The sequence below is a fragment of the Sorex araneus genome, chromosome 3, assembly GCF_027595985.1.
Source record: "Sorex araneus isolate mSorAra2 chromosome 3, mSorAra2.pri, whole genome shotgun sequence".
Classification (NCBI taxonomy): Eukaryota; Metazoa; Chordata; class Mammalia; order Eulipotyphla; family Soricidae; genus Sorex; species Sorex araneus.
The window spans coordinates 176049873-176107492 of record NC_073304.1 but is presented as its reverse complement, the minus strand read 5'-3'; the positions used below and the strand labels follow the sequence as shown (position 1 = coordinate 176107492).

At 45.6% G+C, this 57620-nt stretch overlaps 1 protein-coding gene across 2 annotated transcripts; it reads left to right on the top strand.

The window, feature by feature from the left end:
• Positions 1 to 288: 288 nt before the first annotated feature.
• Positions 289 to 56136, top strand: ELMOD1 (ELMO domain containing 1). Of its 2 annotated transcripts, XM_055130128.1 has the most exons (12): positions 289 to 596; positions 25577 to 25678; positions 36684 to 36829; positions 36980 to 37008; positions 39030 to 39127; positions 41378 to 41507; positions 43565 to 43698; positions 47196 to 47264; positions 48033 to 48056; positions 50890 to 50940; positions 51787 to 51920; positions 54760 to 56136. In XM_055130128.1, exons 2-12 carry the CDS (start codon positions 25644 to 25646, stop codon positions 54930 to 54932), a joined length of 1023 nt encoding a protein of 340 aa, XP_054986103.1. In that variant the 5' UTR covers positions 289 to 596; positions 25577 to 25643; the 3' UTR covers positions 54933 to 56136. The 2 variants fall into 2 exon arrangements, with proteins under 2 accessions (XP_054986103.1, XP_004604850.1); XM_004604793.2 differs by lacking the exon at positions 48033 to 48056 and having other exon boundaries at positions 294 to 596.
• The last annotated feature ends 1484 nt before the right edge of the window (positions 56137 to 57620 follow it).

Below are 57620 nucleotides of genomic sequence, written 5' to 3'. Positions count from 1 at the left end.
AAAGAAACCAGATTCACTTCTGGGCAATTCTCGGGGAGGGAGGGCACAGAGATACACCCCTGGCCCCTCGTCCCAGGACGGTCCGAGGCCCCTTAGACAGCTCTCCCGCGGTCCAGCCTCTTTCAGCCCTCGGAGCCAGGGCGTGGGGTGAGGGGCCGGGGCGGGGGCGTCACCCAAGCGCAGAGAATCGGGGGCCCCACCGCCTGCGCACCCAGCACCGCCGAGTCCGCAGATTTAACCCTCTCGGCGCCCCGCGCCGCCCAGCACCCCGGCTCGCGGTCTGGGCATGCTCAGTGGCGGCGCATCGCGCTCCCGGGGAAACCGCGCGCGCCCCGCGCTGCTCTCCGCGCTCCCCGCGCTGCTCCCGCTGCTCTCCGTGCTCCCGGGTACTCCCCGCGCTCCCCGCGCAGCTCCCGCCGCCGCCCCGCCGCGGGCCCGGGCGCAGCCGCCTCGCTCCGACCCAGATTCGCGCCGCCCCCACGACCCGCCCGGCCCGGCCCGCCCGCTTCCAGCCCGCAGCCACGGAGCGCGCGGCTCCAGCACCGGCCAGGGGGATGGACACGCGACGGCCGCGACCCGAGACCTGCTGAATCCAGGTGAGCCGCCCGGAGGGGCTCAAGGACCCAGGAGCACGGTGGTCGAGGGCCGTTGTGTCCTTGCAAAGGGGAGCGGCGGTGTCGGGGAGGCATGCTAAGGCTCTGACAGGATCCCCGCACCATCACCCTTTCTTGCCAGGCGTCCCCCGCCCCAGGCCGACCCCCGCGAGGCGCTGCGGGACGGAACGCAGCGGACCCTGGAGGGGGCGGGGAGGCGGGGACCCGAGGCGGCCTGACCGGAGCGCGGGTTCGGCTCAGGTGCCAGGGTCCCGACGCCTCCACCCCTCCTCTCCCCCCCCCCCCCGGCGGGGCCTGGTAGGGACCTGGGCACAGCGAGCACGCAGGTGCGGCCCGAGGGGGCGCGCGGTGCCGCCTCCAGGTACGCCCGGCCGAGCTCTTGGCGCGGCAGGTGCAGCGGAGGCAGGACAGGGACTGGGGGTGGTGGTGGGGGGATGCTGCTAAGATGAAGGGGCTCTGGGGTGCGCGTCTGCCCTCCAATTGGGGGCGCGCGCTGCCCTCCTCTGTGCACCCTGGTTTCTGCTCAACCTCTCAGCGGCCGAGTCCGGTGACACCTTCATGAATATTGCAGGCTCTCAGGCTCGCTCGCGAGGGATCAAATTTAATGCATGTTTGTCAGCCGTGGGGCCCTGAAACTTGGGGTCTGGAGCTTGGCGAATCCCGCTGTGGGCCCCGCAGCGGCTGGGAACGTGCGCGGTGCAACTGAGCGGGCGGTGGGCCGGCCACTGCGTGGAGTCAGGGGACCCGCGGGCTGGTGTCCAGGCTTTGTTCTGCGTCTCTGCAGTGTGTGCGCGCGATAAACCGTCTTTACCTGGAGCTGCCAATATGGTGGCAGGCAGGTAGGGTGCTGGCTGGCGTCAGGGTAGACGTCCTAATTCACTGGCCTCTTGCGACGTGAGGTAGTTCCAGAGCACTTAGTCATTCCCTGCTTCTAAGTTGTGTCAGGTCAGTGGAGTTGGAATGTAGAGGAAGGCGTGCTTGCATCTTTCTGCATTGGGAGGTGTTTCCCTCTCCGTGATTTTGTCTTGGGAGTCTGAGATGGATGTCTTCCCTCCTTGCAGCCTCAAACATGGAAGGCAGGCATTAAGGTAGGAAACTTTTCTGGATCAGAGCAAGCCGTCTTTCCTTTCCCCTTGCGGGGTATAAACTTCCCAGTCCTGCACCAAGCACCAGTAAGCCCGCACACACAGTGGCTTGTGCTGGAAAACAGTACATATTGGCATAAGAAACCAGCTCTCCCCATCATTAATGAGCCATTTCTGCTCTAAAAATCTGCCAGGAGGGCTGGAGAGATAGTACAGCGGGTAGGGTGCTTGCCTTGCATTCAGTAGATCCAGATTCTGGATCCCAACACCCCATAAAGTCCCCGGAGCACCGCCAGGAGTAATTCCTGAGTGAAGAGCCAGGAGTAACCCCAGAGCATTGCCAGGTATAGCCAAAAAAAAAAAAATGAAAAACCAGAAAAAGAAAATAAAAGAAAAATCTGCCAGGAATTGTTCTGTTGACCAGGAGGGCACCTCCAGGACTGACCAGACGTCAAAAAGACAGCGCCCTTCTCTGCATCATCCTGCCCGAGGTGAGCACTGGCTTGGCAGATGTTTCCCATTTAGCAAAGGCTTTGCCAACAAAGACCCAGGCAGTTACATCACATCACTGGCTCCACCCCCACCCGCCAGGCTGAGTCTCAGCCTGTGAATGAGGACGAGCTGTCTCCCGGAGCTTCATTACTAAAGAAAGGGAATCTCAGCATGAAAGGCTTAGCTCTCTTTGATTTATTTAAATTTTTATTCGGTTTGGGCCACATGTGGCAGTGCTCAGGGGTTACACCCAGCTCTGTACTCAGGAATTACTTCTGGAGATGCTCAGGAGACCATAGGTGGTACTCAGGATTGGACCCAGATCAGCCAACCCAAGGCAAGCCCCCTGCTGTGCTGCCTCTCCAGCCCTTATTTCCCTAACATGCTTTGCTAGTTTAGCTGAAAATAATGATATTTCTCTCTCTGTCTCTCTCTGTCTCTGTCTCTCTCTGTCTGTCTCTCTCTCTTTTCATTATTTTGTTTTTTATTTGGGGCTATACCCAGCTGTGCTCAGGCCTTACTCCTGCTTTGCACTCAGGGATCACTCCTGACAGGCTCAGGGGACCATGTGGGATACTGGAGATTAAACATGGGTTGACTGCATACAAGGCGAAAGCCCTACTCACTGTACTATCTCTCTGCCCTCCATGTAATTTCAAAAACTATTCATTGCTATCATTTGTTTTTTAGGACCACACTTGGTGATGGATGCTCAGGGCTTACTCTTGGTTCTACATTCGGGGACCACCCACCCCTAGCAGGGCTTAGGGGAGCATTTGGGGTGCCAGGTGCAAATGCTTACCCACCGTATTGTCTCTGAAAATTGTTCATGATTAATACATGTCACCAAGCCTTAACTCAGGCAGAATAATAACTCCCTGTCAGCTTTCCAAGAGATTTTGGGCCACATTACAGCTTTCTTTGAGCTTAGATGATCGATTGATGGTGTTCAGAGGGAATTATATACCATCAGTGAAAGAGAAACTTTTATTCAATAAACACCATTTCCTACTGTGTTATTAAGATGCTTAGAAATAAATCTAGCTGCCTTACAGACACAAGTCTGGCCCAATGGGAAGTTTGTGAAGAGAGGATATACAAACCTCCCAGCCCTCAGAAGAGTTGATCCTGGACTCCTCTGGGAAGTTGCTATAAGTCCCTGGAACCATGGTCAGATTCAGCAAAACACCAGGCAGGTTGCATAATTAAGCTTGAATCTCAAGCCTTGAGTAACTGTGTCGAGGGTCTGTTCAGGTATCTGTCCCGGGTACCATTCGGGATGTGCTTGTCCAGGGTCTGTCCTGGGTATCTATCCCGGGTACCATTCGGGATGTGCTTGCCCCGATGCCATCATTTGTTGTTTCTCTAGGAGTCACCAAAGGACTGGACAGACTGCAGTTTACCTGGCAACTCTAATCACTGGAAACCCCTCATTTCTTCTTTTTGAGTCACTGGTGGATTAAAAAATAAAATTGAAAGGAGCAGAAATCATATGCTGTTCCCCAGACAATCTGGGACAAGCTTGGTTCTGGTTCAAGTGATTAAAATAACTCACACTTAAAAGTGAGTGGTTTCAGTTGGAGAGGTATTTGCTGGACTGGAGAGACAGCACAACAGTTTATGCATGTGTCTTGCATATAGAAAGCCAGAGTTTGAGCCATGGCACCCTGAGCACTGCCGGAATCAACCCCTGAGCACAGAGCCAAGAGTAGCATCTGAGCACCACTAAGTGTGGCTCCTCCCAGAGGCAAATAAACATATCTCTGCTGAGTGCCACTGCTCGTTAGGGTTAGAGATGAGTTGAGGGGTCTCTGCAGCATAAGAGGTGAAGCCTGCAATGTCCAGTGTTCAGGGACTCCCGCCCCGGGCCCCAACTCAGAGGCGCAGGGAGTTCGAGGAGACCAGGTGCAGGCAGGGGGTGAGGACCACGCACATCAAATTTATTGGGTTTGAAGAGAGTGAGATCTGATCCCGGGAGGAAGGAAAGAGAGACACCCAAGGCTCTCCCCGAAGGACCTCAGCCAGCAGCTGAAGGCCTTTACCCAGAGTCTCAGAAGACAGAGAGACAGGTGACTAATAGACGACTCTAGGGGGCCTCAGAGATAGCTCAGTGGGAGAGTGGGACAGGGCCTACTTGGCAGGGAGGAGGTAAAAAATCTGATCCCCAACTCCACCCCAAAAGTGTGCGCTTTCTAGCATCTCACAACCAACACGTGTGTGAGCATGACAAGGAAAGTGGTGGCCCGGTGCTACTGTAAAGTGCGCAAATGCTGCAACCAGGCATGTGGGGTCCTGTCCATCACAGCAACGGCAAAGCAATAGCAATGGAAGGAAGTAGAAATGAATGGATTGTTTAATTAAAAGTAGAGGAAAGGCTTTAAATTGTTGTGGGTGAGAATGGAAGGGAGTTCCGACCAGGGAGAGGGCTGGGATTGGTAACTGATGTGTGAATGCATCTCGTTGCATTCTAAAAATATGCACTTCACCAAGGACACACAAATTGGCCCATAGACACAGACCCCAAATGCTCATTATCACTTAGTACACTTAGAACTGTATCTGTAGTCCTTGGCCCAGATTCAGTAATATTGAGAATGGATTAAATACTTAGATGTTAGGATCAAAGCAATCAGAGGCAAGCACTCCCTGATATCAGCTTCGTGGGTGCCAGTGACTCAACTCCTTTGTTAAGGAAAATATAAAAATACAAATAACTAAATAGGATCATGTCAAACTAACAAATACTCTGCACTACAGAAAAAAAAACTGACATAAAAACAAAAAGACATCCTACTAATTGGGAGAAAATAATCATACCCTTCACATCTAACAAAGCACTAATACCCAACACATATAAAACACGCAGGAAAGTCAACAAAAAACAAACCACGAAAAAAATAATAGTGGGGAGAAGAGCTGAATAAAATCTTATCTGAAGATGGTAAACATATGACTAATAGGAAAGTTAAAAGTTGCTCATCATCACTGATTATCAGGGAGATACAATCAAATGAGCAATCCCATCACACAACTGAGAACGGACTCTGTCAAAGAACTGGGAGTAAGCAGAGCTATCAAGTATGTGGGGGAAAAGGAGCCTTTTTTCATTGTCCCTAGGAGTTAAAACTAGTTCACTCATCCTGGAAAACAGTTTGTAGAGTTCTCACTAAAGTAAAAATAGAACTGCCATGCAGTCCAACAGTTTCATTCCTAGGTAACTCACCAAAAAGCACAAAAACACTGAATTGAGGACTGAAGCAATAGTACAGCAGGGAGAGCACGTGCCTTGAATGTGACCAACATGGGTTTCATCACTGGTATCACATAAGGTGCCCCAGGCCCGCCAGGAGTGATCTGTGAGCAGGGAGTAAGCCCTGAACACTGCTGGATGTGGACCCCCCAGAAACAAAATAAAACAAACAACCACTCAATCAAAAAGATAGAAACACAACTATGTGCATTGCAGTGCTATTTGTAATAACCAACACTTGGAAACAACCCGAATGCCCAAGACATAGGAGGGAATCAAGACGTAGAGAAAATAGAATGCCACTGAACCTTAAGGAAGAAAAAAGAAATCTTATCTTTGATAAGTAAATGGGTGGAGTATAGGGGCCACGCTCAGTGAAATAAGGCAGGAGGAAGTAAGTATGAGATGATCTTAATCACGTGTGGGAAGAGCAGGGGACAGGAAAAATTGAGGAAGCTCTTCTGGGCTTAGCAAAGCTGCAGATACAAAAGAGGGAAGAAAGGGGGTGTGGGAGGGGGGCATTTGGAGGACTGGAGGGGAGGACTCTGGGTACTGTGGTGGTGGTGGTGGTGGTGGTGGTGGTGGTGGTGATGGTGGTGTGGTAACACTTATTTTGAAAAGGTGTGATAGTGTACTCCTAAAACATAAAGTCCTTTAATGTCTCATTCTAAAATACTGGTCACCTTTTGTCTCAAGCACCACTCGCCCCTACCCTCTTGGTTTCTGAGGTTCAAAAGTCACCATCAAACAATACCACAGTACAGTAGTTGGAAAAGTTGGGCCAATTTTCTGTAAAAGTATTTAAAGGTAATATTTGAGATAGTGATTGATATTCAGTTACTTTTGCCATAAAATTCAACAACAAATAAGCAGATATTTTAGTTTTAGCAAATTCATTGCTTTCATTCAATGACCATCGTTTTCTGATTTGGTCCAGCTTTATTTAAGCAGCTTCTGATGTTGGGAAGGAGGTAGGCTTTTCATAAATCACACCATGTGAAAATGCACATATGCTTGTAGTCCCAGTGAGCAGCTACTCAGAATGTTCCCAGTGCAGTTAGCTCATCCATCGAACACCCCACACGCCCGCGTCTCCAGGGAGCTGCTGGTACCCTTGCCACAGACTGGCAGAGATCAACTGCAGCTCAACCAATGTGGTCTACGAAGACTTTGCTTTGCCAAGAAACCAAAAGCAGATAAGAATGGAGTCACTTTCTACTAGATTAATCTTCTGTCAAATCTTGTTATCTTAGGAACCATCTCCAGAACACATGTATTTCTGTATTTATATGTTAAACTCCCCCTGCATAGTTACTGTCCTGAAAGTAATACAAAACTTTATCCTGTGCTAGTATTGTGTATAGTGAAGCAGTTAGAATCGTTCTTCTCAAAGATGACCCTTTATGAGTTTTTGTTGGCTTGGTTGGTTTAGGTGACTTGGCTTGGGGGCCACACCTGGTGGTCCTTGCGAACTAACCCTGGCTTGGTGATTGGAGGAACTATGTGATATCAGGAATTGAAACCAAGGCTTGACATACAAGGCAGGTGTTCTGCCACTGAGTCATATCCCTGGCCTAGGAAGATTAGCCTTTAAAATAAAGTAGAAAACTGTTCTCTTTTTGGTGTTAGTACTGTTCCTCTTTGCCCTGTCTGCCTAATATATTCTGCTTTATAATTCTGAGAATATATCAGAAGTAAAGTCATCAAGGACACTTCAAGTGGGCCAAATTTCCCGACAGGTCACGTGCTGTATTTGCAGCCTGCTTTCACATGAATATGGGTTATTAAAGAAAGGCTGCAGGATCTTTAATGCCAGCGCATGCGGACTCACACCCAAAGGGAGCTTTCACTCAAACTGTGTGCTCAATTCACAGTCTAAGTCCTCAGTAAATATTCTGAATTTAAGGAATTGGAAGACAGTATGTTCTTGCATCCCAGGAGCTTTTAATCCTCCAGCTCACCCTTGCTGACCCTGAGCGAGACTTACACATCATTTATATGCTGAAAAATAGAAGGGATTTTTAAAAAAATAAGAATGTTGTGCTAACACTGATCCTTATAAATGTAAAATAAATGCTAATTGTTATTACTGTTCTAAGGAATAAATAGCTTCATTTTCAGTGAAATTATAGAACATGTATATTATTTATGTGCGCTCTATGATTCAGGTGCTATCAAAATAATTCACAATTTGTTGATTGTTTTTTGTTGGGAGGTACAAGGAAAGATGATTGTAGTAAATGCTTAAGGAGAGCTCATTAAATCATCTTAAAAATCAGTCTCAAACAAGTTAAGGATTTCAAATTCAGTGGCCTTTACATAGCATTTAAGGAAGTTTTATTTTAATTATTGACATTAGGATTTGGTTAATGGGAATGCTTGGCAGAAGAGCTTATAGGAGCTTATCCAGCTATTAAAACTCTCCTTACTATTTCCCTTGTACAATACTAGATGTAAAAAGCTGTCAGATATTTATAAGGTTTTATTTATGATGAAATGAATTATTTAATTATGGTTTAGAAATATGTCAATAGCATCATAAACTCTGTTCCCTATTTTTTACATTAAAATATACTGTAGTAGTATCATTGACATTTTAAGCACTTTAGCTGTGAAGGATTCTCTGGAGTGATTTTACTCTTATACATCTTATTTTTTAAAAGAGTAAGAACACAGAAGCCAGATTTTCTGAAGCTTTTATATCCCAGTAGAACCCTTACATTTTAATTTCAGGGTTTCTTTGGTCTTACCATTCATTTAAATTAGTAAATGTTTAGAACAATTGGTTTTGAGTTGAACCATACATCCTCTTGAAATATTTGATGGACATCAAAACTTTAAAATAGAAAAAAAAAGAAGTGTACGATGCACAGCTTTACTCTGTTTGTAAAACCTGTATATAAGTACCTAACCGTAGTTAGGGTTCCTGGGGCCTCTTCCAGTGACACTTAGCTGGACAGAGCAGGCTCAGTTCGAGGGCCCTTTGATGAGCATCCGCACCCACCTCTTTCGCCTCCTCCTCAGGCCCAGCGGAGTTGTGAACCATCAGGACTATACCCAGTGGTACTACCTGGTGGGTGGTGGTATTCAGTCCCAGGATTAATCTCAGGGCCATGCATCTGCAAGGCATGTGTTCCACCCACTGAGCTGCCTGCCAGCCCCCATTGTAGAATTCTGACCTTCACATTCTATCTCATATGATGTGTATGCAGCCAATGTGTAAACCAAATAGATGAAATTCAAAACAGAAGAGCTGGATTATAGCTTTAGCTTCACTATACTTTATACTGTAGCTAACCTAGATTACTTAAACTAGTCAAAGAACATTTTCACCTCGATGCAGTCCTGCTGCGGCACATACGTTCATGAGGCTCTTGAGTAATGTTTGTGGGCGAGATGCAGAATTAAGGCCTGGGATGTGGTCTAAAGGTTGGGTGGACCAGCTGTCCCCAGAGAATGCTGATCAGTGTGGAAGCCCACACAGAGCTGGTTTCTATTGACTTGTGGCTCTTCCCTTCACCTGACATTGCCACAAATTTTAATCAGTAACTCAGATATATGTAGAGCATACATATATAAAATCATTTTGTTAAGAATGGAAAGCTCAAAGCACTAGTGAGCTTGGATGTCAGTTGGGATCAAACTTGATATCCCTTAGCTAAAAGAAAGGATTAAAACTAAGATCACAGTTAAAAAGAATCAACGTTGGCTTTGTTTAGATTACAAAATCTGCTGCACAAAGACTGGAAGTAAAGTCACCGCTTCACCGTGGTTTGGCTTATTTCAAAAGATGCTTTTAATTTAGTTGAGCATAACCAACAGTAGAGGAGAAATAAATGCTATCTTTGGCTGGATTCATCAATACTCAGAGCTGAGTAGAGCCCATATCAAAAGGTCAGAAATAAATAATCCTACAACCATACCGAAAGTGATGTATCTGGCTGACTTCTCAGGATGTAAAAGGAATGTCTTCATTGATAGGGTGTTGGCACACATATAACTGTGAGAGCACTCTCTCTCTCTCTCTCTCTCTCTCTCTCTCTCTCTCTCTCTCTCTCTCTCTCTCTCTCTCTCTCTCATTATGGACCACACCACAGGTAGTACTCAGGGCTTACTCCTGTCTCTGTGCTCAGGGATCACTCCTGGTGGGACCACATGGGGTTCCAGGGAATGAACACAGGCTAGCTGGGTGCAAGGCAAATAAATCCCCTCCTGGAAACGCGTTTTTATTTTCTGAATTGTTGCACTCTGTTTGGCCTTGGGCAGATGGGAGGCTGCTCAAAGCTTGCCCAGCCAGTTAAAAACCATGTAGGGACAGAGGCCAGAAAGCGTGTGTAGTGGGCAGGGCACTTGCCTTGCACAAGGCCAACCGGAATGTGATCTCCAGCACCCCGTTCGGCCTCCCCGGAGCCTGGCAGGAGTGATCCCTGAGTGCAGTCAGGTGTGGCACCCCAACCAGCAGGGGGCCCAGGGCTGGCTGTGAGACCAGTGGTCAGTTCCCAGCCTGGTGCCGTCTGCTCGGGCAGAAGGAGCTCTTCGTGCTCACCAGTACCAGCAGCAGCAGCCCGGGACGTGGGAACGTGCCAGCCCTGCCTCTGAGGAGACCTGATGGCACGAGCCCCACCAGGACAGCCCAGCCAGCCACGTGCACCCCGCAAAGAGCCCAACAGCACAGCCAACCCCAGTTGGACCCAGCCCTGCCACCGTTGCCATGACAACACAGGGGGAGGAGGAGTAGGGGCGGATCATAGGGCACATTTTACTGACTTGCCCCTGAGTCCGCCTTGACACCCTCCCCCCAGGGCCAGCTCAGTATGGAAAATGACCCTGCCCACCTTCCCTCCCCTCCTCCCCCCACCTCTGCTCACTCCAGGGGTTCGGATTCTGTGTGCGTGAGGCCACAGACCCATCACTGTGCCCTCCATCGAGTAGTCCCCAGAGGCACAGCCTGGCCCTTTCTCCTCCTCCTGGGGCCATGCCCAGCAGCGAGCAGGGGCTACTCTTGGCTCAGTGTTTGGGGCTTTGCCTAGCACTGCTTGGGGGACCTGGCAGTGCCAGGGAGGAGCCCGGCCCCCTGCACATAGACCCTGTGCTCAGCGCCCTCTTGAACTGCACCCTGGCCCCTCTGTTTGCTTTCCATAGGGACCCCACCTACTGTGCGGGGGCCTGGGCAGAATTTGACCCTAGTGAGGGTCAGCGGTGTTAGAGACATTAGGGCTGCACCCAACCATGTCTAGGGGGTCCTGTGACCCTTCTGAGCTCACTCTCTGTCTCATGAATCATCTTCCTGCTCCCGCATTCTTCTCTAGTCTTCATTCCCCTTCTCTTTGGCAATCCCTCTCGCCTCTGTGCAATTACGGGATCTTGGAATCCTGGTTCCTCCTTCTCCTTCCCCTCGTTCCTTTGTCAAACCCTTCCTTCACAACCCCCTGGAAAGGTGTGCTGGACAGGTCTCTGGGAGGTGTTTTCCATCTACAGTTATCACCATTCTCCACCTGCACTGAATAAGTTGGCTAGAAAATGTGGAGGGGAAAGCATTTTTTCCTGCCTCCTCACTCCCTTCAACCACTGGGGAGTGTCTGCATGTGTGATCTATTTGTCTACACCCACCTCTGACAGCTTCCAGGCTGGGAAACATCTTCACGATGGGCTTTCTGCGGATAGTCCTCATACACAAGATGCTGGATGTCCCACGGACCTTAGGATCTGGTTTTTTAGTTCTTGGAGAGCTTTTCATATTCTTTCTTTTCTTTTCTTTTTTCTCTTTCTTTCTTTCTTTCTTTCTTTCTTTCTTTCTTTTCTTTTCTTTTCTTTCTTTCTTTCTTTCTTTCTTTCTTTCTTTCTTTCTTTCTTTCTTTCTTTCTTTCTTTCTTTCTTTCTTTCTTTCTTTCTTTCTTTCTTTCTTTCTTTCTTTCTTTCTTTCTTTCTTTCTTTCTTTCTTTCTTTCTTTCTTTCTTTCTTTCTTTCTTTCTTTGCATTTTGGGTCACACCCGGCGATGCTCAGGGCTGACTCCTGGCTCTACACTCAGGAACTACTCCTGGAGGTGCTCAAGGGACCATATGAGATGCTGGGAATCGAACCCAGGTTGGCCGCGTACAAGGCAAATGCCCTACCCACTGTGCTATCACTCCAGCCTCTCATATTAGTTCTTGAATAAATCCTTCATATACATTTTTGTTATCTTTTCTCACTGGAATATCTATTATTTGGATGTTGAAGAATTTAATCTTCATTTTTCATCTTTCTCACTTCTTGACAGATTTTCTTCAATTTAGGACATTTTAATGTTATCTTCCATTTCTGTCATCGAAAACATATTGTGCCAAACATTATTCCCTTAATCCTTGATTCTGTTATTTCTTGTTTCTCTCTCACGAGTCTAGCATTTCTCTCCTTAGGTCTATGAAGATGTAGAATGATGTGTTGACAGTTTTCTTCTCTTGGTATGGCTTGTGTCTTCCAAATTCTCTTTGTTTTGAGTCCCTATAAATCAGGTTTGAAGTGATCCTTATCTTGCTGTAGTCCAGTGTCTGAGGGGTGGGTGTGTGGATGGCTGACAGAGAGCGCACAAAGGCGTGTGGACGATCGGGATTGGCAGCATCCGAGTGTCCAACCCAGAGCTGCAGGTCTTGGTCCTGTAGTTCCTGAGAAACAAATCTCCCGCTGCCGGCAAAGTCGCTGTCAGGACACAGGGGGCCAGAAGAGGTCGGCTCAGTCCCGCACAAACCATTCAGATTTCACTAAACCTTCTGGAATGGGACATGCAGCTTCCTCATGCCATTTTTTTTTAATGGTCCAGAGCTCAGTTTCCTGACTCACTTAAGGGTCAGCATCACTTAAGGGTCAGGAAGGGGCTTTCGGGCCTAACCTCTCCGGAAATGCTCCGGCCCAGCCCCCTGAGGGGGCTTCGCGCCCCTCTTTGGTGGTCTCTGACTCCAGAATGTGACTGATCCTCTCTCTGAGTTGGATATCCTTTGGGTTATTTTCCTCCCTGTGGGCTTTAGTCCATTAGGCAAGGTAGATCACAGTTCAGCCTTCTTCAGCTTCCAGGATTCCGCTGCTCTCTCTTTTTCACCCTGGTTGCCCTTATAGCGCTATACTTTTTAAATTTCTTTCGGCGGGGGGGTGGGGGTGGGGAAGGACACTCTTGATGATGCTCAGGGGCAACTCCTGGCTTTGAAGATGAGGGTTGCTCCCACTGATATTTGGGCGAAGCATGTGTACTAGGGTTCAAACCCAGGGTTCCCACATGCAAAACCTGCATTCAGCCCTTTTTTGGTTGTGTTTTTTTTTTTTTTTTTTTGCTTTTTGGGTCACACCCAGCGATGCACAGGGGTTACTCCTGGTTCTACACTCAGGAATTACTCCTGGCGGTGCTCAGGGGACCATATGGGATGCTGGGATTCGAACCCGGGTCGGCCGCATGCAAGGCAAATGCCCTACCCGCTGTGCTATTGCTCCAGCCCCTGCATTCAGCCCTTTGAGCTATCTTCCTGGCTGGTTTCTTCGCTCTTATAATGTGTGCTTGTTGTGTTTAAATGGAACCTAGTCTGTCACAGAAATGTTAAGGACACATGGTGTTAAATATATCAGCACTAATCCCAGTGAGATGATCACTGGGTGGCTGGCATACACCTCACTCTGCCAATGTGCAGTTCCACAGTTCCCATTCTTGTCCTGCTAAGTCTTCTTGCTTCCCAACCAGAGTGGCTTCAGATATTCTCTTACCCTAGAGACTCTCCCACCTTCTTTGCAAAATATCCTACCTCATACAAACTACTATACTGTCTCTTCATGTTGTTAAAAAATATATAAGCAATCATCATGATTGTTGTTTCTTTGTTTTCTATACCCAGCAGTGTACAGGGCTTACTCCTGGCTCTGTGCTCAGGGAATATTTCTAGTGGGGCTCAAGGGACCATATGTGGTTCCTGGGACTGAGCCCAGGTCTGCTACACACATACAAGGCAAGCAGTTTATCCCCTGTACTATCCCTCCATCCCAATGATCATGATTTTATCCGACTTCTGTCCATAAGCCTGTAACACGGGTCAGCATCTTAGGAAAGTCTGGGTTGGTCTTCAGGGCTGAAACGTATTTAGATTTGAGAGAACTCAGAGCTTTGCTCGTGACTGCAGACTGCCTTGGAGCCTGTGCCAGAGAGTCTCCAGGTCCCCCACATCCTAGAGGGCAAATATTGCTGTTCCTTACTCATCTCCACGCCCAGGGAAAACCCCTGAGCAGAGTAAGTGCACTGTCAGTGTGACCGCCTGGACTGGGAAGCTGAGGTCTTGTATTGCCAACGCTCTGGCTTCGGTCAGCTCATTGGTCAGACTGGTGCTGAGAGGTATTAGGTGGAAGAATGAGGATGGAGCCTGGGGTCACCAGAGCTTCCTAAGGGAGGGAGAGTCGGGACAGTTGGGAAGCTGGGAGGATCTGGGATCAGGAGAGCCTAAGATTGGCCTTCCCAGGAAGCCAGAGCACATGAAGGAAGCCACATCCAGTCAGATGATGGGGCCAAGACACAGAATTGTCTCTGTGCAAGGAAGTAGGCTAGAGTCTGTGTGCATGTCAGAACGTGTGTGTGTGTGTGTGTGTGTGTGTGTGTGTGTGTGTGTGTTTAGTGATGGGAATCTGATGGGGGGAGGCACCAAAGCCCAACCTAGAGCATTAGTAGAGTTACAGAAGAAACCTGGTTTCACCAAAGGAAAATATTCACAGTGTTTCCTGTCATCCCCGCTGGGTCTCTCCAGGGCAGCACAGCTGGGAACCCGGAAATGAGGAGCTGGCAGGCTTCCTGCCTTTTGTCATCCCAAGATGCTCCCCCAGCCACTGAAGTTGAGGTACATCTAGTGGCATTCAATTCTTCCTTAAGGATACTTGAAATAATAATGGTTTGTTTTACCATGAGTGCTACTGGTGAAATACAATAGAAAATAATCAAATAGTCACTCAGCAAACAGATATCGAGGCTAGCTGGAGAGTGAACTTAAAGCTATTCTTTGAGGCCAGGGAGCTGGCTGGGGTGCACGTCAGAGCATGCACAAGGCCCTGGGTTGAATCCTCATTATCCTATGGCCTCCTGAGCTCTTCTTGAGGACCCACCTCCCCCTCCAAGACAAAAATAATACCATTTTTGTTTGTTGTGGGGTTTTCAGATTTTTTTCTTTTTTTTGCCTTTTGGGTCATACCCGGTGATGCTCAGGGGTTACTCCTGGCTCTGCACTCAGGAATTACTCCTAGTGTTACTCGGGGAACCATATGGGATGCCTGGGATTGAACCCAGGTCAGCCGTGTGCAAGCAAACGCCCTCCTGCTGTGCTCGGGGAACCATATGGGATGCCTGGGATTGAACCCAGGTCAGCCGTGTGCAAGCAAACGCCCTCCTGCTGTGCTATCATTCCAGCGTTGTTTGTTTTTAAAATAATTAAAACCCTTTGCATATATTTATTTATGCTTTTTGCAGTGAAGGTGCAGGGAAAGAACCCAGGGCTGGACATAGCCACACACAGATTATGTTCTACTGCCGAGACACATCTTTAGGCCATCAGCCCTCATTCAAAAATACTTTTGTTGAACATAATAACACCGCTTTAAAAATGTTTTTCATGAGAGTTGCTCCAAAAGACATGAAATGGTTTGGGTCTCGTAAATGAATGTTATTTCTATAGCCAGGGTCACAGGTGACGAGAGCACTGTGCTGTTTGCCTCCGGAACTCTGGAAATGCCCAGTTTTGCAAATGTTTCAAGGTCATAGTCCTTACTATGTTCTCATTATATAAAAATGAGAATTTTGTACAGATAAAAATACAAGTGCAGATGGACAAAACCATATCTATTTGCTGTTCATGCAAACATAAGCTTGCCATTCTTTTATAACGATTTCATTTAGAAATGTTCATGTTTAAAGCAATATCAGCTTGAGAATAGAGAAAAATAAGAAAAAGAGAAAGAAGCAATTATTTAGGGCTTGAAGAGATAGTCCAGCATAAAGGACACTTGCCTTGCATGCAGCTGACCTGAGTTCAATCTCCAGCACCCCATATGGTCCCTAAGCTCTGCCAGGAGTGAGCCCTGAGCACAGAGCCAGAAGCAAGCCCTGAGCACCACTGGATATAGCCCCAACACAAAACAACAGCCCACAAATCCACAAAATAATTAAAGCTGAGCACACTCAACATTTAGAGTACTTTTATGGAAAATTAATACCTAGCTTTGGAGATTTCTCTATTCTTTTATAAAGACAGATTTAGTCAGTTCTGATCTCCTCCCTTTGCTCCATGGAAACAGTGAATATGTGTAGGCGACCACAGAAATGCCAGAAAATCAAAATCGTGGTAACTGACTTTCAGGCACATCAGTAATTTGCAGGCAGCCCTCAATTCTGCAACAGACATGAACCTTTATTGCTCCAAATTGCAAATGGTAACCCTGGATGAGGACTTTCTCCTGAGGAAGGAGAGGCCCTCTCATCACTGCAGTGAGTGCAAGCAGAACTTTGCCCACACTTGGCAGTGCTAAGAGTTTACTCCTGGCTCTGCACTCAGGTTTTCCTTAGGGGACCATAAGGGGCACCAGATTTCAACCTGGGTTAACTACATGTAAGGCAAATACCCTACCTCCTGTACTATCACTCTGGCCCATATATCACTGTCACTATCATCCCATTGCTCCTCGATTTGCTCGAGCGGCACCACTAACGTCTCCATTGTGAGACTTGTTACTGTTTTTGGCATATTGAATACACCATGGGTAGCTTGCCGGGCTCTGCCGTGCAGGCTATATACTCTCAGTAGATTGCCAGGCTCTCTGAGAGGGGCAGAGGAATCGAACCTGGGTCGGCCATGTGCAGGGTGAACACCCTACCCACTGCACTATCGCTCCAGCCCCAAGCAGAATATTTTTCAAGCTAATCACCAGAGAAGGAAGGAAAGTTCTGGAATGTAGTCCCGAGAAGATTCTTATGGTACCTCTATTATGAAATGCACTATGAGTGCAGAATTTGAATTATTTTTATTTTTCTGAAAGGCCCATTCTCATATTGCTTGCTGTCTCTCATGTTATATAAGTGAAGTAAAATTTGTATTTGTACATTTTATAAAATACCTATATAAGCCCATTTTCCATAATTACCACATCATATTTGATGGAGTTCAGACAGTAGGCAACAAATCAGAGAGTAATATATGTATATATATATATACATATATATATATGTGTGTGTGTGTGTGTGTGTGTATATACACACACACATCCCTCTCAAAGATCCTGGCAAGTTACCAAGAGTATCCTGCTCACACAGGCAGCTACCTGTGGCGTATTAGATATGCCCAAAACAGTAACGGTAGGTCTCATTCCCCTGACTCTGAAAGAGCCTTCAATCATTGGGAAAGATGAGTAAGGAGAGGCTGCTAAAATCTCAAGCCTGGGAGGAATAGAGATGCTACTAGTGCCCACTCGAGTAAATTGACGGGCAACAGGATGACAGTGATAACGGTGACAGTGACAGTGATACCTATATAAGCATTTTACATTCTTAGGAATGACATACATATTTAGGTATTACATAAATTTCCTTGTAAAACAGATTCATATGTGTTCCCAGTGCTCATAAAGCCTTAAAATCAATTTTTCCCATTTGGGCAGCAGGACTTGCTCATCTCCTCTGAGGGCTTGGCTGTTCTGACTTCGCTTCCTCTCAGTGCGGGTCTCTTTCCGAATCCTCTCCTTCCTTCTCGGGAACTTTTCCCGCTTAGGGGATTTCATATCTGTAGTATGTTTACTGTGGAAGGGGTAAGATTTCATTTTTTTTTTGCTTTTTTGGGTCACACCTGGCGATGCACAGGGGTCACTCCTGGCTCTGCACTCAGGAATCACTCCTGGCAGTGCTCAGGGGACCATATGGGATGCTGGGAATCGAACCCGGGTCGGCCACGTGCAAGGCAAACGCCCTACCCACTGTGCTATTGCTCCAGCCCCAAGATTTCATTTTAGTAGCCCTTATTATTCAAGGCTCTACCCAGAGGAGCCCTGTAAAGTTTTGGGGGGCAGGCGTGCACCCAGGTTCTGCTTATCCCCGGCTTGACAGTTTCATCTGAGTCAAGTTTCATCTGGAGGTGGCCTGGCACTCCACAAAGTAAATCTGAGTTAATGCACTATTCACTCTTACTTCAACCCAGAATTTGACCTTGGGGGCCTCCTCAGAGACTGATGAATAACAACCCTCAGGATCAGTCTCTGAGGAGTTGAATCCCAGCTGTAATCTGTTGTAGCTGTGTGGCATTGGAAGACTCCTTAACCTCTCTGTGCCTCATTTTCTCAGGTGTCAGGGGGATAATCATTATTAGTCACTTCCTAAGATGGCTGTGAAGTGATGGAGGCAGGCAGCATCCATAGAAGGTGGCCTGGCACTCCACAAGCACTTTGTAAATAATAACCGTTACTTAGAGGAGCTTACACTGAGATTTACTTTATCTTTTTAAAAATAGTTTCATTTAGAAAAACTGAAGGGGGAGGGAAAGAGAAAGAGAGAGAGAGAGAGTTGCACATCATGGTTACAGGCAGCAGGGAATGGGCTGAGACTTAATTTTCTAATTAAATTGTGTAAATATAACGACAAATTAATTTTGTTAATAAGGACTTACTTCTGCAGAACTCTTTCCCCTCTTCTTTGGTTTTGGGGCCACACGGGGAGGTGCTCCGAGTTTACTCCTGACAGTACTCAGGGAAGCCTGAGTATGGGATGCCGGGATAGCACTCAGGGTTTGTCACGTGTAAGGTGAGCGCCCTGCCCACTGGGCAGTCCTCCCCCTTTTCCTAACGAGGTCATTCCACATTAGGGAAGCCACCAGGCTGGGACAGAGTCGCCTCAGTGGATTCCCTTTTCTTTACATCTGGACACCATGCTCCCGCAGATGCCCTGGGTGAGGATTGGAGGCTTCCTCGGTCCCTTTTTGATCTGGGGCCCGCAGGAGAGCTTCAGAGCGGCATGCCACTCCCTCGGGGTTCGTGGAAGTGTCCCCACTCGCTGGCGCAGTCCCCGCTGACCTGGGCCACCGTGGGAGGCGCTGAGCTCAAAGGAACCCGCAGCTCCTTGATGCTGGCCGAGTTCCCAGAGCAGTGGCCCCTCCCTGCTGCCCCTTTCTCCGCCCTGAACTGAATCAGGGGCTCGGAAGCGCATCCCAGCACAGACGCCACCAGCATTCCCTGGAGCTGCTGGGAATCGTTATGCCCCCCCCCCCACCTCAGGAATATGTCAGGAACACAACTACAGAGAGATGGTTTGGCATGGTGATGCCCGGATGGTCATCACCTGCCTTATTTCCGCTTGAAAAAATTAAAAGGGAGGGGGAGCGAAGGGGATACTGAGTGGTCACTGGGTTAATCCCAGTGACCCTCACTAGAGAAACAAAGACAGGAGGTGTTTCCTCGGGTGGAGATTTACAGTTCCCTTAGCACTGTCCCTGCATTTCTCTGAAACGCCAGGACTTCACATCAGTAATTCTGGCCCCGCGTCCACTGCCAACCCCAAGGCCCCGGGACTGCTCTGTGCTGCGACCCCTGCTCTCTAGGGCCCCTTTGCAGCTAGTTTCCTTCCTGTACCCATTCCCTCCTACCAGTCGTTCTCCTGGTCCTCCACTGACACGAGTTTCAGCTGTGGCCTCTTTGGAACATCCCCCTACGGAGAGCGTGTGGATTGAAAACATGGGGGTGGCCCCCGGGGGTAAAGGCTTCTGCTAGAGCGAGTCCCCGGGAGGGGGCTGCTGAGCGGGGTCTCCATGTCCTCCTGTGCCAGATGGAATGTGGGACCAGAGGGGACGCAGGACCCAAAAGAGAAAAGGCAGGATGGATGTTACATAACAGTATCTTGGCACCTCCAGCTGAAGCCAGAAGCCGAGTGTTTTCCAGTGAGTGGGAGAGACACAAACACGGCAGTGAGTGACATTTGATCAAGTCACAGTCATCAGGAGTTCAGTCACCTGTCAGTTCATTCACTGCCGCTTCAAACTCTTTCCTGGCCAGGCCATCGCTGTGTGTCTGGCGTTCTTCCCCTCCCCCCCATCTCCCCACCCAGGCCGAGTGTCAGGTGAGCTGCAAGGAGGGCATCAGTAAATGTGTTGCCTTTAGGTCCCTACCCAAAAAGCAAGGAAGATGCTGGTGAAATGGCAGAAAAGCCCTAGATGACTTCATTTCCACGAGGAATATGGAAGCTAAATAAAGATGAAGAAGAAGGAAAAAAATCCTCCTAGACACAGAAAGAAATCAGTGGCTGCTGGAGGGAGAGTGTTGGGTAAGATGAGTGAAGGGATCAGAGGGACAAATTTCCAGTTAAAACTAAGTCCTTGGGGCTACTACTGGGGCTTCAGAACATCATAGGTTTTTGGTTTTGTTTTTTAAATTATTTTAAACTGCACAGCAATAGTCTGGGAAATAAATAGTCAGATTGTGGGATGCATTCTATACTGCATACAAATGTCGAAGCATTTGGGGGTGAGCCTGAAATATATACAATATTGTATGTATGCAGTTACCCTTCGATCTAAAGGTAGCAGCAATTCTTTTTGCTTTTCTGTGCAAACATTTAGAGGCGATCTTTCACACTTATCCACAGAGCATGGAGCTAAGTAGCTTCCTTCACAGGCAAGCCATTTTGGGTGTTTTTTTCAGAGAGACAGATAGTTAGCACTAATTATTGTCTTTGTTTCCCAGGGACAGATCATTAGGACTAATTGTTATTTTCTTTCCCTTCCCTTCTCCTATTCAATTGAGTGTCCATTGAATTCTCCCTCTCTGCCCTGTCCACCTCTGTCCTCTTCTCTTCATCATCCCTGCCCTGGCCTCTGTTAAGATCACTACTTGCCAGGCTTTTTTTTTTTTTTTGACAGTCTCCTGGGTGATTCTTCATTCACCAAAAATCATCTCTCACCTTAGCAGATGGAGCAGTAATGACTCATCTCAGCCGAGAGTCCCACCCTCGAATTCGAACAGCATGCTCAGTCGAGCTAAGCACCCTCAGAGCTTTGGCTTTTTCAGTCCTTACAAGAGCCCTCCTCGTCGGCAGGAATTCCTCCCTTTCTAACAGGGGAGGTTGAAGGATTTGTCTAAAGCACTTCGACTAGGGAATCCCAGCTGTGAACTGTCTCCAGAACTTGTTTTGTTCACCGCACTCAGCCTCGTCTGCCCTTTAACGTGTAAGGTCGCTTCCCACTAGGAACCTCTTGACGTTCTATCTCTTTGTGAAAGGACAGACCCCAGCACTCCTCCATGGAGGCCAGGAAGCAGAAAGATTTTTACTGCTTTGTTTATGGCTTGTCATTGTGAAATAATTAGAGGTAAACCAGTTTTCCAGCTCCTGGAAATGAAATCATTGTTAAGTCTGAGGCTTATTTTTAATTTGTCGTTGTTGTTGCTGTGGATTTTCTTTGGGGTTACACCCAGCAATGTTCAGGGCTTACTCCTAACTCTGCACTCTGGTATTGCTCCTGGTGGGCTTGGGGACCCTATGAGGTGTTAGAGATGGAATTCAGTTCCCCTGGTTTGGCTGCATGCAAGGCAAGTACCCTCCCCGTTATAATATCACTCTGGCCCCCTACATTTTTTAAAATATTCATTTCATCTTATTTATTATTTGGAGGGGTCGTCCAGGCAGGTCACAGAGGACCTGAAAGCTGCTTCTGGCAATTTTCCATTAGCCAGACCACGTGGTTCAGGGATTCAGCCCTAGGGTGCTGCTCAGGCCCTGTAGTGCCCCTGCAATGCTGGGGGTGGGGCGGTGGGAGGATGTGATTGCAGGGGTTGAACTGGGGTCGGCACAAGTACTGTCCCCTAAACCCTGTACTAGCTCCCCTGGCCCTATTTCACTTCTTTTTTTTTCTTTTTGGGTCACACCCAGCAATGCTCAGAGGTTACCCCTGGCTCTGCACTGAGGAATTACTGAGGTGTGGGGGGCCCCATATAGGATGCCAGGGATTGAACCCGGGTCAGCCACAGTGCAAGGCAAATGCCCTACCCTATGTACTATCGCTCCAACCCCATCACTTCTTTTTTTTTTGGTATAGTGCCAGAGGACAAACTCAGGCCTAATACATGCAGGGCATGTACTCTACCACTGAGCTATAATCCTCGGGCCTGCAATATATTTTTTTAAAACTGGAGAATAGTTTTAGTTTTTCCAAAATCTTCCAAATGTAGTGCCCTTTCTCTATTATGGACATCTTACATTCAGATGATATGTTTAACATGAATAATGGACCTGTACTAGCACATGACAGGGATGAATGGAGACGTTACGGGCACCCGCTCGAGCAAATCGAAGATCAACGGGATGACAGGTGATACAATGGACCTGTACTGATGCTTCAGAGGGATCGTATACATGCCAGGCATCACTCAGCTCTCCCAGGGCTTTTATCTTTCTCTCCCCTTGGTGTTCCAGGGTTCCTTCTAGTCACTCAATTCACGTTTTCAGAGATTTAGCAGTTTCTCAGACTTTCCTTGTTTCTGATGAGTTGGAGGGTTTTGGAAAGTACTGTTCAGGTTCTATCTGAGGTCTTGGATGGGTTTTTGTTGTTTTTATTGTTGTTTGTCTTTTGTCACTATAAGAGAGGAGGTTAGGTTTCCAGAGGAAGAATCAGGGAAGAAAAATGCATTTTTAGGCTGAAGCAATAACACAGTGGGGAGGGCATTTGCCTTGCACACAGCAGACCTAAGTTCAATCCCTGGCATCCCATATATCCCATATGGCCCCCCACCCCCCAGCACCACCAAGAGTGATTTCTGAGTGCAGAGCCAGGAATAACCCCTGAGCATCGCTGGGTGTGACCCCAAAAGCCAAAGCCAAAATATAATAATTTTAAAAAAGAAAGAAAAATGCATTTTCCTCACAGCATATCAAGGACACAGATGATCCACCTGACTGCGAAGGGCAGTGATCAGTTTTCACCTTGATCACCTAATGGCAGTGGACTTGGAGCTTCTCCGCTCTGACCTTACTCGTTCAGTTACTCATCCCCTGGATGAGTAACTGGAAATACACGATACTGGAAATCACCACCTGATTTACAAGGGATTACGGTTATATTTCTGAGGACACACCATCTACATAAATTATTAAATTATTTGGTATCCTCTTGTGTTGAAGATTTATGTTATGCTCAACTATTTTGTTAAAAAAATTAAACAATATTTATTGTGGCACCGGACTTTATGGGGCTAATTATGCTTTTATGCAGATACTGTTCCAACAGCACATCCGTCCCCAGAGTACCCGCTTCTCTCGCCACTTCTTTCTGATTCAGTTATCTCACGACGTCAGTGTGGAATTGGGCATATTTATTTGATGCTTTGAGCTATGTGACAATTCTGTGACACTTTATCTTCTCACTGAAAGGCCCCAGCATGACCGTGGGGAGCTCTGGCATCTGGCTCCTGCATTTATGTGACATGTCTGTGATGGTTTTTACTTGGGCATGTCAGGCTTGCCTTGTGTATGCACTTCCCAGCCTTAGAACCAGCCACTTCTTCAAGGATTCCTTTTATTTTTTTTATGTCTTTTGAGACCATATTAATAACCACAGTCTGCTTCTTGGTGGGTGTTAATACTTTTTTTTCCCCGCTTTTTTTTGTAACACCCAAGGATACTCAGGGGTTACTCCTGGCTCTGCACTCAGGAATTACTCCTGGTGGTGCTAGGGATTAGAACTCAGGTCGGCCACATGCAAGGCAAACACTCTACCCACTCTACTATTGTTCTGGCCCAGGTGCTAACGCTTTTTAATGAAACTTTGGATTCAACTTATTTATTTTGGTTTGGGGAGCATACCTGACAGTGCTCAGGATTTGCTCCTGGTTCTGTGCTCAGGGATCATTCCTGGAAGTGCTCAGGAAACCATGTGGTGTCAGGGATTGAACTTGGGCTGGTTGTGTACAAGGCTGTCATCTAACCTACTGTAATATCTCTCCAGCCAAAACAAAATCTGTATAAACCACCGTGTATGAGCTCTGAAGACTATGTTTTGTGCCAGGGATTGATCTAAGATTGGCCACATGTAAGGCAAACGCCTTAACCCCCATACTACCTCTCCTGACCCATTTTATATAATATTTATGTATCTTATAAATAGCATGCATATAGTATATTTATATGTAAATGTGTGTTTGTTAAATCAGTGGGGTTAAGACTGGAAGCTGTTTTCCTCCCAGAAGCAAACATGGCCTTAAGTTGCTGTGTCGAGTTCCTTTCCAAGGCTACTCTGGGCATACATAAGTATAAATTCTTTTGGAAGCAGACTTAGGGCATATCTACAAGAATAAAAGTGGGTGAAGTACTGATTCACATTTGGGGCCCAGTCCCCGCCCTCTGCCCAGTCCTCATGAATGGTCTGTCTCTGTGGCTGCCACTTGTCTGGTCTCTTTCTGGCAAGGTGGCAGCTGGTGTTCCGGGGCATCTTTCCTCTCCTGAGAGAGTTCTCCGATAGTCTTCCTTGTCTGCTTTTTCTGCAGACTGCTCTGTTTCCTCCAACATGCAGCTTTGTCCTCTCACCAAGGCCAGTGACCTGATAGTGTGAACTATCCAACAGGAAATTATAACCTGGGAAGAGTTAGACCAATAAAAATCCAATGATTCTATTCACAATCATCATCATCATCATCCCATTGATCATCGATTTTCTCGAGTGGTCTCAGTAACGTCTCCATTCGTCCTAGCCCTGAGATTTTGGAAGCCCGTCTTTACTCATCCTTCCCAACGGTGCTGCGTTGGAGACTCTTTCAGGGTCAGGGGAATGAGACCCATCATTGTTACTGGTTTTGGCATATGAATACGCCAGCCACAGAGAGCTTGCCAGGCTCTCCCATGCGGGCAGGAAACTCTCAGTACCTTGCCAGGTTCTCCAAGAGGGAGAACTAGGCTATCAGATGTCACATGGCCGCATGCTTCTGGGAGCTTGGTTTTACAGTCTCTGGATGTTGGCCATTGATGGGGCATTTTGTAGGTGTGACTACCTAGCTACTGGAAAGTGGGGGACCTAAGGATGGAAGAGGCCCACTCCCGATCCGAGCAGACTTGGAGATCTCAGCCCTGGGTCCCCCACACATGGGTTCCTCTGCCGGTTCCTTCATGCATGAGGCTCGTCCAAACATGCAGAGAGGGGTCTTGAGCATGGCTGTGGCTGAGTTCCAGAGGTCTTCAGCCACCGGGCTCTGCTCAGAGCGGGGAGGGAAACTCAACCCACCCCCTCCGAGGGGCCCCAGTCAAGACAACCAGGCTCGGGGGCAAGATATATATATATAAAACTTAAACAATGTTATAAACCAAATGCCGCCCCAATTTTAAAAAAGAAAAAGATAAAAGTGAATGAGTACTGAAGTAAGGATAGTAGTGGGGGATTCTTGGCCTACTGGGGGCAGCAGAGGTGCAATCTGTACACCAAAAGCACAAACAATTAAAAAAAATAAATTTTTTAAAAAGGCCATGTTTTCATTTTGAGGATGCTATAATCACTAACCAAGTCCACTAAAATATTAAATTTACCTTATTGCATTAGTTAATTTACTCATTTGTGTAATAGGTAGTTATTGAGTACCTCTCACCTGCTAGGCATTGTACTAGTTTCTGGAAATGCTAACGAAAAATGTAACTGGAGTATGACAGGTTGTATTACAGTAATACTTTGCTCTTTAACAGATATTTCTTCATGTAAGGACTTTACCAGTTGCTTCTAGTATTTATTGATTCATTTTTTGAATTGTACTTCCATAAGATTGAGACAGCCAGATTCAAGACCTTCAGAAATCTGGAAATCAGGATTGATAATTGTATTGGCTTTTGTTTTCATTTGTCTTATAAATACTGTTTTACGAGTTATTGGAACAATATCCCAAATAAAGAAAAAACAAAAAGCTAATTACTGAAGTATCTGCTCATGAAACTAATAATTTGTTTAGCAAGTGACTTAAAATAGAAACCTAATTGTATAATTACAAAGGGAAAGCCTTTCGTTATAATCACCATGCATTTCATTGCGTTGCTATGTGGGCAGTTCCGTTGATAACATTCTGGGTACATAGTATGTTGGCTGCTTACTCAGAATTTCTCGTTCCCTTGATAGTAAATGTATCTACTTTATCTCTGCAGCGCTCACTTACTCGGACAAAGACAGACTTGGGGACCATTACTTGAGGTCAGTTGGGATACCATCTAGATGGTCACCATCGGCACCATGAAGCACTTTCTGAGGTAAGTGTTAACTATCTCCTGGATAAACCCTTTAAAATGAAGACCTTTCCTTCCCAATTAGGATAATATTTCTGTTGACCGTTTACAATGCTAGAACCAAGTCTCTTAGGAGAATGCTAACCATAAACAACATTGATTTTAGCCGAAAGGAATTTGATCATGAGGTCAGTCACTTCTGCTCATTCGCCTTGCATCTGTGAACTAAAAGAGCATTTAGAGGTGGTAGATGCTCAGGGAACACAGAATCCTCACGAGCCAGGGGCAGGAGTACTCGGGCAGGCTTGGTGAGGCTGGCTCTAAAGAATAATATATTGCTGGCCTCTGGGCTGAGGGTTTTGGGAATTAGTAACCAAGGATCAGTATAAATTGTATAGAATCAGTTCCCAAAAGTAAGCAATTTAAAACATCCCCAAGTTTAGGTTTTTGTTGACTCCATATGGGTACTGTCAAATGTTCCTTTTGGGGAAGAACAAAACAAAACCCATACATTCGTGTATTTGGGTGGTCATATGTGGTTTGAAAGCCATTTGGTTGACCCTGTGGTTATAGTTATTTTCAAGGGTGCTGGATATTACCCATAGTTATATTAATAAAATCCCTGGGAAACTATATCAGGTTAAATATTTAAAATTAAATTTGTTTAACTAAATGTACTAAAATTGGGACCAGAAAATGAGAAAACAAGACACTTCCCAGAATACTTGTACAGGCTATGCCCACCTATTTATCTTAGTGAATAATATTTGAAAAAATGTAATATCTGAAAGATTTTTAGACTATTTGTCAGCAAAGTATTTGACCTGATTTGTTTGGGTTGCCATGGTAACTAACCGATATGTTTACATGCTCATGAAACAAATTGGCATTTGGGAATCCTTTTTAGATGTAAACGTGTTGTCTTTCAGCTATAGAATCATGTTAACAAGAAGCCTCAGTGTCAGACACGGCTTATTAGCCACACGTGCCTTTTGTTAAAAAAGAAGCATGTACCACACCCTTTATAACTGAATATCTTCCTCAGTGTCTTACTTATTTGAGAAAAATATAAGCAGTCTCAAAACCAGTTTTTGTAGGGTAAAACAATAGTGTTTGTTTCTGTTTATTTTTGTTGTTATTGTTAAATTATATAGATGCAGCACTGTGTTTGTTAGCCACTATATAATTTTTTAATTTGTTTTTATTAATTATTTAAAACTAGCATAGTGAAAATATACCACTGTAATTTCACACAAAACTAGTGGAATTCCACCAAGAATAGTGGAACCATATCAGTTGGAACCCATCTTTCTATAATTTGGCACTCATATGGTGTAGCTATGACTCGACGTTGTGTGAGCCAGAAGTTTGGATAATAAAGTAAACATCAAGGACAAATTGAAGGAATTTCATTGACCGTTTGCTTTGAAGTAATAAGAGGAAATGTAGTCATTATCACTCCTAAGCTGACGAGTGTTGTTGGCTTTAGTTGTTTTTATTAAGTTATAATGTTTATATTCACTTGTTACTGCCTGTGGAATATGGAAAAATAAAGGGGCAAGAAGCAATGATTCTGTACTATCAACACAGTTCATTTAGATTGCCTTTTATTCCTTGGAGTCCTTCCTCACAGATGTTGGACAATCTTGGCAGCCTTTTCATTCGAACCACAGAGAAGATTATGTAAACACAGCCTGACTAAAGCAGGTGTTAATTCCTGAGCTCAGCAAATATATTAAGCACAATAAGGAGTTGACTTTCACTGAGAAGAAATCAACATTCTTTATAAGCCCAACTTTCGTCTGCCAACTTTTGAATTGCTGTAAAATAAAATGCACCAGAAGAAAGGAGGTTACTCTTTTTTTTTGTTTTTTGTTTTTGTTTTTTGGGTCACACCTGGCAATGCTCAGGGGTTACTCCCTGGCTTTTCACTCAGGAATTACTCCTGGTGGTCTTCAGGGGACCATATCATATGCTGGGAATCGAACCCGGGTCGGCTGCATGCAAGGCAAACACCCTACCTACTATGTTATTGCTCCAGCCCCAAAAAGAGGTTACTCTTAAAGAGATGTGTGTGTGCATGTGTGTGTGTATACATGTGCACATGTATATGTGTGTTGCATGCATGCTGCTCAAACACTTGACTGCAGTGCAGCTGTGTATCACTTGTGGCACATGGGCTCACAGACAATGAAGCTGCCAGACTCACGCTCTGTGTATATGGGACTCTAGGTATTGAAACCCATGACTGCGCACTTGCAAGGCAGAACTCAAAATGTCTCCACTAAGTTGCCTCTGGGCCAAGGATGGGTCTATTTAGCCCACATGTAAGACACATTGCAGCCACACTCTGATCTGTGTCACTCACTTATATGGAGATTACACCCAGCTGAAGGTTGTGTTTCAAACTGAGAGTAGATCTGGACTATCGAATAATAACCAGAGCCAGCCTATGGAATTTTACCCATGCTGAGTATTAGAAGACACCACAAAGAGATGGAATGGACAAGAATGTGGGTCTCTGTAACCTGAACAAGAGGGGACCTTTATGAGTTCCAAATAAAACTGAAGTTTGGGGCTTACTTTTTCACTTTCACTCCTGAATGCATAGCTTGGAACATACGTATAATAAGACACGTACTGAAGACCATCTCCTTTACCAGGTTTAATGATTGAGACTGTATTCTGAGGGGCATTAGGGCATCATTAATTCCAGCACTTTCTAATACAGGAAGCTTTCTAATCACCCCATCTGAATGAGTGCTTCCAACTATCCAGGCCTGGGGGCCAGAGATACAGTACAGCAAGTAAGACACATGCCTTGCATGCAACTGATCCAGGTTCAATTTCCAGCCTCCCCTGAGCCTGCCAGAAGTGATCCCTGAGTACAAAGGCAGGAGTAAACCCTGAATACTGTTGGGTGTGACAACCACTCCCCCCGGCCAAAAACCCCAACTATTCCAACCCAGGGAAAACTATTTTCTTGGTCATGGATGTCACAACTCAACCTATTTCCTCAGGGAGAAGAAAGGAAAGGGATGTTCCTGCCTCACCCAAAACCCCCTTGAAAAAAAGTTCAAGCAACGCACAGCCAACTTGTCCAAGTCCTAACTGCCAAGAAATGTTCAGTAGGGAGGAAAGCACTTTATCAGATGAGGCAGAAATGAAAGTGTCCAGTCCGTAAGGATGACCTGTAAATTGGCATTTGTGATTCGCCTTTGATTTGATGCCCGAGTCCACAGACTTACTAAGCATTGGCTAATAATTCTTGTGTGACCCCACATTTCCGTGTCCGCTTTCTCTTCCTAACAACCAGATTCAGCAGGGGTGAGCATCCCCATTTATGGGGGTGACTAGACTCCTCAGCTCTCCGAGGGCATGACTGCCGTCAAAGCTGCTCTGCTCCCCATGGTGCCTGGCCCCATGTCCTTGCGTGACAGTGCGGGTACTGGAGAGCTCCCTGCCGTGTCCCCGCTGCAAAACCTATGGCGGCACTTGGACTCAGAGCTCAAAGCAAGGAATGTGATGGGGACGTGGCACAGGCATGATGTGGCAGGGCCAGTTGGTGAGGGGCAGGGAAGCAGAACACCTGGTCTGTCCAGAAGCCTAAGGACGGCTGGAGGGTGTGAGGGGCAGAGTCCCAGGCTTGTCCAAGCGTGCCAAATACGAGACCATTAAGGATGAATAGGAGACAAATGGACTGGAGTGATAGCAAGCGGGTAGGGCATTTGCCTTGCACACAGCCGACCCTGGTTCGATTCCTCCGTCCCTCTTGGAGAGCCTGGCAAGCTACCGAGAGTATCCCGCCCGCACGGCAGAGCCTGGCAAGTTACCTGTGGCATATTGGATATGCCAAAAACAGTAACAACAAGTCTCACAGTGGGGACGTTACTGGTGCCCAATTGAGCAAATCGAAGAACAACGGGATGACAGTGACAGTGACAGGAGGTAAATTGCAGGGATAAAGCTGGGGGTCATTCTTGGACCCCAGAGTGAGCCTTAGAGGAAAGGGAGAGACAGATGGCACTGGTTTTTCCTTGTGACACCTGTCTAGTCTTCCCTGAAAGCCAGAAAACTCCTCCACGCCCTTCTCCTTACCCAAGAGAGGGCCAAAACCTGGGGCGAAGAAGCATGTTCCACTCCACACAGGCTGAGTAGCCAGTGAGATCAGACTCGACGCCCAGCTCCCAGACCCGTCCCTGTGTGACCAGGAGTGGCCGTGTTTTGCCCACTGCTGGGGAAGGGAAAGCGGTGCTGGGTCCTGACTTGTTCCAGGAATGAATGACATCACTTGAGATAGTCTGAAGTAGAGATGCTCAGGGCCGGGAAGGGGACGCGCGTGCACTGTGACTCCAGACTCCTCTCTTCTCGGACGTGGGCACAGCCAGCCACTGTCCTTGTTTTCAGGACACACGCTCACATACATCACGTGTCTCTATAGGCACATAAAGGCACTTAGACCCACATTCATGTTCTAAGCCCTTCTGTACACTGGAGCAAACAGACCATCTCCACAATCGGGGTGACCACGCTCAGCCCCACAGTGCCCTGGGCGGGTTCGTGGATGTTACTTGGCCTCCGCCCTCAGCTGCCCTCAGAGATGCCCAGAGTCCTGTCCAGGTATCCAGCTTTTTCCCTGCTGTTTACATCCCTCAGCTCTTCAAACCCGGATATTGGGGCTCTGCTCCCCTCAGGAGCCCCCACTCTGACAGTGTGTGACAGGGTCCAGCAAAGCCGGGATTTTCACTTCAGTCACTTCCTGTGTTTTCCACGTGGGTCCTGGACTGACCCCTGGACTCTGAGCAGGACTATTATGGAGAGGGTGCCCAGCTCCCTGGTGGGGAAACACGGGAGCCGGCATGGCGGTGAGACCCCTCAGGAAGGCCCCGGCTCGGGCCAGTTTTCTTCAGGAGACCATCCGCTCACTCTTCTTCTTCATTGGCTTTTCTCCTCGCTAGACTCCAGGTTCCTCATGCACCCGAAGGGCAGGAGGCTCATGGTGAAATGAAGTTCTTGGTCTGTATTGGCTTCTCTCCTCTACCAGAACTCCCGTTTCCTTCTGCGCCCCATAACTATCTCGTCAGTGTTGCTCCCGGTTCACATCACATCTCTTCCCTTTCAGTCTCAGTCTTTAATTCAACAGAAATCCGTTTACTCATAATGAGAATATCATCTAATCTGGTAATTTTCCCATTAAAAAACACATAGTGAATATATATTAGCAACGGTCCACACCATATGCCCTGCAGGTGCTATAGATTTTGAAGCCTCTGTTAGATAATATTTTCCTTTATTTACATCTTTGTCTAATTTTAATTTTGTAAGAAATATTTTATACATCAATGCTAGTTTATATGTGATTATATTGGAGTACATTTAAAATGTCCAAGTATAATGTCTTTACCGCTTATCCTTATAATTCAAAAAAGTATCGTTTATGTAGTAAAATAGAACAAATCTGGCTTTAAAAATGAAGTCTTGTGAAATGGGTCAAGTACCAAGTTCTGTTTGCTTTGCCCTTTGTTTTTGTTCTGTTTGGGACCCACACTCGGTGATGCTCGAGGGACTGTGTGGCACTGGAAGTCACACCCTCAGCTCTTTGAGTCTCTCCAGCCCTTACATCTGTGATTAAATGGTGACATCCTTAGTAAAGATGATCTGAGGGCTGGAGCAATAGCACAGCGGGTAGGGCATTTGCCTTGCACACGGCCAACCCGGGTTCAATTCCCAGCATCCATAAGGTCCCCTGAGCACTGCCAGGAGTGATTCCTGAGTGCAGAGCCAGGAGTCAGCCCTGAGCATGCCGGGTGTGGCCCAAAAATCAGGGAAAAAAAAACCAAAAAGTAAAGATGATCTGAAAGGAAAAAAGAAACTCAATCCATGGCATTTCCTGCGTATTCTGGTCAAATCTTGCTCTTGAGCTCTCAGAGAGCATTTCTCGAGGGTGTGAAACGGTGCCCTCTGCAGAAGCACCAGCATTCAGAGTAACACGGACCCTCATGGATCTCTGCCCCCTCCCCCCACTTTCCCAGCAGCAGCAGGGTCTCCTCTGACAAAGAAGGAGGGGAAAGTGAGGGGAGTCCCCCAACTGGAGCTCAGGGTCCCAGAGAGGAAGTTGGAGGCAACACAGGACCTCCCACTGGTTCCTTTGAGTGATGCCCAGTTCCCAGATCCTGTGTCAACTTCCCGCCACCTCCTTTCTGAGCAGGAGCTCTTTCTCGGCAGGTGTCCTTTCTAGACTGGTGACAAATTCATTCCCGGTGGACAGTCTGTGTCCTTCAGGGGGAACTTCAGCAGAGCAATTATCTCCTCCACGCAGGAGGCGTGGAGCCATGGTCTCTTCCCAGGTGGCGGTCAGCAGCCGCGTCTCATTTAGGGTGCTCGTCTGGACCCGGAACTGGGGTCACCTTGTCCATGCCCTTCCTCACCAAGCGTGCACTTCTTATGTATTGCAGGATGTCTTCAAGCAAGAGCTAGCTTTCACTAGCAGTCACTGAAACTGTCCAAAATAAGCCACTTTTTCTCTTTCTGTTCCCAAAGAAGACACGAGAGCCCCACGAGTAAGAGGATGGAGTAGTTGATCTGCAGGTATCGCAGCCCCTCGCCCTGCACCGGGCGCTCCAGCTCTCCCTGCGGTCTGCTTCCCCCACCCCCGCTGGGACCCCCCAAAACTGGAGTTCACTTTTAATTGGTCGCAGATATGAGCTGTTGTGAATATTTGACACCGGGTAGCTATTCTGGTTCGTGCTCAAGGATGCCTGTTAAATAATGAACAGGATCATAATTGCCTCCTGGGAGAGCAGGGCTGTGAACTCAGCTGTAGCCTCATTCTGCAACCGAGTGAGAAATGGCAGCGCAGAAAATGCTGGAAACAGAATCTGGGGAAGTGGCTCCTATTTAGGACTCAGCCCACCACGGCTTCAGGAGGATGTTTGTCTCAGGATCCTGCCATCATTCCTTAGAAAACACCAGTGAAAATTCAAAACCTGAACTCTGCTGTCTATGCACTTAAGTTTTTGTTTTGATTTGTTTGGGCTCATACCTGGCTGTGCTCGGGGCTTTCTCCTGGCTCTGTGCTCAGGGATCACTCCTGGCAGGCTCGGGAGCCATATGGGATGCCGGAGATCAAACCCAGGTCAGCCGCATGCCAGGCATGTGCCCTCCCCGCTATACTATCTCTTTAGCTTCCGTGCAGCAAATTGTTAAACATCAAGGACAATATTTCCTCCAGGTGGCCTTGAGAATTGGTTTGTTTTTCCTTCACACTATAGCTGATCTTTTCACTCGTGAGTTAAGTATCTTCTATCAGAACTAAGTCTAACTTATGAGGGGGGGAAAGATGAAGCAGAAAAAAACCCCACAACAACCCTTCATTAAAATGGAGCCTGTTAAGTTTTGTGATTCAGACCAGGAAGGAAACAGGCAGGGGAACCCTAACACGCCTGACTCTGGGTTCAGGTAGGCACTGTCTATCCGACAGAACCAAGTGATAGACTAGAGGTGTCCTGCCTTCTCATAGCTGGGGGTAAGGCCGAAGACCCCAGGTTTAGATCCTGGGACGACTGTGACTGTGGTTCTTATCCTAAGAGCAGGGATGAAGGGTGGGATCTCAGAAGACCGAACTGCTCTGTCTGAAGGGACATTTGAGATGCCTTCAGTCCTGTTTGCATTCAGAAACAGGAAATTTAAAGGAGGAAAGGAATCCAGAGTTCAGACAAGAACCCACACACTCTTTCCTTTCTCTTCCCTTCCCCTTTCCTTTTCTTTCTTTCTTCCTTTTCTCCTCCTTTCTGTCCTTCCTTTGTTCTCCTTCCCTAATTTAAATGTCCATCTCCTCTTTTTTCAGATCTCTTTTGTCTTGATGTATAACATGACGCTAGATGAACTGAAATGACCACAGCAACTGTAGTCGACATCTGTCACCCTATGCAGTTATAGAATTGCTTTCTCGGGATGAGAAATGTTAAGATCTGTTCTCCTAGAAGCTTTGACATATGCAGTTCTGTATGATTACTATCGCCTGCATGCTGTGCAAAGACTCATTCTTCATTTTTTCTCAGACAGAACAAGCCAAACCAATTTCATACTCTCTCAAAGTAGTTCACCCCATTTATGCCCTACTCGGGAAACTTCAGCTGTCGGGATCTAAATAGGTCTGAAAATCTAAGAAGTAAAGTCTCGCGGCATTTGGTGGTACACACTGTCCACTGGAGCATCTCACATCGAGATGTTGCTAATTTGACCCTTTCATGAGGAAACCCTTTAGTGCTTGCTTCTAATTCACTATTAAGACTTCCAAAGCCTGAGGAAACAGTTTCCATCTCTGCCCAGGCCTTTCCATATGCCAGGATTATAACCTAAATGGGGAATTTTTTTACATCTTACTAGACACTGTTTGATCTGATGATCTGGCTTATAAAAGACACAATACTTAGCAGACAAAGCTGGACTTTAAGTGAAATATTTGGGGGCATTTTATCAGCCCCTTAGAAGACTAAGGTCCGAGGTAATATTAACTTGGGCAATAAAATTGCATCATCAGTTGTCCTGGACCATAAATCATGAAAGGGCGGCACACAGTGTGTAAATGTCACTTTGTGTGGAATTGGGCATTTTTCCCTTTCATGATTCATGATCTCAGTGAAGGGATCCCAGAAGAGGGATGTGGTACAGCCCATGGAGTGGGAACTGTAAGGGATGGTGCTTCATCTCCAACCCTCCCTGAGGGTTTCTACCAGATTACCGCATCTGACCCTGTCCACACCCTTGGCAGTGCTGAAAACAGGAAACCATCAAAGTGAACAGAAAGAGCTGCTGTGAAGCCCCTTCTCTCCTTTATGCTAGACAGATGATGTTAGTGCAGGAATCCCCCAGAGAGAAGTTGCAAGGAGAAACTTGCTGTAGTTATGCTAGAATTTGGCCTGGTGGCTTGGAGCCTAAGAAGGACAGATGCAAAGATTCTCCCAAACCAATGGTCAGAACCCTTTTTTGCTAGGAAGATTTTGTACCCAATAATTATAACCTTCTGATGTGCAGACATAGAGCTAAGGCTTTATTTGAAGAGCTGCCCAGTCTGAGTTACTGAAAATTGCACACAGGTGCCGTGAGGACAGACAGCATGGAAAATTTTTATTCTTGCCTTAGTAACAGGAATAATGCCAACTGGAAATTAATATCATTACTAATTGGCTGGTGGCCAGTTAGCAAAGGTATATTATTGCTCAATCTTTATTTTTCTGGCATAGTTCTCTAATACATAAAACTTTTTTCAAAAGAACTTGATGAGGTTTTATAAAATTCCTCACTCAACTAATTAAAATGTTTCTCTAAATTTATTTTTAGATGCCCTTTCTTGGGAAGGTGATAACCTATGTTCTACGAGATTTTGAACACATTTGATGAAAGCAGTTTAATTTCAGACTTTACAACACATTAAATTCATTTTTTGCCTTTCTGCAGATTCTGACTTCACATAGAAATTTTATATGCACTGTTATAGTGACTTTTGATGATCATTTTTATACAGTGTAATAGATGTTCTTGCTTTCCTTTCTTTCCTTAAGCACATAATACAGTGCTTATTATAGGAAAAGTGAAAATGTATTAAGCCAAAGAGAAAATAAAAGTGACTCATAATTTCAATACAAAGAAATGCTACTGCTCACATATTTTTGCTATGTATTCTACTTGTCTCTTTTCTTTGTTTCATGTTGCCATTGAAAGTGGCTTCTCTTTCTTTTTTAAAAAAAAATGGTTTCTTTCTTTAAGGAAAACTAGATCATTCCACACCTATTCCTACATACTTTCTATATGACAAAAAATATTATGACATTATATCTTCTCGAACATTTTATCACCTACAGAATTTTAGTGTAGTGGGTTGGCTATTTACATTGTTCCTCAGATCCTTTTGCATTTTTGTGATATTCCCCTTGTCTTTGTACAGGTTAGGCTGCTACTGTTTAATTTTTAACACTGGCTTGTTTGAGATATTGGAACCAGAGCAATTTAAGCAAAGGAACACGATCATGGTGTTGGCTCATTTTCAGAGACAGTATCATATATCACCCAGGCTATTAGTTAACTATAATTCATCTGAATGACCCTGAGTCACCTCAGGGGAAGCTGAAGGGAAGCTGTGAACCCTCGAGAAAAAGAAACATCTTTATAAATGACCCCCATAGGAAGTAATGACTTAATTCTGTCTCTGAGGAATGAGTCATATGAAAAGAAGAAGGGTGGAATATAATTCTTTGCTCCTGTGGCTTCCGTGCCCCTATGGCAGAGGCCATACCTCAGGGCATGATTGGTCAGACCACCCTTCATTAAAGTAGAGTGAAATAGGGTGTGCTATGAAGAAAATTTTCTGTAGCAGTCACCAAGAAAACGTGTCATGGGGAGATCTTTGAAAGGTCGCTACAGAGAAGGTTGTCACCTCTGAGGAGAGCCAAGGTTCTACATTCTTCTTGAGAAGGCTTCCGGCAATCCAAGGAACAGAGCTTCGAGGAAAACACCAGGGAGGAAGAGAGGGTGGGGTTCAGAGAGAATCAAGAGTGGTCCTGCGAAAGCCCTGAGGAGGGGCCAGAAAGGAAGGATGAGCCAAGGCCCGGGCCACGCCAGAGACCATCCCAGAGGCCGGGAGGAAGTTACCCACGGGAGAGACAAATTCCAAAGCACAGGGATTCTGGTTTCACTGTGCAGACTCATTCCCAAAAGGTTTTTAGTTAGGCACAGGCAGTAAAAGACAGGGTGCCAGTGCTCCCACTGGCGGTGGCCGGAACGACAGACTCTTGGACTACGGTCTTCAGGGTGTGCCTATGTGCCGAATAAGTTGACCTCGAAAACCTCACAGGGATGGACTCGGTGGCTGCCCACCTTAAAGAGTCTGAGATCAGAAACACTGAGTCGCTTGTCAATCCGAAAGTCTGATGGTTGCTTCTCTCCTGGGCTTCTTTCCTTGCTGGTGGTGGCTGCCTTCTGCTCCCTGCCAGAATTCCATTGGAAGGGTGCTGTCTTTTACTCTCCACAGAATGCTGATCCAGGTGTGCCTGTACTTTTATTGTAAATGTTTGTGGCGCTGCCTGAAATTTGTGATGAGGAAGCTGACTGGGAGATGTGAACTTCAGCGAATCTGTTACAGTACCAAGCCAGGAGCTTCTAGAACCATGAAAATCGGTGAGTGCGAAACATAGAAATAAGCAAGAGGCAGGTGGGGAGGCTGGGTGGGTGTGAGGAAACTGTGCTGTCCTTGAGTAGAGCAATTGAAAAGCATTCGTAAGGTATAATTTGAAAATGACATTTTTGTGTGTGTGATGTTTTTCACAGAAACATCACTGAGGGATTCAAAAAGTAAGGTAAGTAAATCATTTCTTTGCTTTCCAGAAACTTTTCACATGGAGGCTTTGCTCCATTATAGAACATTAACAAATTTGAGTTGCAAAATGTACCATTGCCTATGAAAAGTAATGCAAATGGAGAAGACAACCAATAATACTTTTGACGATGGAACGGCCATTATACGGGGAATTTTAGGCAGACTTAGAAGCAGTTATTATTTTATTGTTGACCTGATCTTCTTATCTCTTGCCAAATCAAAAAATTAAATATTTCTTAAAAATAAGAAAAAAGTTGGGGCCAGAGAGATAGTACTAGTACATTGGGTAACGCACTTGCGTTGCATGGAGCTGACAGGGTTTTATCCTCACCACCTCAGATGGTCCCCTGAACCCGCCAGGAGTGATCTCTATCCACAGAGCCAGGAGTCAGCCCTGAGAGCTGCTGGGTGTGACCCCCCAAAAAAAAAACCGACAAAAAGAGCAGTATTAACTCTGGTATTTTGTCAATAGTCACATTTACCTTGCATTAGGCAAATTGGGGCATTTGCCTTGCATTAGGCCGACCCAGGTTCGATTCCTCCGCCCCTCTTGGAGAGCCCAGCAAGCTACCGAGAGTATCTCACCCGCTTGGCAGAGCCTGGCAAGCTAGCCATTGAGTATTCAATATGCCAAAAACAGTAACAACAAGTCTCACAATAGAGACATTACTGGTGCCTGCTTGAGCAAATTGATGAACAACAGGAAGACAGTGCTACAGTGCTACCCAGCAGTGCTCAGGGCTTACTCCTGGCTCTGCACGCAGAGATTACTCAGGTTAGTGCTCAGGGGACCATATGGGAAGCCAGAGATTGAACCCAGGCCAGCTACGTACAAGACAAATTCCCTCCCTGCTGTATGATTGCTCTGGCTCCATTATGCTAGTTTTTAGGGCACACAGTTAAACATGCACAGAGAAATAGTTGGTTTTCCCAAATATTTTTAATTTTGCATTAATTTCAATACCCTCAAAACTGTACCTCAACAGATTTCACTAAATCATAAACACAATGGCCAGTAAAATGGGATATATGTATGTTGAATTAAAAAAAGAGAGATGGTCAGGCTGATAGATAGTCCAAAGGACGTGTGTGCTTGCTTTGCATGTGGCAGCCCTGGTTTCAATCCATCACGGGGTCCTCAAAGCACCACTCGGTATGACCCAAAATCCAAAAGGGAAAAAAAGAAAACAGAATTTCTTTATAAGCAGCCTGACACGATGAAAATGGACTTTCTAAAACTTCATATGTTAATTGCCTTAATCAGAAAAATTGCACTGCCTCTCTTGTGAAAAATGTCAGATTTAATAGAATTTAAATAGCACTGGAGCACTGTCGTCCCGTTGTTCATCAATTTGCTCGAGCTGGCACTAGTAATGTCTCCATTGTGAGACTTGTTGTTACTATTTTTGGCATATCGAATACGCCACAGGTAGCTTGCCAGGCTCTGCCATGTGGGCGGGATCCTCTCGGTAGCTTGCTGGGCTCTCCAGGAGGGACGGAGGAATTGAACCAGGTCAGCCGCATGCAAGGCAAATGCCCTACCCAATGTGCTATAGAATTTAAATACTAAACCAAATTTTGCTTTGAGTTTAGATTAGTTCAGTAGCTGCACAAGCCTCCTATAAACAGATTCTTGCAGCCCCTCAAACAGCAGGTAGGGAGTTTGCCTTGATCGAGGCCAACCTGGGTTTGATCTCCAGCATCCCTGAGGGTCACCCGAGCACTGCCAGGAGTAATTCCTGAGTGAAGAGCCAGGGGTAACCTCTGTGCATTCTCTGGGTGTGACTCAAAGAGCCAAAAATAAAATAAAATAAAATAAAAGATTAGGCCTGTGTTGGCACATTATATGACTGACACCCAATCATGAACTCTGTAACTATGCACTAAAAGTGATTCAATTAAAAAAATAACTAAGATATTCAAATATTAAAAATAAATAAAAAGCTCGGCCTAGGCTGCCACCAAGGCTGGCAGCAGAATTGATGGAAATGTGTCTCCCAGTTGTTGCAGACCGCAGTGAGTGTTCACCCGGATGCTATCGAGAAGACTATAGAAGACATCATGGAACTGAAAAAAATCAACCCTGACATAAACCCGCAGTAAGAACCCGTGCATTCCACTGTAGACACAGAGCACGTGTGGGCCGGCTCCGTGCCTACTCCCTTCATCCTTCCCATTCTGCTGTGCACTGTCATGCATGCGCTCACTCTCCTCCCCCTGCCCCCCATAACCAAGGCTGGTGTCTTCACTTTCAGGCAGTGACACAATACAGGTGCATTTCTCAGGTGTGAGCATAGCAGCCACTTCGTAGCCCTGTTAGGGGCTATGCTCAAGCGCCTAAAATACATGGAGAATTTTTGCTGGCAGCTCTTGCTACCAGAAGGTGAAGTAGGGGTCACCCACTCGGCAGCCACGGCTCACGGGGCACCCATGCTCTACACTCACGGTCAGAGCACTCATTGTAAAAGCTCCTAAGCTGATCTGCTCCCTGAGAGTGCTCCTTCAGGCCGTGACAGGCTGGTGAACTGGGAGCCAGCCCCTACCTTCTCGTCAAGCGAACAGATGTGGGGGAGAGAGAGATGGGTTTGCATACGAAGACTTTAGAACTTGGTAATTTAGTCTACTCACACTGAAAGTATTAAGATGCCTTTGGCAGCGTGACATTTAAAAAGGAGCTTTATTGTTCCCATCAGGTACTGGAATTTCTCAGTAAAATCTGGGACAAAGGATATCATAGAATAAATTCTGCATGCAGATATATTTAGAAGTGATTTAGGTAAGTGGCAGTCAAATGCCTTTGAGACGTGCAGACATGGATGTTAAGATGTTATCCCCGAGAAAGGCTCTTAAATGCAGCCATTGAGAAAATGTCCAGTGTGTTTTGCACAGACCTACCTGGATTCTAAGTAATAGCTCAGTTCAAAACTCCATTTCCATCCTGTCTCTGTCGCACAGTATTAGCTACTCCAGCTCTTTTTTCTTCTTTATTTTTTTTCTTTTTGGGTCACTCCGGCAATGCACAGGGGTTACTCCTGGCTCATGCACTCAGGAATTAGTCCTGCTGCTGCTCGGGGGGCCATATGAGATGCTGGGAGTAGAACCCAGTTTGGCCAAGTGCAAGGAAAGCACCCTACTCACTGTGCTATCTCTCCAGCCCCACTACTCCAGCTCTTGATTGACCTCTTTTTTTTTTTTTTTTTTTTTTTTTTTTTGCTTTTTGGGTCACACTCGGCGATGCACAGGGGTTACTCTTGGCTCTGTGCTCAGGAATCACTCCTGGTGGTGTCAGGGGACCATACGGGATGTTGGGAAACGCCCTACCCGCTGTGCCATCGCTCCAGCCCCTGACCTTGTCCTTATTCAGCCATCAAAGGCTGTTTATTTTGTGCAGTGTCTTTTTAAAACTAGCTGACATATTTTATTCCTCTGGGAAGATAAGAAGGCAGATCATTTTCAATTAAATTGAATTAAAAATTAAAGACCAGTGCTTAGATGAGTTATAATCATGTTTAGAGATTAGTTTAGATTTTATAATAGCACTGTAGCACTGTCGTCCTGTTGTTCATTGATTTGCTCGAGCGGGCACCAGTAATGTCTCCATTGTAAGACTTGTTGTTACTGTTTTTGGCATATCGAATACGCCTGAGTATAGCTTGGGACACTCATAAGAAAACAAAAAAGGACAAGCAGTCTCGGTGATAACGCCTTAAACAGCTGCCTGCTTAGTTAACACGTAGGATTGAACCCCTTCTGTGGTAGGCAGAAGAGAGAGCCTTTTGCTCGTAAACTAAGGCAGTGCTTTATGAGTTCCTCAAGCCAAATTGCTCTCTGTTGGGTGGCTGGTTTAAGGGGACCAAGACTCAAAGTGTCAGCTCAGAGACTGAGCAAGTTAGTGAAACATCTCCCCGCACCCCCCACACCCTGAGTGAGAAACTGGAGAGAACCCGGAAGAAAGCACTTCTATTTGACAGTAAAGGGGGGGGGGGGAGGAAATGGGCAAGCGCCTTGAAGCATTTCTGATATACCCATGGCTAAGGTCAGCTGATCCCCAAGAACATATTCTGACTTCTCTATTCTACCTCTTGCCCTCTTGCCTTCAAGTCACCTGCATAAAGCATGCTCTTGGTTGCTAAGCCCTGTTGTTGCAACCCAGCTTAAGGAAAGCCCAGAATGGGGAGAATCTATCCAAGTTCCACAGCTGTCAGAAGTGAGCTTTTTGTGAACCGATACACCCCCTGATGTCCTCAGGGGCATGTCCTGCGAACAAGCTCCCGGGCCTGTTTCACGTGAACAAACTCAAAGGGCGTGTTGGCTTTCCCTCATGTGTTGTTTTTTTTCCTGTGCCTTAGGTTGGGCATCTCCCTTCAAGCCTGCCTTCTGCAAATTGTTGGTTACAGAAACCTTATTGCAGAAGTAGAAAAACTGCGCAGAGAACCCTACGACTCTGAAAATCCGCAGCATGAAGAAATGCTTCTGAAAGTGAGTCCTGAAGCATGGGGTGGCCGTCGCTTGGGTCAGCACCTGCTGTGTGCCAGGTAGTGCATAGCTGGGCATGATGGGGGCAGAGAGAAATGAGACACGAAGCCCTCAAACTGGCTGGGACAGTTCACTTAAATAAAAAAAGGGGGATTCTTTTTACACGTGGCCCTTCAGGAAATCCCTGATGCTGGAGCTGGAAATTCCTCGAGAAATTTCATTTGAGAAGTTGGATGTAATTCCAATTTTCTTCCATAAGCTGGAGTAGTCTCCTAGGGGATTTCTGTGCACTCTCACATTTGGTTCAGGTTTAGATTGTTTAACTGTGTTGAAAGCCAATAAGAGATACAGCATCCGTCAAAGAGTGACCTGGGATTTCCATTTATGCCTTTCGATAGACATCAAAGAAGATGAAGTTGGTTGCTGCTTCAGCAATAGCCCTCTTGGGAAATTACGCAAGATCTTAATGCTGATTATTTATTCATGTAACTTGGAGAGTATTAGAGGAGGAAGGAAAGGTTTATGTCTGGTATGTTAAAAATGCTTGGGAAGAATAACATGCAGTTATAAATACTCCTCTGGCTTTCAGAGAAAAACCTTAAAGACCTTATATGCTGCGAGGGTATGTTTGGAACGGTGACCTCAGAATAGTGATGCTCGGGTTAGAAAATTGAGATCAACCTCTAGAATCATACAACTGAAATGCTTTTATAAATTCTAAAATGAGGTGTTACTTACGATAGATTGCTTCCTTGTCCTTTCTTAGAACTCAGAAAGACAATAAAAGTAACAAAAGCTGGAAGAAAACCTTTATTTAGCCACCTTCACTTATTTGTATGGAAGAGTGTCAATAGGAGCTGTAATTTTTTTAATGTGTTCTGTGTGTTTTTGCGAGAGGGAGGGTGTGTTTTGGTGTATAGGAGTACTTAAGTTGGTGAGTCATGCATCTCTACTAATTAGTGCTTGAGTCAATATGAATCATTAAAAGTTAAAAAAAAAGACTTCATTCTTCACTCTAGTTTTCTTCTCTTTCCCTCCTCCTTGTTCTGATCTAACCTGCTGACTGGGGTTTGCTTGCCCTTTTCTGCCCTTTCCCCCTATTTTCTGATCGATGTAGTGGAATTCAATAAAATGGCCTAAGGTGGGAAATAAGAGCTGAGCGAAAGAGAAGAGAGGAGAGAGAATTAGCAGGAGGCTGACCCACGGGCCTGGAGAGTTTGGATACTGGCACTGGGTGTCTATCATCATATAATTTGTTGTTTGATTTATAAAATAGACAATTAGTGCCACCGCTTATACTTACTGTTTATGGGATAAAATATAAAGTCTGCCTGGGTGACCATCTAAACAAACTTAAAACATCACTCTGTGTTCAAGTAGCTCTGTCCACGTGAGTTATTCAAATAGACAATTCTACTAAAGCCTCCTCCTCTCTTCTCTTATTTGAATATTCTCTTATTCTCTTATTTGGGTTTCATGCCTAAAATAACATTTTATGAATCACAATTCTTTGGGTTAATATTCTTGTTAGTCTTATATTTTATATCTGCTAGCTATGTGACAATTCCCATATATATTTGTTGCTGTTGTTGAACTTTAAAATCTGTATCTAGTGGGATAAGCCATTTAAAAGTTGAACTATATCTGGGGCCAGAGGAAATATTGCATGGGAAAGGTACTTGCCTTGCACACAACTATCCTGGATTCGATCCCCAGCATCACATATGGCCCTGAGCACCATCAGAACTGAATTATAATTCATTTCCAGAGGTAAATTAACACCTTTTTAATTAAATTGATCTTTTGCCTCCTTGATTAGGTTACCTCCCTAGATACTTACATGCATCAGTTTGCACATAAACAGATATTTATATGAAATATATGTGAAATATGTGCATTGATTTTATAGCCTGCTATTTTATTATCTAGGTTTATAATTTCCAGGAGTTTTTTGATGGAGTCATTAACGTTTTGCAAAGGACGTGTGTGTGTGTGTGTGTGTGTGTGTGTGTGTCTGTCTGTCTGTCTGTCAACAGACTAATTTTTTCTCTTGTCCCCAGTTATGGACGCTTTTGAAGCCTAATACACCACTGGAATCTAGGGTTTCTAAGCAATGGTGTGAAATTGGCTTTCAAGGTGATGATCCTAAAACAGATTTTCGAGGAATGGGCCTTCTGGGACTATACAATTTGCAGTAAGTAAAATGAAGAATGGTTTGGTATTGACATAAGAGATTTCTTTTTAAAGATCCATGAAGGCTGCCAAAATAAAAGGAAAGTAACAATAGCTCTGAAAATGTTATGAACCCAAGTTACTTACTTCTCAGGAAATTTGAATATTTTTCTGGAGGCTTCTGCAAAGTGGATTTTAGAACGAATAATTCGGTTTTGCCATTGCAGTAGAAAAAGACCATATTATTGTTAGTTCTTTAATATAAAAACTTTAAGCATATACAAAAACTTAGATTGTAAAGAAACTCTCCTGTTAAACACAAAGCTCCCATAATTAACACGCTCTGGCAATCTTGTTGGGGGTAGAAGTACGCCAGAGGGAAGTCTTGCACCCTCACTTTTCCCTGCACAATCCTAAAACATCCCAGTTCTTCCCCAAACGTCTTTTCAGTGCCAGTGTGTTCTAATCCAGCCCATACAAGGTCAGCACACTGCAATCCACTGCTGTGTCCCTCATCCTTTTCAATAGAATGACCGCCCTCTTCTCCTGCTCCCTCCCCCATCATCAACTGGGACAAGATTTCAGGTCTGTTGTTCAGTAACAGCTCCTGCATCTGGATTTGTGTTGGTATTTGTACCACCCCCAAGTGTACCCCAAATGGGAAGTATCGGGAAGCCTTGACGAGGTCCTGTTGACAACCTCATAGAAGACCTCTCCTAGGTCTCTGAGAGACTGCTGGGTCCCTCTGAGCAGTGGGGTTTCTCCACCCTGCATTTTATCATTCCTTTGAGCTCAGGGAACTTAGTTAACTGTGCAGTTAACTGTGTAGAACTGTTCTCCCAGTTCTGTTTTTCTTCCACAATTGTCCGGAATTCTGTTGCTAACTACAGTTATTTGGTTTCTTTAAAATAAAGGCAGAGGGGCTGGAGTGATAGCACAGCGGGTAGGGCGTTTGCCTTACATGCAGCCAACCCGGGTTCGATTCCCAGCATCCCATATGGTCCCCTGAGCACCACCAGGGGTAATTCCTGAGTGCAGAGCCAGGAGTAACCCCTGTGCATCGCCAGGTATGACCCAAAAAGCAAAAAATAAAATAAAATAAAGGCAGAACAGATGCTCTACTAAGTAAGTTACCAGATTTTAGTGCTGGTGGGGCGTTAGTTTGCTGATCTCTTTGTTGGAGGTTATAAGACCTTCTTGGATGCATCGCTGTTTTGAATATCATTCAATTGCCTGTGATGGTATTATGATCCACGTATTGTGCTCATTTTTTATGCTTAAATTTGAATTGTTGCTGTCATTATTTTCTAAGCAAATCATTTTCTTAGCCAGCTGTCATGCCCTTTGGTGCTGTTGTATTGGTGAGGAGAGCTGTCTCTTCTTAGCATCTCACTCAGTCCCTTGTGATGGCATCTGTTTTCCTTATTCTTGTAATTCAGAAAACTTCGCAATCACTTCCACTGTCATTTTTCCATCTTTCCAATGAATGTTTCAGATACCACATTATTGTACAGTATGAACTCATAAAAGGTATGGAGAGACAGTTTGGAGGTAAGGGACTTGCCTTGCCTGTGGATAATCCTGGTTTAAATCTCAAAACCAGGTTGTCCTTCTCTCTCAGAAGAGAGCATAACACAGCTCGCCATAGCCATGCCACTGGACTCACGCTAGGCTGTTTCATTTGGAGCACGCTGGAGGGGGACGAGTGAGGCCCCTCTCCGCCCCCAGGGACCCTGCCCCGACAGCTAAAATCCTCCAGAACTCAGCCACTACCATGCTCATAGTCGCTCTCCACATGCTGGGGCCAGACCTCACCCATGAGTGAACCTATTCCTGTCCAACCTAGTCCAAGTATGACATCTCATACCTCCCACCACTCGTACTCCAAGAGTAGCACACCACATTTGATGAGTTTTAAAGTAGAAGGCAACAAATCTTAGAGGGAAATATATTTTTACATATATGTGTGTACATATATATATACATATATATATATAACTGCAACTGTCATCCCATTGCTCATCGATTTGTTCAAGCGGGCACCAGTAACATCTCTCATTGAGAGACTTATTGTTACTGTTTTTGGCATATCCAATACGCACAGGTAGCTTGCCAGGCTCTGCCGCGCGGGCTCGATACTCTCGGTAGCTTGCCGGGCTCTCCGAGAGGGGCGGAGGAATTGAACTCGGGTCGGCCATGTGAAAGGCGAACGCTCAACCACGGTGCTATCACTCCAGCCCATATATCCATATATATATATATATATATATATATATATATATATATATATATATATATATATATATATTAGCACACAAGACTCAACCTTTAACAACATATTAGTAATCTCATAGAGGGGCTTAATGGCCCCCCTGGGTGAATACAACAATCTTCACACTAAGATTGTGTGAGAATCTTAGTGAGAAACTCTCCTCTAAGGAAAGTTTTTTGGAGCATTTTCAGCAGTTTATTCATAACAAAAAATACAAGATAAATTATTTTGGTTCTGCTTTGGGGCATGGGTTGGGGTTCAGGGTGGAAACATCCAAAATATGTGGTGGTGGTGGTGGTGGTGGGAAGGTGTAATGGTAGTGGAATTGGCGTTCAAATATTAAATGCAATCAAATATTGTGAACTACTTTATAAAAATAAAATAAAATTTAAAATAAAAAATCAATCCCAAAACCATATGTGATCCCCCCCCACCCAAAATACATCCAGGAGCGAGCCCTGAGCAGAGTCCAGAGTAACAAGTGAGCACTGCTAGATGTTGCCCCAAAACAAAGACAAAAAAATTAGGTGTAATGACAAGGGTGGTGTTGCTTACAAAGAGATTGCCGTGGAGTGAGGACAACTGAGACTACTGGCCTCTATCTAGACAAAAGTAAATATCCATCTCACCCATAAGACACAGCTGAGTAGTAACACAAGACTTTGCAACTTTTCAAAGAAAGTTCTTAAGATATGTAAATAAGGAGGAAACAATCTCTTTAAAAACACAGGCTTTTAAAAAGCATAAAAAGTGACAGAAAAAATAATAAAATTTAATTTTAAAATACCTGTAAGCCCCACAAAAATACTTTTTATTTTGTCCAGATTTCAGATATATCACGACTGCTCTCAGGGAAGAATTGCCCATGTCAGGCGTCCTCCCTCCGCCCCCCCCCCCACTCACCGCCACTTGCTCCTCTCTTCCCCCTTTGGAGCCCCCATTTTATCCTGGCTTTGGCCCTTCATGAGCCACCCTCTGGCCCTCCTCTATGACCCTCTTAACAAGAATATCCTTGACACTCTGGAGACTGTCACAATTCATTCCATTTTCAGACCTGCTGGCCACATTCCTAAATAAATGTGGTTTTCACAACTCTTTTATCATCTCTGTATTGCACAATTCTGTAATGAAAAGCTGCTTGTTCTCTGGAGGATGGTAACGGGACACTTTCTGGCATATGCGTCTCAGCATCTCAGTGCCTTGCTGGGTGGCAGGCACCCATCACTGTGTTCTTTCCTCTCATACAGGTACTTTGCAGAAAGGGACACAGCAGCTGCCCAGCAAGTCCTCTCTGACTCTCTTCACCCCAAATGCAGGTAATTGTTGAGAACAGAGCACATATTAGGGCCCGGGGTGGCAACTCAGTGGACAGAGCCCAAGAGGGAGGTCCTGGCACCCTGCCCACCCCCATATGGCTCCATATGGGAGCGACCCCTGAGCACTGATGAGGGAGAATGAACTTTATCTTCAACAAGGATCTGGGTTTGATCATTGGCTCCACAGCTCCCTCCACCTGTGTCCTGGTGGCCCTGCCAGTATGGCTCCCACACAGGAATGGATGGATGGATGGATGCATGGATGGATGGATGGATGGATGGATGGATGGATGGATGGATGGATGGAGGGAGGGATGGAGGGATGATGGATGGCTGGATGGATGGCTGGCTGGCTGGATGGATGGATGGATGGGAAAAGACACTTACAGACTAGTCCTTCAGTGGGATGGGTCAGACTTCCTGTCTTTACTCAGCACTCAGGGGTAGAGGCAGCGTTCAGCTGGGATATAGGGATGTACAAAAGAGACTGATAACCTCCCTGGTATTGGGAAGGCTAAGGAGGGTATGTGCAAGAGGGAGAGAGCAGAATCTAGACGATTCTAAGCAGAATTTAGTAAAATCTAGAAGATACGATTCAGGAAGCATGAAGGAAAGTAGAGGGGAGAGGTGAAATCTGCCAATCAGGGACCAACTGAGAACGTTTGTGTTACTAAGTTGTGTTGCTGTTGTTGATGTTAATCTCCATCCTATATTATATGCATTTTCATTTGCCTTTCTTAATTTTTTTCCTTAAATGGTTACATGAAGAGATATCACTAAAGAGGAAATAAGGTATTTTTTCTTTGCGTTTGTGTTTTGTTGCTTTTATTTATTTTTGGATAATATGGGTAAGAATTTTAAGGAAATGTCAGTTCATGAAAAATCTTTCATAAAGCAGTCATTTCCAAACTTTTTAATCAAATACAGTTAATTTTTCCACTTTTGGAGTGGAAAAATCAGATTATACCAACCTGGCATAAATGTCTGCGAGCCTTTGGGAGCTGGGGCCACCTCTGACTGGAGAAGCTCTTTCCGACTTCCCCCTGAAAGCCCAACTTGCCCGCCCATGTCCTGCATCCATGCTCTGTGTGTCTGCCACTAGAGATTCCAGGTTTACTATTTCCCATCACAGTTACTGTGTAGTTCCTGGTTAGTCTGCATGTTGGCTAAATCCAAAACTTGATCCGACTGTTTTCCATTTTAGAATCAGGCTGACTTGGGGACCCTCTTCCAGTCTTACTATTACTGTGAAGAGCCTTATTCGGTTACATTTTACCAATACCACAGGTCCAAAATTTATATTTGCAATCTCTTGTAAGGTTAAAATTTTATTTTCTTTACCTTTCATTTGAAACCACTAACATCACTTTTTTCTTGTGTGATCTATTTCATGGTCAAAGCCCAGCTAACCCCCATCTCATGAAAACTGGTGGGTGCTAGGTGCCTCCGGAAGCCCTTCTAGGAGATGCCAGGCAGAGAGAACCCCAAATGTGCCTTGGGATGCCACCAGAAGCTTAAACTGTTTTTTTGATTTACCGTTCAAGGGGGATTACTTTTGTCTCTGAGCCATAGTTTTATCTCCTTATCAGCCACGGTTTTTTTGAGGGTGTGTAGATTTTTGAGGGTGTGTATGTAAGAAGAGATGTGAGTGTCTGTGGAAATAGCAGGTAGATAGTTACATTCCTTGGTCCCTCAAGCTACAGTATGCTGATTGGATACAGTACAAGGACTGATCATTTCAAAACTTGAGGATAAATGTCACTGAATATAAATCAGAATGTGAATCAGCATCCTCATTGATGTATTGATTATGACATAAGCACAGGTTCTGTAATTTTTGCCCTTAGTATTTTGGATGTTCAGTGAGACAAGGCAGCACCATTATAAAAAGCTCTTTTTCTCTGCCTTTCTGCTATATTCCACGCCCACAGTTCCCTGGACATCTGTTACTGAGCCCCAAGTAACTTGAGGGGCAAAAATGATTCAAGTTTAAAAAGAAGAATTTTGACAATTTTTCTGTTGTGTGTATGAAGGGGTGTGTTGGGTTGTGTGTGTGTGTGTGTTTCTTAAGAGAGATATTTGTTCTGTTTGTACCAGACTATCCTATATATAAATAAGCAAATGCATGGAGGTGGTTTGGCATTTTTTAAATATCTCTAAAGCAGAGAGAGATTTAATTGGGCAATATAGAGATACTATATGTTTATGAAATTTTTGTTGAGAAGAGGTATTCATAAATCAGTTTACATGAAGTTTTTTAAAATCACACCTAGTCTTTTTTTTAGTTTGAAGTCTTTTTTTTTTTAAGAGAGGCTAGCTGACTTTTTTTTTACTTTTCTTATTTTTTGGGGGGGGTCACACCTGGTGATGCACAGGGGCTGCTCCTGGCTCTGCACTCAGGAATTACTCCTGGCGGTGCTCAGGGGACCATATGGGATACTGGGATTTGAACCCGGGTCGGCCACGTGCAAGGCAAACGCCCTACCCGCTGTGCTATCACTCCAGCCCCAAGTTTGAAGTCTTTTAAGGTAAAAAATCTCTGGCTGCCTCTTTGGCTGGTCAGCTGATTGGTGAGTCGGTGGTTATACTTTTTAAAAGGTGCCATCATTCATGGGAGTGAGGGCAGTTCTTTTGCATCCTAGCTAGTCACCTGCAAGGCAGAAGATACCTAGAATTAAATACAAATTTTGCATCCTGGTTTTGTGGTCTTGTGCTCTGTGTTCTCTGCGTGTTTCTAATGTATTATTTGCAGTGTGTTTCTAAGGAATTCGCTTAGTAGGAAGCTAAAGCTAAAGATAGCCCTAGTTCTAAATTTTTTAATTTTGAATGCTAGTCACATTTTTTAGTGTCAAACACCGAATGAAGGTTACATAAGAAACAAAGAATAGAGGTAGTTGGTTTCTGCTTGAAGATTCTGGCAGCGTGGCCTGGGAATGGAGGGGACAGGCTGGAGGGTAGGGAAAGAGGATGTGCCGTGGTATTTCCAGAACGTTCCTATGAGAGAACCCTTTTCCTCAGATTGTCTTATTCAGTACCTCAAATTTAAAACAGATCGAAATGGAAATGCTCTGGTTCAGCTGATTTTGCTTGGCCAGAGGAAATGCTTGTTAGCGCTTCTGAGAGCTGTTTATAAACCCCTCTCCTTTCCGATCGCCCCCCTTCACTCCCTTTATTTCTCTAATCCAGTCTTTTTCCTTTTTTTTTTTTTTGTCATTGAGACATTTATTTGGCATCTCCTGTATGCCAGACCTACAAATAAGGCGGAGTAGGATAAATACCCTGTGATGAAATGAGATAAAATTCAGTGGGGAGTCCAAAGTGGAGGTGGGGTAGGATTTAAAAAAAAAAAAAACTTTTTGTCTGATAAAAGAATTTCATAAATGTTTGGCCTTTAGGGCTACCTCCCGCTGCCTTAGTACAAGTCAAAGGCAGTAAGTAGCCTGGCCCTATATCATTTTATTTCTAGACTCCAAATATTTTATATTTGGGTTTTTTAATTGATAACATTTCAGTTGAGTAGTCTTTGCCTTACAATCTTCTCTGCGTCTAGTTGACAGTTTTAAAATAAACATAAAGAAGCCTAAGTACCAATTAGAAATTAAATCAGATTCATTCATTTATGCAGCAAATTCAGCAAAGCAGAATGGGAGAAGAAAAGGATGGATAAAGCAATCGGGTAAGTGTGGGATTGCACAGATTACACTGAACCCGAGCACTGTGGGAAGGGCAGGGATTCCCAGGCGCTTGTCCTGACAGAAGTGTGTTATCCTGTTGGGTCTTTGAAAGGATTCAGGGTTTTTGTTCTGCGGCCACACCTGGCAATGCTCAGGGCCTGGCTCTGCACTCAGGAATTACTCCTGATGGGATGGGGGGGCACTATATGTGATGCTGGGGGTCAAAGTTGGGTCGGTTGCATGCAAGGCATGCACCCTACTTGCTCTAGGCCCTAAAGGGTTGAGTTTTTGTATGCATTTGTATGATGATTGAATACTCCTTTGACCAAAGAGGTGTAGAGAATTCTAACTATGGAAATAACTTTCAGAAATCATAGTTTAGAATTGTATTTGGTACTTTTTCCTAAGAATCTCTATCATTTTCTTATTCTATACATAATATTTCCAATCCTGCTTGTCTTTAGAAATATAGGTCTTTTTAATTTTCAAATATTATTTGATATAATTGTAATTTAATTGACTACCTTCCAAAAGGCTTTTAAAATCATTTCCATGTTTTTAACCATTATAAATAATGCTACAATGAACATTGTATATAAGCTATGTTAGTTTATAGTTTTTTTCCTCTCATACCTGGAAATAAAATTACCACTTGATCACTCTATGAACTCTCAATTCTCTTGATGCACATAACTGAATTTTTCTGATAGATTACAGAATTCTTTGTTTTGCTAGGGAAACTTGCCACAGTTTAATAGCAACAAAATCCGATTATTATTATTTGGGGGAGGGGAATGCCTGTTTCCCATATGTGCTACACAGTCAGTTTTGTGGTTTACTCTCCACAGATACTCATTTGCCATTGTGGGTATCAATATCACTGACCTGGCCTATAACCTCCTGCTCAGCGGAGCTCTGAAAACCCATTTCTACAACATCGCTCCAGAAGCCCCGACACTGCCTCACTTCCAGCAAACGTTCTGTGAGTTTCCCGCCCCCTCCCCGTTACCACAGGCCTCCTAGGCAACTGTAAGGGCCGGTGGGGGCCACACCTTCCCACGCCAGCTGTGTACAGGCCTTTGAGCTTCGTTCTTTGCTTCTGGTTTTTTTTTCCATTGTTGCTGTTATTTCTTCATTCAAAAGTCTGCCTTGCACGAGGTTGACCTGGGTTTGATTTCCAGCATCCCATATGGTCCCCTGAGCACTGCCAGGAGCAACTCCTGAGTGCAAAACCAGGAGTAACCCCTGTGTATCGCTGGGTGTTAATTTAAAGAAATTTAGAGAGATGTGAGTGGAAAGAGAAAGTGAGAGGGTGGAGAAGAGAGAGAGATGGTCAAGAGAGAACATGGGCTTTTCCAGAGGGGAAGACAGCCCATCCTGATGTTTTCAGGAACCAAGGATTTTTCTTGCCTAAAGTCCAGAGTATTAGCTGCTGCTCAGACTTAAAGCCACCACCTGTGTCTTTCCAGCTCTGATGCAGAATGTCATGGCAGTAAGGATGTACATGGCCTTCTGAAGACAGCCTACATGACCCCAAATTATGTTCACTAAGTTTTCTTTTTATTTTTGGATCACACCCAGTGGTTTCAGGGATTTCTTTTGGCTCTACACTCAGGGACCATGCCTGGTGGGCTCAGAGATGCCAGAAAATTGACCTGGGTTGGCCACATGCAAGCAAATGTCCTACTCACTGTACTATCACTCTTAGCTTTTTATTTAGTCAAAAATACTGACCAACAAGCAAAGATCTTGTTCCTAATTTTGGTTTGGGGGCCATACCCAATAGTGTTCAAAGGAGCTTCGTGGATCCGTGCTCAAGAGACAGTACAGTGCCAGAAACTGAACCCAGACCTCCCACATGCAAAGCCTGTACTTAGCCCATTGAACTCTCCTCCCCCTTAGGGATTCTTTATCTTCTGGGGAGTGGGCACACCCTGTGGTTGCTTGGGGCTTACTCCTAGCTCTGTGCCTGGGGATCACTCCTGGTGGGCTCAGGAGCATATGGGATGCTGGGGATCAAAGCCAGGTAAGCTGTGCGCAAGCACCCTACCCACTACATCTCTCTGGCCTCTAAGGATTATTCCTTGACTGATTTTTGGAAACAGCAGTTCCCCTGTGACAGGGCTAAGGGACTTGGCTTTCAAGGAAGCAAACTGTGCCCTGGATTCATTGTTCTGCCCTCAAGAAGATCCGGTTCTTTTTCCTCTGTTAAGTTATTTCAATTCCATGCATTTCAGCTGTCTGCTGAATGAGCACAGTCAAGCAACACATGAGGTGTGCAGGCAACAGTAAAAATGCTCCAGGCTCGGATGGGAAACCAAATCAGCGTTCAGAACAGGCTCTTCATCGAGGTGAAGGAAAAAAGATCCCAAGGGCTTTATCATCCAGGAGTCAAGCCAGGCCCCCAAGGCGCCCTGTTCCGGAACCTGCTCTTTTTGCTTCCTTCTAGTGTTAAGACAAAGAACAATTGGTGTAATGTTTGGCTTTTTTTATGTTCTGACATCCTGCAAGACCTGAACTTGCAGGAGTTATGCTACATAAAAATATGTAGGCTGACTTGAAAAAAAACAACAACTCAGATTTCAGTTCTAAATGAGATGGAATGAAAGAGATATGGGGAAAACAGAACACAATGAACAGGTTCTCATATCAAATGCTTCACATTTATTTCTTAAGTTTTCCTAATCCCAACCACATGTAGGGCTGGGGAGCTTCAAGAGCTGGGCTCCATCGCCTGGTGTGTGGAGGACCCTGGCTTGATCCCAGTACCACATGCCCTCTGGAACTTTGGTGAACTCAGTACTACTGTGAAGGACCCCCAAATAGAACATGCACAGATCTCATCTTTGAGACTTGAGACTTGAAAGTATTTGAGTGTGGAATTATGTTTCAGAACCAGGAAGTCTAGGGGCTGAAGCAGTAGCACAGCCAGTAGGGCATTTGCCTTGCACGCGGCCGACCCGGGTTCGATTCCCAGCATCCCGTATGGTCCCCCGAACACCGCCAGGAGTAATTCCTGAGTGCATGAGCCAGGAGTGACCCCTGTGCATCACCGGATGTGACCCAAAAAGAAAAAAAAAAAACAGAACCAGGAAGTCTCATGAACAATTTCGTGTAACTTAATGGCCAGTCTGTGTTGTTCGAGTGGATTAATAATGTTTATTGTCCCATAATAGCTTTTCGGAACACATTTGATTTGCTGAGGTAATTTTAAACTGCAGGCAAGTCAAATATCAAAAGAAAGCAGGGGCTGGAGCGATCGTACAGCGGGTAGGGCGTTTTCCTTACACGAGGCTGACCGGGGTTTGATTCCTGCATCCCATATGGTACCCTGAGCACCGCCAGGAGCCAGGAGTAATTCCTGAGTGCAAATCCAGGAGTAACCCCTATGTATCACCAGGTGCGACCCCCCGCCAAAAAAAAAAAAAAGGAAAGCAGGCCCCAATTGGAGTTGTTTCCAACAGTCAGCCCATGCTGGTAATTCAGTTACGAGGCGCAGGCTGAAGCCGCCTGTCCCCCTTTCAGAATATGCCCCAGATGTGACTCGTCTTCAAGAGAAGGCAGCATTAATTCTTCCAGCTGGAGCAGAGTCCAGAAAAATTCAAGGAGGCGTTCCAAAACTCCTGAGAAATTTTGCAGAAAACTTCACCCGCACACTTTGATGCAGGAGTCCAAGAGCGTTTGCTGTGTCGGGGTCCCTTCTCTGAGCTGCCTGGGTGCTGCCTTGGGTCTCACGTCTCTTTCTGTAGTTGGGGGCAGTGTGACAGAGAACTTTTTTTCCCTCCCGGGCCCTCATGCCTCCCATGCCTCTTCCCTTCCAGGCTATTTGATGCATGAGTTTCATAAGTTCTGGATTGAAGAGGACCCACTGGACATCATGGAATTTAACCGTGTGCGGGAGAAGTTTCGCAAGAGGATCGTGAAGCAACTGCAGAACCCCAACATGGCACTGTGCCCGCACTTTGCAGCCTCGGAAGGTTTACTCAACATGTAGTCACCTGCACTGGTTTGAACGGATCCCCAAACACTGCCTCGCTGTCGTGTTAGATCTCCGCCTAGGTCCCAGTCCTCACTGAATGCACACAGTGATCGTCTGCATGCCTTCCCCTGTGTTCCTCTCTCCGTCCTGATAGCCAGATGCCCAGACAGCCCACCCCCTGCGGCACCATGCAGTGTTACATCTTGCCTTGACCCCACCTACCCGCCCCCAGGTATGGAGAGAGTTTTCTATTTTTTTAAGATTGTTTTTCTCCCTCCTCATACTTCAGCATTTAAAAAAAAGAAAATGCAACTGTATTTCTCCTAGCTGTATTTTGTAAGTGAGAGACTTAGCTTAATCTTGTTCTGTGAAAGCATTTTAATTTGTTAATATTATCCACACGGTTCCCGCTGCTAGCTAGCTTTGCAAGCCAGGCTCCTGCTCGGACCTCATTCCAATAAAGTATAAGACTTAAAAAAAAAAAACAAAAAACTACAGACAGACACATGATAAGCCAAACCATTCCTGCAAACCTCGATGAGCTTTGGGAAAAATGCAACGAGGCTTCCAAGATGCAAATGTAGGTAGCGCAGCTTTTGTTTGACTGTACCGCAACTCAATTGTAACTTTCCCCTAGCTGCTAACAGTGCACTAGTTATCCCCAGAACAAATTCGTTTATCGCCATCCTTTCACTGGCATGGAGGCCTCATGTGTTATGATGCAGCCTCAGGAAATAAGAAAGCCTACTTCAGAGGCTGTGCCAGATCTTTGCTGTCTGCACCGGCTTACTGCTTCTACAGGCGCTGTTCTGATCCCAGTAACTTAGAAATGCTGCCTGTTTGTTTCTTAATGTCGAGGCAACACTCTTAAAACACTTTGGAAGGAAATGTGTTGCAAGGGCTCTGATGATCCACCCCAAGTTTTGAAAAGACAGCCCTTGTCTTGGTGGATGAAATAAATTGCTTGGCCAGGAGAGAAAAATCAGATCATGCCACCACTGCTAAGAAACCATTTGAAAAACCATGATTTCGTTTGGAATTATGATTGTCGTCTGTTGAATAGTATTTACCATGGCATTTCATACCCATGGTATTTTATACCTTGACTATCAATTTTAGTATTATTAGATGTTTGTGTAATCACTGGCTTATTTAACTGAATTTTGAGCACTGCCTAACTGTCAGTTATATGAATAAATTACCCGTCATTCTACAGGAACGCAGAGTGGATTTCATTTGAATATTTTGGTGCTCCACCGTTTCTGAATATGTAAATGTGTGCGTGGGTAGAATGTCAATCCCTGGCACAGAACAGAATGTAAATCACATACATCCGCACTGTCACTTAGCCTCCCCAGGCTTAAATTAGTGTGTCAGCTACAACTAGAGAGTTGTTTTAGCCGTCTCTCTCCTAAAAGGCGCTTTCAGGGAAGAATAGGATCCACCTTTGTCTTCTTCGGAGCTTCCTGCATGCCTGATTCTGGTCAGCTGCCCGTAGTTCCTGTCCGCCGTCCCCATGCACCCCCCCACCACACTTCCTTCAGTCCCTGCATGCCCTGTGCCCTCTCTGAGGATTGGGAGGGAAAGAGTGGTCTCCTCCAGACTGTGCCTTCTGAGCGAACAAGAAGACAGACACCTGTCTCTGATGCTGTCCCCATCCCTGTCCTTGCTCTTGTCCCTTGGGAGGTCCATGTCAGTGCCATGCAGCCATTGCCCGGAGGAGAGCCTTTCCCATATGCAGGATGGCCCTTGTCATCCTCAGATGAGCCCTGTGCCCGCCCTGCCACAGTGTGCCCAGGTCCTGGGTGGCCCCGGTCTCTTTGGCGTGTGGTACTTACACCAGCTCTGTTGCTTCTGCTCCCAGCCCCGGCCGTTCCTTGCTGGGGAGCCTTCTCTTGAGCGTTTCCGTTTCCACACCAGCCAACTCTGCTGTTGTTGTGTTACTTGATTTTCCCTTCACACCTCTTTGTGGAAGATGCATTTTACCTGGGCCAAGAAGTCAGGTGTGAAAGAAGGGAGAAGTCTTCAGGACTGGGAAAGAAAGATGGGTATGAGTGTGAGATGATGTGTGGGTGTGGGGGTGTGTGGGGGTGCACCCGCACGCGTGCATGCATGTGTCCCAGCATTGCTGGTACTCCTATCAAACGGGGTTGACCGACTCATATAAGAGGACGCAGCAAGCTTCTTCCGAGTTCTCCAAAACATTGACCCGCTTTGATTGAAACACATCCCAGCAGTGTAGAAAGAAAACTCTGACGCACCATTTCTAAAAATCCTCACATCGCTCTCAATTCTTGTTGTTATAGCACTGTCCTCCCATTGTTCATCGATTTGCTCAAGCAGGCACCAGTAACGTCTCCATTTTGAGACTTGTTGTTACTGTTTTTTGGCATATTGAATACTCCACGGGTAGTTTGCCAGGCTCTGCCGTGCGGGCAAGATACTCCCGGTAGCTTGCCGGGCTCTCTGAGAGGGATGGAGGAATCAAACTCGGGTCGGCCGCATGCAAGGCAAACGCCCTACCTGCTGTGCTATTGCTCCAGCCCCTTGTTGTTATAATGGAAAAAAAAAAACCTAAAACCTATCTCCTGGGGCTCAAGAGACAATGCACAGAGCTGGGGTGTAGGCTTTAAATGCTGGAGATGCAAGTCCCGCCAGCATGCAGCCCCCCCTCCTCGGGTCCCTCAGAGCAGCTCCTAAGCA

Coding starts and splice junctions, on each gene's coding strand:
- ELMOD1 (XM_055130128.1), top strand. CDS start 25,644: ATGGTCACCATCGGCACCATGAAGCACTTTCTGAG. Junction 25,679..36,683: donor ACCATGAAGCACTTTCTGAG/GTAAGTGTTAAC, acceptor TACTCTCCACAG/AATGCTGATCCAGGTGTGCC. Junction 41,508..43,564: donor ATGAAGAAATGCTTCTGAAA/GTGAGTCCTGAA, acceptor TCTTGTCCCCAG/TTATGGACGCTTTTGAAGCC.